Source organism: Nyctereutes procyonoides, unplaced genomic scaffold (assembly GCF_905146905.1).
Source record: "Nyctereutes procyonoides isolate TBG_1078 unplaced genomic scaffold, NYPRO_anot_genome, whole genome shotgun sequence".
In the NCBI taxonomy this organism is placed as follows: Eukaryota; Metazoa; Chordata; class Mammalia; order Carnivora; family Canidae; genus Nyctereutes; species Nyctereutes procyonoides.
Window position 1 is genome coordinate 35,389,048 of NW_026575020.1, and position 71,655 is coordinate 35,460,702.

Genomic DNA, 71,655 nt, shown 5'->3' on the forward strand with positions numbered 1-71,655 from the left:
GCCTCTGCGCGAGGAAACTTGTTATTGACTTCTTGATCTCACACCCACGTCAAGAGCTGCTTAGACCTGACAGGTAAGAGGGGCTGGTGGTAATCAAGGCTCTCGAGTCACACTGTCAAATTATACCAAGCCATTAAAATAAAATGAGCGTGACGAAGGAGCTAGGCACCTAGGCTGCGCGCCGAGTCGGGCTCGCGTAGTGCAGCACGACCGACAGGCTGCGAACTGCAAGAATGTCCGCTCGATTTCATTGTGGGGGGAGCGGGCAGGGGGCAGGTCGCACAAGGAAAGCAAACAGACTAAAAGTACTTGGCCCACAAGACGTCTTGTGGAGATTTTATTATATAGAGTGTAAAATGAATTGTCAGTCAAATAAAAAGAACACTTTTTTAAAAAAAAAAAACAACATGCATAACATTTCCCAATTGCCTTTTTTTAATAGTTAGACATTTCAAGCATTATAAGGAAAATAAGGAGAAAAATCCAGAAACTGTAACTTCGGTACATTTCAAACGGAATGTCCCTCGGGTCAATTAAAAATGCGAGAAAAATAGCTTCGATTCCGTTTTTCTTTCCTTTAAAAATACATGTTATCTGTACAAGTTGCACTACAGTAAACACTGAAAATCATATTATCCCTTTTATTAAATCAAAATTATTTAATTCATATGGTGGTTAATACTAGATTTATTTATCCATCTAGTTAATTTGACAAATATTAAGAAAATATTTAAAAGAAAAAAAGGAAGAAACATCTCGGAATTAAACAACAGTTACTACATTTTCACGCGGTTTAACGTTCCACAGTGTTTGTTAAAAGTTATATCGAATTTCTTTTTAATATTAAAAATAACAGTATTTATATTTCTGAGAGAAGAAAGGTTTTTTGTTTTGTTTTTAAAACAAGCTTGGAGGTCTTAGATACACAACTGCCACTGGTAATAGAGACACGGAAAAAAACATTTGCTAAACACACGGACACATTTTTATATTATCCTTTAGCACTCTAGAAATTATACAAACCCTATAAAATGCCCCCTCCCAATCCCTGTTGGACAGCAATACAATTATCTGTCTCAATTCAGAATTCACATAATTAATTACAATACATAATAGTTCAGTTTTTTAAAAAAATGCAATAAAACCAGACAGCCAAGATAACAAGAAATTAGAAAACATTTAATGAATTTACACATTTAAGAATATTTAAATACTGTTTAAAAATTTTTTAAAGAATTTGTTACATACCACCTAAGACTTCCAAGCCACTTTCTGTTGCAACAGAAAAAACTGTAAATAAAAAGACACGCAACAAAACGGAACAAAACAAAACAAACACACCGTGTTGAAATGTCACTGCTCTGAGGCACATTCTGGTGCCTGAATCTGCAGGTCTTGCTCCAAAAAGAATCCCAGAGCTTACACATTTGAAATAACAAACAAAAATAATGAAACAGAAATTACCAGCAATTTTTAGTAACTAATTTTCCCGATTTTTAGAAAAATCCTGTTAATCTAAATATAGTGTTTCACAGAAAACAAAGGTTCTTCATCAAAAGGTTTGCAAATCTAAAAACCTCTGTTACAAATACGTTTTTGCTCACAATGATTTCGGGGAGAAAAGAGCCGCAGGTGGCTGTCCTACTGCTCCTGTGGGAAGGAAGGGGACAGAAGTTAGTCTGTGAGGCCAGCTCTTGTGTCCTGTCTCAGCCTGGGGCTCTGAAGGCACGGAGGTGACAGGTCACCCTTTCCCCTGTGGCTCCTGATCTGGCCCAGACACATGCTCTCCTGTACAGGAGGTCCTGGGGCAGCTACTCAAGCAGGGGAGCCAGCACGAGATACCTTTCCACCACTGCCCACCGGCCCTGACACCTGTCTCCACTGAGCCCAGGCACAGAGGGCCAATTTTGGCAGTGAGATGACCAGCAAGTTTGGGTCCGTGGGGACCTGGTCAGCAGCAGGTCACCTGAAAGGTGCATGGGGGGGCCTTTGGTCATGTTCCTACATTAATAAGAAATCCATTTTTGGCTTCTGACTGGATGGAGCCCTCCAGCTTTCCGTGCGGGATGAAGATCTGGTGCTCTGCCCTGCCCAGCCTTCAGAGGGTGTGGACTTGCCCTCTCCCTGCCGCCCCTCACTGCTGAGGGCCGGAGGGCGGGGGGAACAGTCTGGCCACACAACCTTCTTTAAGAGCAGCAGCAGGTGTGTCTCCCACGGTCCCTACCATAGTGCCAAGCCCGCCCAGTACCACAGGCTTGCCACTCTGACGGCTGGGGAAACTGAGGCCTAGCAAGAGAAACCGGAGTGTCACTCAGCCTTGCACACTGAGGGCCAAGACATGAGAGAGAACCGGGCATTTCCTTACAGAGGCTGCACAGCCAATTCCTCTCCCACTCAGCCCAAACCTGCGAGGAGCGGGCCAGCGTGGTCCCAGCCGGCCTCTCAGCAGACAGCTGCCATGCTGGGCGGCACAGGGGCGAGGGCCATCCCTCCGCAGCCGCGTTTCTGCCCTGGGGTCAGGCACACACACAGGCTTGGCAGAAAGGGGGTCAGGACTGGTCTGGGTAGGCCCTGAGGTGTTGGTGATGGGCTACAGACCTGGCTGTGGGCTTGAGCTTGCCCTAACGTCTGCCCGTAGAAAGCCACCTGCTGTCTGTAATATTCCGCCCAGGCCATTGTGTAGTCCGGCGGGGAGCTGGCCTGAGGAGCAGCGCTGGCGGCGTGACCTGATGACAAAGGAGAGCACAGGGGTTATCGGGGGGGGGGGGGGGGGGACACGTGTCTGGGGAGGTAAAGGACGCTGTCAGCTTAGAGGAATCCCTTCCCAAAGACGGGGGCAGCTGGAAAAAGTGCCAATGCGCTCTCCCTCTGGGTGCTGGTGAGTCTGGTGCTGGAGGGTCCTTGGGACACTGTGCGGTTGGGCACTGCCCAGGGCCCTGCTGCAGAAAGGACCCTCAGCCACGTGCTACCTGTCCCTGCTCTGCCCCCACAAGATCGCACATCCGTCTTCTCAAAATCACCATCTCTGCCTCTGTCTGCCTGCCCCACGGGCTGCCAGGGCCAGAGAAACAGAGAGAGACACAGACACACAGAGAGTGAGGTGGAGAAGGAGAGGAGGAGGGAGGGAGGAAGAAGGAAAGGAGTGCAAGTGCCCCACTGGGGGCAGGGTGTACCTGTACAGAGCATCCAATCCCAGGAGGGCTGGGGAAGACTGGGCATCTGGCCTTCCAGCAGGTGCTTTGGGTGACGAGGACCTCCCTGACTGCCCCAACCCCCCAAGCTATCAATGGGGTGACAATCCAAACACCAGGGTAACCATTTCTTGGACACTCCTTGACCTGATTTTTGTCAACCAGCAGGTAACATACTCTGCAGCCAAGACACGTGAGCACCTCCTCCAACCACATTCTGGCTTGGTACTTTTGGAATACAAAGGAATTAGGGCTAATTTTAAAGGATTCACTTGGGGGCTTTTTTCGGTTGCTGTAACTAGATTTTTCTTCTCTTAACCGTTAAAGAGATGGGTTTAGTTTCTGGCACAACTAAAAAATGAGCTTACTTAAGAAAAGAAACAAGCACGTCGGCACCCACGCCAACTCTGGGCTGCCTTCTTGGAGTTTTACCCTCTTTCTCCTCCCTGCCCTGAAAGGATCAGAAAGAGCTGGGTGGAGGCAAGATGGTCAGGGACCAGGGGCCTGCTGCTCTGAGTCCTGGCCAAGCGGTTCCAAAGGGGATGGCTAAGGCCGGACAGCTGGCCCCGAGCTTGTCCTTAGGTTCTCTGGTGTCTAGAAGGGGGGGTGGGCAGCAGACGGCTCCACCACGTCTTCTCTGACAGACACCCAGGGGACACAGGGAGACAAAGGCAGAGACTGAGAACGAAGTCACACAGGGAGAGCGCAGGGAGAACGAAGGTGACAGGGCACCACGACTGCGAGGCCTCCAGGCACGGGGGCTCTGGGCCTAGGGTCTGCTTGTTCAGAGGGCCGTCTCACTCACTCTGTTTTTTGTAATAGTCTTCCCAGGCCTTGCTGTAGTCAGGCTGGCTGCTCGGCGGCTGGCTCTGCTGGCCTGTGCGGAGAACACAAAAGCAGTCAGGCCCCTGGCGCCGGCTCTGGGCCCCATGGCCTGCCTGGTAAGGCAGCAGCAGGCCGGCTGTGGGGAGACACGGGGACGCCCCAGAGGGCCTCCACCCAGGCCCACGAGGTGTGACTAAGGCCCCTGGGAGGAGGGGGTTGGGCAGGACTGCTGCCCCCCCCCCCCAAGAGCAGAGGGTCGGAAGAGCCTTGATCCTTCAGATGGAGATATGAGCTCAGGGCGCCCCGGGGCCAGAGTGACCTCATCTGAGGCTCCCCGAACTGAATCGGCCTTCGGATGGAACAAGGAATCGAAGTGGTGCTGACCACACTCTTCCCCTGACCCTTCCGTTCAGAGACTGACGGCTTTAACTCTGGACAAGCAGAAGCACAGGAAGCATGAGGGGAAATGGCCTGGACATTGCTTGCGACGATGACAGAAGACGAGGTACACACAGCGGAGGAGCTGAGGGCCACAACATGCATCTGACCTCAATCTGGCCTCGTGCCTTTCTGGGGTAGGAGTGGAGGGGGAGAGGAGGTATGTGGGGCTGTTCCTGGCACCCCACCAGGGGCGCGTGCTCTGTGTGGCACTGGCAGGAAAGATCTGGGGAGCGAGTGACTGCGGCCTGCCTCTGCAGGGGTTAGAAGCCCTGACCAGAGCGACAAGTCGGGACCTTTCCTTCTGCTGAGGTCAGGGCTGGCTCACGTGTCCACCTGCTCGGACCCCATTCAGCATTTGGTTTTCTGTTAGAATTGCAGGTGGTGGCTAGTGACCATAGTCACAGCAGAGTGTCTTTCCTGCTACTTTACTGCAGTCTGAGGAGGGGCGTGGGGTGAGGGGAGTCTGTGTGCGGGGCAGGGGGAAGAAGTGAGGTGGGGGGGACCAAAGGGCAAAGATACCCCCCACCCCCTCCTCCCAGTGGGGCAGGAAGCGGCTCAGGATGATGCGAGGAACAGAACAAGGTGGTTCTGGAGAAGGCCAGGAGAAGGGCAGTGAGAGCTCTTCCCGCAGACGCCAAAGGTTGGGAAAGCAAGAGGTTTCTTCCAAATGAGAGTTCACTAGAACCAATTCTCACCGCCCCCTATAGACAAAGCTCAACACAACAAGATGAAGGAATGGGAACAAAGGCAAGAAACCATGTACTGACTGTTTTCTTTTACTCGACCCAAGGGCCTCTGCCAACCCCTCTGGGGCCAGTGGGGGTTTGAGGCGGCCAGCAGGACAGGGCCTCTGCAGAACCATGGCCCCAGGGTCTAGTCCCCTCAGGCAAGAGGATGTGTCCCCTACCAAATTCCCCCCAGCCTAGGGCTCTCTCTCAGTCTCTGTCTTGAGCAATGGGGCAAAATGTGAACTCAACCCAGGTCCCCTCTTGTTCTGAGGGCACTTTCTGATCAGAACAGAAGCAAAGAAAACAGGAACAGGCTCTAGGACAAAGTGAGTGCAGTGAAATGGGCCTGGCACATTCTAGGTGGTGTACAGTTGTTCGTGGTAAAATTCTTCATATTATTCTGTATGTCTGAGACATTTCATATTAAAAAAAATATATACTGGGGAGGAAAAGGAATAAAAAAAAAGCTATTATACAATTTTAGGGCTCACGGGTACTTTGGAAATCAAACCTAAACCCTTCATTTCATAGACAACAGAACTGGAGTGCACAGGAGGGGGACATGCCATGTATAGCTTCAGCCTCGGGACTCCGACCCCACTGGGCTGCTTGTCTAGCTGTGACCTTGAGCAGCTACCCCCAGGCAGGGCTTCTGTGCAGAGACACTCTGCTCAGGGGGAAACAAGAGAAGCCCAGAACGAGGCTCAGTACCCGGGGAGCTAAAAGCTGCATGCAGGACCCTGCATCTGGCGGGCTGCAAGGATCACATGCAGATGCACTGAAGAATCCCTTCAAACACAAGCAGGCCACCGCTCCGGAGGGACAGAAAACCCAAAGGTAAGGTGTGTGTTTTGTTTTTGAAGGCTGTGAAGGTGTCTCTACCAGCAATAAAACTCCAGAATGGCTCCTGAAACTCATGTGGGGCCGGAGGGCAGGCTCAGGGTGTCACTGAGCAGAGCTAATTCTCCAGCTCTGTGCTTTCTGAAAGTTCAAGAGATAGAAGGAACATCCTTTCTAAGCCAGTGCTGGAGAGAAGCGGGGGGGTGGGGGGTGGGGGGGGTGGGGGTGTGGGAGTGTGGGGGGAGACGGTCACCAGGAGGCCAGAGCTGGGGAGTGGGGAGGGCTCTCAGCAAGTGCAGGGGCCTGGGAGGGAAGTGAAGGGAGGAGCTGTGGGCAGGGTCAGGTCCAAGCCTGCAGGCCTTCCTGACCCTTGTTTGTGGAAACAAGGCGGACACGAGCCCCTAGCTCTAAGAACAGAGGAATGGGAAAGAAAGGTCTGAGAGGAGGGCCAGGAGGGAGCCAGCTGCCATCCCTGCTCAGCTGGTGGCTTCCCCCTGTCCCAGGAGGCTCCCGGCATCTCTGGGGAGGGACATGCCGGGCCTACTGGCCAAGATGTGCGACTAGAGCGTTTCAGACACACCAGCCCCTTGGCCCTCCTGAGGGGGGGCGCGCGGTCCCATCTCCTCCGCGTCACTTACTTGGGACCTGCTGTGTGGGCTGCTGCCACGCCTGGTAGGTGCTGCCCCATCCCTGGGTCAGAAAGGCCGGAGGACCACTAGGAGGACAAGAGAGCCACTGGTTCCAGAGCAGGCCACATCCCCCTCTCCTCACCTGGGCCCACCTCCCACCAAGCCATCCGTGGTCTGGCTCTTTTCTGCTCCCCCCACCCCACTGGTCCCGCCCGTCCCAGGAGGGCTGCAGGGATGGAGCGAGAAGTCACCTACCTCACAGGGGTGCTGTGGGGATTTCCGTTCACTTTAGCAGCAATGCTCGGGAAGCAGCCTGAGCTCCTTGGGGGAAATGTGCTAAAAAAAAGTAAAGGACAAATGAACACAGCGGGCCGAGGACCAGGTGGGGAGAGCCGCTGAGGGATGCTGGTGCTGGCCCCAAGGCCCTCTGGCTTCTGGGAGGCTCTCACCCCCAGGACTGGTCAGTGGGCTGTGAACAGGCTTATAGGGGTCAGTGGAGAGAGGAAAAGGGAGGAATCTTGCTCAAACCCAGGACTCCAGGCTTTTGGCTGGCATTCCCTAGAAGCAGCTGGAAAGAGGACCTCCTGAGACGGGGTGAACTCTTCCCACTGAGACCAACCCAAGAGACTCACTTTTGATGAGGTGCAGCAGGTGGTTGGCTGAAGGGGCTCTGTCCAAAGGCTCCGGGTGCTCCGAGACTGGTCCCCTGTCAAGGGCACAGAGGGAGCTCTCACTTGCTGTCGGCTGCACCTCTGCCCTCTGCCCAGGCCCACCCCAAGGCAAAATACAGCTTTCGGGGAGACAGAGTCAAGTAAAGTACAGATACCCTATGACACTTGCTAGCCTTGCTTCCCCACAGTGGACTTTATCTGCAGAAATGGCTTCTGCCCCATCGAGTGACCGATACCACCACACAGCCAACACGGCACCACCACAGTTGCCCTAGCGTGTCACCCTGGGGGTAGGGACCAACCTGCTTGACTCTCCCGTCAATTTAGGCTGGCCCATGGCTCTTTCTGCCATTCTACGTCCCCTTTGAGGTGAGCAGTGGCCAATCTGTCCTCCATCAACACTCCCTTTCTTTATCTGCTTTGAGGTGCCTGAAACTAAAGCCAGAGTCAATGAAAGCTGCCTGCAGGGCTGGCTGCCAGGGCCATGCCCGCGGGAGTCCGGGGGCAGTGCTGGGGGGGAAGGCTGCCACCCGGCTGCTCATCTAAGCCTACAGGGGATACGGCTCTGGGCCTGAGCTGCTGAGCTGCGGTGGCCCTGGTGAGTTCTGCCAGAGGGCCTGGCCCTGGCATCTCTGGGCCCCGACCTTCCCCCTTGGCAAAGTGGGAGGGGCCGCCCTCACGTGACACGAGGACTGAAAGGCACAGGAAGTACATGGTTCTGGGGGAAGAGCAGGTACCTTGGACATCCAAAAGAAAACCCAGCTATCATTAAGCCAGGCAGGGGAAGGACCTTGTACGTACGCCAACTTTCTCATCTATGAGATGTCTGGCCACCTCGATCTGTTGAGGAATGCCCCTGATGGTGAATATTCGCAGGTTGGGGTCAGTGTTGGGAGGGGGGTTCCGCTGGAGCTCCACGTGCGCTCCTGACTGCTGATTTATGCTTTTGATGTTGTCACCCCCTGCGGGCAGGTGGACACAAGACAGAGGATAAGTGGCAGTTGTGGCAGACCCAGCAGTCCGGCAGTACTCTGCTGTGAAGAGGAGGAAAGGTGTTATCTGTACCCCAGCACCGGTCTGAGAGCGGAGAAGTTCCTTCTGGGATCAACTATGAAACCCTCCGGACAAATGTTAGGGCTCTCTTGTTTGCAAAACCAGGCTTATGAGCTGAGCCAGTGTTTCTCTCCGAGCCAGGCCGAGGCTGGGAGCCCATGGGTGGGTGCATGATGGAGCTGGGAACCTCTGAGGCTGGCTTGTGCTGCTCCTGCTGCAGCCAGGCCTTGGCCCCAGGAAGACACTCCATCCTTAGCCTTGTGGGCCACGGCTCTGCCCTCTCCCTCCCTCCACTGGCAAACAGACAGGGCCACTGGCTCCAACAATGCCCAGAGCCCACTTGGGCCTTCAATATCCCATCCTGTCACTTCTCCAGTCCCTGCCTCCTCCGTGGGCAGTGGGGGGGCGGGGGCAGGTCTAGACAGAGAGGCAGCTGAGGATATGTGTGTGTGTGTGTGTGTGTGTGAGTGAGAGAGAGAGAGAGAGAGAGAGAGAGAGAGAGAGAGAGAGAGAGAAAGAGAGAGAGACAGAGGCCTGGGTGGAGTGGGGTAATGAAAATTTAGTTGGACCCTTTGAAAAACCTGTGAGAGTTCTAGTCTCTTAATGAGATTTGCGTAACAAAAGCTCCAGCAGTGTCACAATGGTTTGATTCTTCTTTTGAAATTTCACAGAATTTACAGATCAGTTCTGCTCAACTGGGGGGGTGGGGTGTAGAGGGCAGAGTACAAGGAAAACCTGGGAGCCCAGAGTTTTGCGAATTTAGAAAAAGACAATCTGTGGACAATCTGGTGCAGGTGACCAGAGAGCCCCACCAAATGATCAAAAGGCAAAGACTAAAGGCCAGTCTCTGTGTCACTCCACCCCGCCCAGAGTCAAAACTAACCTCAAATGATATTTGTCATTTTAGGGTAATGGGTCCATAGTCCTTCCAGCCTGCTGCTGGAGCACCTATCAAGCAGGTGGACAAGGAGGGGGTCCCAAGAGCAGGCCCCGCCTGTGTTGTGTCTTATCTCATCCTCGGTGGGATGCTACGGTGGGATGCTACGGGAACAGGAGGCAAGGATGGAGCGGGGGTCCTGCGGCCTCCTGAAGGCAGACACCACAGGAAGGAACTGGGAGGCTGCTGGCTTTCAGAGAAAGCTTTGTTCAAATTGGCTCGTGCCATGTGTCAGTTTAGTTGATGTTGGGTTTAATTTAAGAGCAAATGAAAAACAACAATGCAACACACCAACGTGTTACGCACATGATTTTCTTAAAGTTCTGCTACGGTGGAAGAAAAGGTGTTTTCCAATTCGAGCAAACTGTACTGGCCAATGCAGAAAAGTCATAGGAAACCTCCAGCAGCTTGCCAGCCTCGGTAGGAGTAAGCCCTTCCCAGCCCGGAAATACTGTCCTCTTCTCAGAGGTGGTGAATTTATCCTCTTTGCACAATGAAAAGCAGGCAGCTTTGATACTGAGCAAAGTGTTTCTGGGGCTGAAGGAAGAGCAAGAAAAGCAAGTGGAAGCCTTCCTACAGCACACCCAGAGCTGGAAGGAATCCTCCAGCCTTCCCCAGGTGCCGCTGGTTCCGAGGCAAGAGCACAAAAGGCCGCGCGCGTGTCTGAGGCTGAGAGCCCCGCCGCCCAGACTAGCAGTCCTCTGGAGGGCACTTGGAGCAGCAGCTCCCCAGGCCCTCTCCCCTAAGCCCCTGGCAGCATGCTAATAAGGTGAAGAGGCACCACAAAACTTCGCGGGGCCGGAAGGAGTTAATTTAAGTTCATCTTCCTTCAAAATGAGGTCACCAGCTTGGCACATGGTGGCTGTCTACAGGCTCATTCAGCAGCCTGTCCATTCTTCCACCTGATGGGGGGCAGAAGCGACCCACCAGTGGCCCCCCGGCTGGATGTGAAATCGTAAAGCAATTAATCAAACCTGCTAAAAGCCTGGCTGACAAGAGCAGGGCTGGCCACACTATCTGTCACCACTGCTGTATTTATCATGGAAATCCAGCAGGGGCCCAGGGAGGCTCAGCGTCTGTCCAAGGACTAGAGCTGGGAGCTGGGGGGGGGGGGGGGGGGGGGGCGCGGCGGCGGCATGGCCTGACTGCTGGTGGCTCCCTCTCCCATCTCCCTTACTCACCCTCATCCACACACCTTCTCTCAGAAGATGCACCCCCATACCCAGGCCTCGTGTGTGTGTGTGTGTGTGTGTGTGTGTGTGTGTGTGTGTGTCCACGCCCATGCAGCAGAGAGCAGTAGTAAAGAGAGACCCTGGCTGACAAAACTTTGGGCCTTTTGAGGCTGCTGTCAGAGCCCTAGGACACAGAGCAGTCACTTCCCTGTGGGAGTCACTCAGGGTGACTTTGTGGAGGACAAACTACAAGGGGCGGTTCTGGCCACATCCAGATTTAACGGACTACCAAGACCGGTCACAGTACAGACAGCGAGGCTGCCCGTCTAGAGCCGACACACAGTCAGCAAGTCAACCCTCCTTGACAGGATGGTCCTCCAAAGGCAAAGACACCAAGCTCTACTTCTCAACCCACAGGCACTGACTGGTCTCAATCTCACAGCAGCCAAGCTGATGGTCTGGGTAGTGGCTCTGACTTACCACTAGCATCTGGGCAGCTGACAGCACCCCCTAAACACTGATCAACACATACACCCTGCCAGGAAATGAAAACAAACTCACATTGCTCCTACCACCTCCAAAGATTAATACTCTTGAAGACAACACAGAGACCAGAGATAGACATTTCAAGAGAGCATACCTTAGACACTGGCCACGACAGGGCCAAATGCAGACTCTAGAAGGTGAATGAGGGGCAGGAGGGATCGCCCCCATGTGCTAGCATGGGACAGTATGCTAAGGCAGCTTTAGCTCTCCAACCAAGACCATTCCCAAATTGTGCTCTGTGGAACGTCAGCTTTTTCCCACAGGTCAGAGAGGTGGTGGCAGAAATTGGAGAAACTCGGGGGGGAGGGGGGGGTGTAGCCTGCATTGACTTCCTCCAACATGTACGAAGGCAAATACAAAGGCCAGAGGTGAACCTGTGTGTGCTGCCCAGGGTGAGGCTTCCCGAGAACCTCCAGGGAGGCCAGCCTGCTGCAGCCCAGGAATTGCTTGCTCTTCCCCTTGCTCGCAGTGATGGATGGCTAGTGGCCACATTAGCCACTAACAAGGGTTTCTTACCTAATGTTCTCTACAAAGCCTTGAAACAACTAACCAGTCAATTTTTATTTCCCTCCACAGGGTGTCCGTTGTTCACAGTAAATGTGCTCAAAGGATAAAAACCACTCTTACACGTGTCAATAAAGCCCAAATACCCAAATCCAGTAAGCACAAAAAGTGACACATTTGTCACAGGGCAACCTTCATTTGAGGAATTATCTCAACTGTTCCTCTGAGCCCCCGGGAGGCAAATTAATCACTAATCAGTCGATTGACAAACATCCAGAGGCCCCATCATCCTGGGCAGGGGACCTTTTTGACAACCTACGTGGCTTGACCAGGCAGTGGGGTCTTACTTTTGGTCTGTTTGTACATGATAACCGACAGCCCACTCTGCGCATGTTCATGAGAAGACCCTACCCAACAGGGTCTCTTCGGAAGGCTGATGATGTCACAGACCTGGCACCTGCAGTCAAGTGCAGCTAACAGACCCGACTTTATGTTCTGGAGGTACCATCTGGGCCCTCTCTGCTGTTGGGTAGGATAGATGGAGGGGAACCATGAAACTCCACCAGTGGCCCCTTACCTTTGCCTATGACGAGGCCACACTTATCTGCCGGCACCGTGTAGGTTATCTCCTGGACGCCACCAGGGGCTCCCACACTCCAGTCACCACGGCCACGTCCTCGTCCTCTGGCCACCGTGAGGCCTCCGAACCCATCTCTTTCCTAGGAAGGACGCAAAGCTCAAGTAAAGATTTCTGCCTCTGCCACCAGGACCACTTTTCAGCCCCAGGGAGGAGGTGAAGTGACAGGATATAATCAGTGCCACACACTAGAACCTGAGCACCTTGCCACATTTCAGTTTCTGAAGTGCTCTTTCAAAGCCAGAATTAACACAAATCACAGGAGCACTGAGGACATGTGCAGATGAACGTGTGTGGTTTCACAAACAGCCACACTGTACTGAACTAAAACACGCAGTCAGGTATACACTCCTGGGCTGAAGCCCAGTGCCCTCTTGCCGAGAGTCTTAATTACTGGGCCCTAATGTCCAGGTATCAGGAGCCGTTTTCTCCTCCGTGGAGTCTGCCCTTTCCCGTGGCTAACACACACTGGGCCCACCAGCCAGGCATTACATGTGGAAGAACTGCAGGCATTTCAAAGTGACGAGTATGCCTCCAACCCTCCCCTCCGCAGACACTGCTGTGGGTGGTCAGAGCACCTCACAATCCAACTAGCAAATAGGATAAAAGCCTTTTACAGATAGCTGGGTTGTGCCATTCTCCCAAACAAGGAGGGAACAAATCAGGTGTGTGGGCCTGTGGTGTGGGGTGGAGGAGCCTCCGACATTCTCATGCCGGCCCCCAAAACGGGGCACATCCATGGTCAACACCTAACAGAAAAAGGTTCTTTTCATTCAGGGGCAACCAATCTCATTGGAGGTCTCTGTTCTCTGAGTAACTATGGAGCTGCAGCATTTAAATTCTTTTTTGTGGGCAGACCAGGTGGCTCAGTGGTTTAGCGCCGCCTTCAGCCCAGGGCCTGATCCTGGAGACCTGGGATCAAGTCACACGTCAGGCTCCCTGCATGGAGCTTGCTTCTCCCTCTGCCTGTGTCTCTGCCTCTCTCTCTCTCTCCTCTGTGTCTCTCATGAATAAACAAAAATCTTAAAAAAAAAAAAATTCTTTTTTATATGTTGAGGGCAAATCTGGCCAAAGCTGAGAGCCCCTTCGTGGAAGGGAAAAGCCAAACAGATGTTCAACATAGTGGACAAATGTTTCGCAGAACCTACCTATGCTGATTAAGAATAAACTGAGCGTTTACCCAGAATTAAAACCAGCAGAAAACAGAGATGACTAGAGTGCTTTTTTCCTTGCACTCGGCTTTTATGAGAGACAAATAATGAATAAACAAAGCAATTATAGGGATTTATGTTAAAATATATGTACTCATGGGTACGTGCACACATAGCCGACTTCCTGGCCTTCCCCAGAGTCTCAGAGATGAGGCTATCTCCCCACTGCCCTGAACCTCTGTAGCTCTGGGTCTGTAGACTCTTCCTGTTACCAACGACGCTGGTCTCTTCTGAACTTGTCTAATCCTAAGAATTGCTGCAACTCTAGCAGAAGCTCAAGCCTCCTCTCTGGGGTATGCTGATTCTGGAAGTCTGTGGTGGGGGCTATAAGCGTGTAACTTCAACATGGCCACTCCAAGACCTGGGGGATTGTGTGGGCTGCACTACCTGGTGCATACGAATCATCTGTGGTCGAGAGCTCAGCCCAGGGAGGCTCAGAGGCTTGTCCCACAGGCTTGTCTGGCTAACAGCAGAGCTCGGGCTACAGTTTCCAATCTGTGCTTCTCTTCAGCTCCAGGTGTTTTTTTTTTTTTTTTTTTTTTTTAAGATTTATTTACTTATTTATGATAGACACACACACACAGAGAGAGAGAGAGAGAGAGAGAGAGAGAGAGAGAGAGAGAGAGAGGCGGAGAACAGGAGGAGGGAGAAGCAGGCTCCATGCCGGGAGCCCGACGTGGGACTCGATCCCGGGACTCCAGAATTGCGCCCTGGGCCAAAGGCAGGCGCTAAACCACCGAGCCACCCAGGGATCCCCCTCCAGGTGTTTTTAAACTTGCCCTCAGTTTGGCACACCTGGGAGACATGCCAACCTAGCGTCAGTCACAGTGGTTCCCAGAGCACTTCACAATGGGAGGCGGGGGGCGGGCAGGTGGATATGCTAACAGCATCACACAAGCTTGCTCGCATCCTGAGAGAGAAGTGCAGGGAATCCAGTGTGTGAAGACACCTTTAAGACTCTGGAGGATCCAGAAGTGTTTTCTGAAGCTAAGATTAGAGTTTATTTTTTTCTTTTTTTTCTTTTTTTAAGAGAGAGAGAGAGAGAGAGAGAGAGAGAGAGAGAGAGAGAGAGGCAGAGACACAGGCAGAGGGAGAAGCAGGCTCCATGCAGAGAGCCCGATGTGGGACCTGAACCCAGGTCTCCAGGATCACACCCTGGGCTGAAGGCAGTGCTAAACCGCTGAGCCACCTGGGCTGCCCAAGAATTTATTATTTTTTTTAAAGAGACTCCATGCTTAGCGTGGAGCCCAATGTGGGGCTTGAACTCATGACCCTGAGATCAAGACCTGACCTGAGATTGAGTCAGATGCTTAACCAACTGAGCCACCCAGGCGCCCTGGAGTTTACTTAATATATTTCCATGCCAAGTATACCTAATGGCTTGAAATGTGACCTGCACTGTACTTCTCCAAATAGTTTACACAGTCAGGAACTTACTGTGTCAAGAAAACCTAGATAGCAAAGAGCAAAGTATCTAGGATATCTGGTATAACAAAGAGCAAGAAGCTAGTAACAAAATACATGAAGGGAGGAAAAGCGCAGATGTAGAAAAGCTGCCAGCCATGTACCTGGAGGCAGGCAACTGGCAAGAGCACTGAGTTCCAGAAATGTGATCCAAGAGGGCGTGACTTCTCTTTGGTGCTGCCCCAAGACCCTGTGTGGCACTTTCTGCTTTTGCAGGTGATGTGTCTGAACTCCAGAAAGCTGGACTCACCTGGGCTGTAAGAATAAGCTCGTTGTCTGCTTTTGCAGGTGATGTGTCTGAACTCCAGAAAGCTGGACTCACCTGGGCTGTAAGAATAAGCTCGTTGATGACATGTGCTGCATGCTGACACCGATCTGGGGGTCCCATGACTTGTGCAGCTCTCTCTGGACTAATACCATCATCTGTAGAACAAAATGAGAGACAGGGTTAGGAAAAGCCTGACTTTAGTTGGAAACAAAGGTCAGTCTGATTTGCAATCAATATTCCTACCAGATGCATAATCATCTTTTTGGATGGTTTATATCAACACTCACTTCTTATGTAATTACAGACATTTTAAAAAGATATTGTTACAGAAACATAAGACAGTAAGGCAAAAGAAAGCAGAGCTGGTAATATATGGTATAGATTGCCAAAATTAGCCCATCACAATATTTTCCCATCTTCAGAGAAATGAGGAAAATTAAGACAATGTAAGTAATTTTGCTCATGAAGATAAATCTACAAAATTTAAAGAACTGTCCTTTATTCTAAGATGTTAGTCTTTTTCTTAAATGGTTTTATCTTTAAATAATGAAGTAAAAATAACAGATTCTTTTTTGTCTCTCCTTGACAAAATTAAAAGCTGGAAATGCTATGAGGGCCCAGAGGAGAAAGCTAGATTGATAATTTGGTAATAGTATGGGAGGGAGGAGTGGGGAGGAAAGAGGGAGGGAGGGAACACACATGAGCTAATTATAGAGTTCCTGTCTTGTTAAGTACTTTATAATTCTTCATAGCACTAAGGATTTTTGAGAATCATCAAAACCAACCTGGCTTGAACTGAATCCTCACCCCGGCATCATTCTGAATCTTTTTGATCATTTCCCCATTTCTTCCTATTACAATCCCAACAGCAAACCTTGGCACAGACACCTGAGCACAGGGAAACAAAATCTATCAGAGCTGTCTGCAAATCTGTTATTTCTTAAAGGATACATTAAAAAAAAAAAAAAAAAAAAGACCCAAAGAACAAACAACTTGATTTTGATTGCAGTGCCTTCCTAGAAATGATATGATACAGCATATTTTTCCCCTCTTAGGAAAAATATCGTGATTGATGATTACACTCTTGCCTATTAAGTTAGCTTAATGCATCTGAGATTTCATCACATTAGTTATAAAAATGAAGAATAAACCTTATAGATAAAAGGTTAAAGATGGCAAACCTATCTTCCCAATTCTATGAAATAAGCATAAATATATCATGTACACTGGTCCTTGAAAATGTCTCCCCTTCATTCTTTTATCGTGATAAAATATAAGAACACATAACCTTTATCATTTTAACCATTACTTAGTATACAGTTCAGTGGCATTAAATATACACGCAACGTTGTGTAACCATCAACAGTCTCTGTACTTCCAAAACCTTTTCATCACTCCCTAAAACTATGTATCCATTAAACAGTCTCCTTCCATCAGTGCTGGTCACCTCTGCTCTACATTCTACCCGTGGGAACTTGCCCATTCTGGGCGCCTCACATGAATGGACTCACACAGTATTTGTCTCTCTGTATCTGGCTTACTTTACTAAGCATAATGTTTGCAAGCTCTATCCATGGTGCAGCGTATCTCAAAACTTCATTGTAAAAGAATGCTTTTTGGGGAGCCTGGGGTGGCTCAGTCAAATAAGCACCTGACTCTTGGTTTTGGCTCAGGTCATGGTCTCAGGGTTGTGAGTTCAAGCCCTGCATTGGGGTCTGCACTCAGCAGTGAGCATGCTTGAGATGCTCTCTCTCTTCCCCTCCCTGCCCCTGCACTCTCCTTCTGTCCCTCTCTCTCATAAATCTTTAAAAACATTTAAAAAAATAAAGGAAAGCTTTTCATTCCATTCCACCTCATCAATAAGTCGGCCTTCCAGGTCTGACACCATCACAACACAGAGCACTGAGAAAATCTGGCCTCTAGTCTTCACCTGGGCAGCAGGAAAGTGCTGAGGCAAAACCTCACAACCAGGAAGATGGCCCCGTTCCTTGAAATGCATGCACCTGGCTCCCCTCCCCTATGGTTGACTCTCTCGGTCCTTCCTCACACCCACCCAGGCTTCGAAGAGATCAAAGCTCACTCACTCACTCAAGGTTAAAGAGCTAACCAAAGTGTGGCCTACAATCTAAAAGTGCAGCCCGTTTGCCTGGAAACTAACCTGTAGGACAAGCATACCTCTATGCTGCCTCCTCCCACGCGGGCACTGAAGTCACCTCGGACACCTCGGAAGTCAGCTTGATCTTTCTCTCGAATGATCTCTAATACCATTTCTCTTGCTTGCTGTGTAAACACAGAGGAAAGGCATTATGGAAAATAAAATCCTAAGAAAAGACATGACACCAGGTGAAATTTCAAGATCAGACCCCATTAAGTCAGGCTTAAAGACTCAGAAGGTGCTCAGCTGTGGGAGAGCTCAACTTCTTGTATCACAACATGGGACAGGAGGAGGCTGCTAGGGTGGGTCACATAGACCAATCTTAGGTGATGTGTTCTTCACATTGCCCAAGACATCCACACAGACAAGGGCCTGCCTTCCTTTAAGCCACAGTTGGATCAGCACATTTGTCAGAGATTGATTACTATGGCCCTGAGGCATTTTGGCACACTGTTTCTTTCTGAGAGCTCTGTAGGCAAGTTCCACGTAAAAGACATCACAAGGCAACCCATTGCAGAGGAGCTCCAGGGAGGTGAAGGGAAAAGGCCAGCCTAGGGGGCCTGAATCTATCCTCCAACACCCAGAGATCAAATACTCTAATTACCACCTGGCAAGACTACCTCCCAGGCCTGATGCTCTTGGAGGCACACTCAGTGTCCTCTGCCCCCCCCCACCCCAAAGCACTTTAAGTCAGTCCATCTTGCCCACACCAGTCCCAGCCTCAAGGAACCTGCACTGGACATCAGCCATACATAACAACTCAAGTCTGGGAACCCAGATTGCATCCTGGTTCTGGAAAAACCAGCCAAATAAAAACAAACAAATAGGAATTAAAGTCTTCAGACATTTGGAGAAACTGCGAGCATGGGACTATAAGATCATGTTATGAGACTTGCTATCATTTTCCTAGGCCTGATTATAGAAACCAGTTCTTGGGAGATACATGCTGCAGGATCTGCGGGCAGACGGTCATGATATCTGTCACTTACTCACAAATGGTAAAGCAGAAATAAGTAAATAAATAAAACACACAAACACACGAATGTGGCAAAATGACAGGTAGGACGAGGCTACACAAGTACATGTTCACTGTTCATCTTTTCAACTTGTCTGTATGTCTAAAGATTTTTATAATAAAAAGTTGGGGAGAGAAAACACACACACAACCATTTATCCTAGGGAGAGAAAACAAACACACAACCATTTATCCTAAACACAGGAAACGGCTTTTCCCAAATAAAAAATGTAGAATACACATACTTTTAAAATTAAAACAAAAAAACTAAAAATATTTTGTTGTGATTTTCCTGCAAATGCATGGAATGTCAAGAAAATAAGCCTTTCATAAAAGAACAGACGGTTCCACCAGAGAAGGCAAGCAGGGAGTCAATGTGCACACATTTAGAAAGGTGAGATGTGGGATCCCTGGGTGGCTCAGCGGTTTGACGCCTCCCTTCAGCCCAGGGCGTGATCCTGGAGACCTGGGATCGAGTCCCACATGGGGCTCCCTGCATGGAGCCTGCTTCTCTCTCGGCCTGTATCTCTGCCTCTCTCATAAATAAATTAAAAAAATCTTTTGGAAAAAAAAAAAAAAAAGGAAGGTGAGATGCTTTGGAGGGGCAAGGCAACTGGGGGACCCTGGCCTGCTGGAGGGGAGTGAGGTGCTGCACCACTGCCTGGAGTCCAAGGCCTGAGGCCGTCTGAATCACTGGCCCTCAATTCTGCTTTAAAATCATGATTCTTAACCATGATGTGAGACTTGATCCTGGGACCCCAGGATCACGCCTGGAGCCAAAAGCAGATGCTTAACTGCTGAGCCACCCAGGTGTCCCTAAAACCAGGATTTTTACCTATGTACCTGGACTGGAAGAACTCCCGATAACAGCAAATTGAGTTATGCTGAACAAGAACATTAAAAACTGGGGAAATTATACTGTAGGTTGGCAAACTGAATTAAAAAAAAAATTAGGGGATCCCTGGGTGGCTCAGCGGTTTAGCGCCTGCCTTTGGCTCGGGGCGCGATCCTGGAGTCCCGGGATTGAATCCCGCATCGGGCTCCCAGCATAGAGCCTGCTTCTCCCTCTGCCTGTGTCTCTGCCTCTCTTTCTCTCTCTCTCTGTGTTTTTCATGAATAAATAAAATCTTAAAAAAAATTAAAATTAAAATTAAAAAAATACTTAAAAAAAGGAATTGGGGAAAACAGGGGTGCCTAGGCTCAGTTAGTGAAGTGTCTGCCATTGGCTCAGGTCATGATCTCAGGGTTCTGGGATTGACCGCCACATTAAGCTCCTTGCTCAGTGGGGAGTCTGCTTCTCCCTCTGCTCTGCTCATGCTCTCTCTCTTTTAATAAATAAATATTAAAAAAGAAAGAATTGGAGGAAATAAATAGGAGAAGGGGATTAAGAGGTATAAACTTGCATTTATAAAAGTAGTAAGTCCCAGAGTTGAGAAGTACAGTACAGGGGACATGATCACTAATACTTTAATAACTGCACAGTGATGGATGATCACACTATGGTGAGCCAAGTCGTGATGGATATAATTTTGCAATGTGCTGAATCATTCTGTTGTACCCCGAGACTGCCATAATATCATGTTAATTACAATAAACATACATATATACCTACATAAACACATGCACAAATACATATATGTGTAAATAAAGTATCATCGTGGGAGGGGAAGAATGGGGGAAATATTTTGCAGGAAACTGGTAACCTCCACTGGCTCAAAGCCCCAGAACTCCTGTGGAGAAACAGCTGTTGCTGACAGCCTAGCTCACCAAGGTATGCCACCCTGGAAGTCCTCTAAATGCAGCAAAGGCACAGTATGCTGCAGTGGGCAGGAAAAGAACATTCGTATTTCAAGAGAACAGACACATTCCCACACCCACAGCCCACTCACATTCCTGCTGGCAGTGAGAGTCAGAGGGTGGAACTGCCCCAGATGGTCTAAACCTAAGCCCTTTACTGCTTTCAGAAATGGGCTATACTCTGTGGCTGGGAGCTCAGGGCACAGGGCGCTTGCTTATATACGGGTGGGGTGCTCATCTCCCACCTAAGCAGGAAGTCTTGCAAAATAGGACCAAGAGAGAACAAGCAAGTAAGAGCCAGAGAGACCCAGCAGCCGAGGTACCCAAAGGCTAACAGATGGAAAACTGCATCTTATCAGTGCAACAAAATCATCTTCATTTATGGGAATGTTCCATATGTGCACTGTCCATGACCAGAGCTGCCATCCTCATGTGGCTATCTTAGGCTCTCAAAATATGGCCAGTGTAAACAAGAAACTCCATTCTCATTTAATTTGAATTAATTTAAATGGCCACTTGTGGCTAGTGGCTCTGAAGGAGACAGGCCGACCTCATATCCTATCATCACGCTTAGCTTGGACAACAGTTCACCTTAAATAAAACCATCTAGTTTGATAACATACATACACACATTATTTATTTATTTATTTATTTATTCATTCATTCATTCATTCATTCATTCATTCATTCATTCATTCATTTATTTGTGATAGGCACACAGCGAGAGAGAGAGAGAGAGAGGCAGAGACACAGGCAGAGGGAGAAGCAGGCTCCATGCACCGGGAGCCCGACGTGGGACTCGATCCTGGGTCTCCAGGATCGCGCCCTGGGCCAAAGGCAGGCGCTAAACCACTGCGCCACCCAGGGATCCCCAGATAACTTCTTAAATAACATACAAGCTCGACACATTCCTCCCAGGTGATAGCCCCACACCCAGGACCTGCCCCATTCGTGACTTCTTTCCTACCTGTACTTTGAACGGGTCTCCAGTGATGCGGAGAGGCTTGTCTGCTCCCGTAGGCAGTGGGCCATCCTGGATCATGACCATTTTCACACCTGTCCGCTCCTGTGGGGGAAGCACACCAGCAGTACAGCCCTCACCACCATGAACGAGAACGCAGCATGGTGCAAGAAGCATGGGGCTGGGCCCCATCCCCCATCAGGCACGTCCCACCTACCACAAGGTACTGCCCTTTGAGAACACCAGTGTACCGTTCATGCTAGACAGCTGCCAAGTGTGATATGGAAAACCATTTCCCCAAAGCCTCCTTTTCTCCTGGTCCCCAGAATATCTCAATCCAATGAACTATTTTTATGACATATCAGGGACTAACATCATCTAGTTAGGGCCCATGCACAGCTCTGAGAAGGAAAGGCTCCTGCTGCCCTATTTCACTGATGGGGCAGGCCCTGAGAGCAAGCTGCCCAAGGTCTCAGAGCTGGGGCATGGGGGAGCAAAAGGTGGATTCTAGCTTCCAGGACCCTAGAGCCCACATTAGAGTGCCCGCCAGGCCAAGTGCTGGCGCGTGAGAGCGCACGCTAGGCAGCCCACGACCCCTGATTTGCAACTTCAAAAGCCCAGAAGTTTGGAAATAAGTTTGCTCATAACTCATTTGGCAGCAAAACTAATCCAAACTCATGGAAGCATATCTGTACCCCTTCTCTTACTATGACTGTCACGATGTTTGGCTAGGCCAACAGGCATCGGATTACAGGATGTGCCCTGGAACTTCCTGGGGGTGTTCTTTTTTTTTTTTTTATCTTTTTTTTTTTAGATTTGTTTATTCATAGAGACAGAGACAGAGAGAGAGAGAGAGAGGCAGAGACATAGGCAGAGGGAGAAGCAGGCCCCATGCAGGGAGCCCAACGTGGGACTCGATCCCGGGACTCTGGGGTCACACCCTGGACTGAAGGCGGAGCTAAACTGCTGAGCTACATGGGCTGCCCTTCTGGGGGTGTTCAATTCTGACACATTTCTGGCTTCCTGTGTCTCACATGAGGGGTTCTGGAATAGGAGCAGCTAATGTTCATGGAGCATTTACTCAGTAACAGGCTCTGTTCTAAGGATCTTAAGTAAATATAAAATCACGAGTATTATTTCAGCTTCATTACAAGAGCGAGGCGAGCATTTCCCTAACCTTTACAGACAAGGACTCTGAGCCCTGGAGAAATATACAAACATATTTAAGGTCAGGCAGCTAGGGAGAGGGTGTATGGCTGGCTAAAAGCTCCAGCTCTGGATGCAGTTCTTTCATCCAAGATGTTGTTGTCTGATGGTAAAAACAAGCCTAACAGAGTGTGACCACCCCAGTGGGCAGTACCACTTGGCATCATACCTGGACTCAGGCCTGGCCACAGTAACTGTTCATAAAGTATCTGTCGAATGGAGGATCTGTGCGCTGACGTGAGCAGAGGGTGGCAGGGGAGCTCTGCACCGAGAGGTGTATAGCCAGTCTAGCAATGGGGAGTTTGGGTTATGACTAGCCCTAACCCCCAGTCCCAGAAGCCCTCCTGGAGCACCACTCTGATAAGGGCTCACATACCTGCAGCTGCTTGATCGTCTCCCCTCCTTTGCCGATGACCAAACCCACTTTAGACGCAGGGATAAGAATTTCCTGGATTGTGCTATTGCCGTCTATGTCGTTGTGAAAGCCAGGTCCATTCCGACAGCGGTCCACAATCTGCCCCAGGAGCCGTTTGGCTTGTCTTTGGGAGGGAAAGAACCACAAGAGAAAGAGCATTACATGAATGTGCTAGGTGCCTGGAGAAGGAAGGACAACAGCATCGGGGGAAGACCATGAAGGAGTCAAGGCAGCCCTCCATCCAGCTCCAGCTCCTGCCCCTACAACCCGGGAGGTCTCTGCCATCCGCCACGATACCAGGCTGGAATTTAAAAGTGACATGCACCACACACCAACATTCCAACACAGCCCTCTCCGGCCTGCCCTTTGCTCATGACGGTGTCTCACATTTCCATCACCAACACGTTTCGTCTCCTATCAGGACCTTCAGCTGCTAAGGTGGCGGAGACCGCCTTTGATCCCTCCTCTGCACCTCTCTCTGGTCCCCAGTCCAACATAACGCTTCACACAGAGGAGATACTCAAGAGACACTGGTTAAATATGGGCAGGAGAGAGCAACGAGAGAGATAGGAAGAAAGTAAGTGAGGGTTAGTAGTCACCATCTGAATTCCCAGATTCCAAGTTTCTTCCCCCAGCCAACCTGCTCTACAACTTCTGAGATGACCTTCCAGCTCAGGCTATGGCTGATCGCCAGTGTGGTCTGAAGGGGTGAGAAGAAGAGGCAGCACAGCCCCAGTGCAGTCACAGGGCCACAGACGTCTGCTTTGTGCCTGTCCACTTGGATTTTCAGGCCCCTGCTTTCCCCTGTGATGCTGTCTGGTGCCAGTGGACCCGAGGAAGGGGAGGGAAACGGCAGTGTTGACACAGCATGGCCTGACCAGCCGAGGCTGCCTGTTGGGGTCATATCACTCCTTTTCAGCACCAGAAGCTCCCGTGGCTGGTTTTTCTGTTTTTTTTTTTTTTTTTTTTGCAGGATTTATTCTTTATTTTTCTATTATTATTATTTTTTTAGTATTTATTCTTTAAATCACCATGTGCAATCTATTTTTTGGTTCCTCCGATAGGGTAGCATTCAGCTACTATACAGGCTGGCTGTACAGTATACTCGAAGAAAATGAAACGGTTTCCTCCTAAAGTTACAATCCTGTTGCCCCGACTGCCTGGGTAGAAGAGGAAGCAGGAATGGTTAGAAGAGTAGAGGAAAGAAAAGAAAGGGAGAAAACAGATGTTGCCTTTTGTAGTCTTGAGCCTCTCTGTATACAGAATTGGCCTGGCCAGTCTTCTCAGCGACACCAGCAGCTTAATATTTTGCTTGTGTACTAAATTAACCTGTGTTGGAAGAAAAATGCCTTGACTCCAGCAAAATCCTCCCGCTTGCCCTATAATGCACACCTACCAGCGATATTTATTCTGGTTCACTGCTTGCAATGTTACGGCAGAACAAGAGAATTTAAACTCATGTGGACTCTCGGAGAAACGCAAACAGTAAAACATCCCTATCTTTGAGCCAGAAATAATCTTAGCTATCCTGTCCCCAAATGCAACGCTACTCGATAGATTGAAAGAGGAGAGTGAGCAGATGCTAAGTTAGTACATCCCTGTCCCCCAGGAGGCTCGTGGACTGATGAGGCCTGCATCTGACACAAGCCTCTAAGCACAGGGGCCCCAGAGCGGGAAAGCAAATGCTAGTTGTAAAGTGCTTGCCAGGGCACCCAGAGTCAAAACATACTCTGACCAGTCCAGACAGCCCTCTAAGAGGAGTGATGGCCACCAAGAGTCAATTCATTTGGTTCTCAAATAGCAGTAAGGCAGTGGGATCAGTCTCAGGCAAAAGACCTGGTACCAGGATTCTCAATGGTTCACCAAGTGACAGGCTCACAAATACAGACCTGCTCAGGTAAAGGAGATATTACAAAGGAAGAAATAAGGGGCTTAGAGCAATTAGGCGGGGTGAACGCACACTCTTTAAGACCCTGGTGTATGGAGTGGATGTTATAACAGCTACCAGAAATTCTGTAGGGTTTGAGAAAAAGGAGATACCTTATGTGTTTTAAGTAACAGAAAACTCCCCTGGTGTGGCAACCTCCCAGATCCTTCTCCACAGAAGCATGTGCTTTCGTGGCCAAGTTGCAGCACAGATCCGCAGTGTTCGGTAACAGTTTTGCCCTTCCATGTCTCCCCATTTGGGGAGGGAGGAAGAAGAGTGAAAGGAAAAAGTAAATAAAATAAACTTACTCAATACTTTCTGGGGTTCCGGTAAGTACACAGGGCCTCTCTGGAATCCCAGAACTCTCTATAAGAAGAATCAAGAAGATGAGGTGTGTTGGTGGGCATCAGGCAACCGTGTACCTGTGCCTCTGTGTACAGATTGTCTCTCTGGGCTGGTTCCTACACCGGCCCCACAGAAGCCCAAGCCCCAGAAAAAGACAGTTTGCTTCCACTTGTGGAGAGAACAGTCAGCTGGTAGCTCCACCCTAGATTCTCAAAGTAGAAACAAATTCTGCAGGGGAGGTGGGCAGGATGCAGCGGAGCTTTCCCAGCGGGTCCTAATTAGCAATCTCAGCTTCATTTCTCTGACCCATTTGTGTGCTAAAAAGTGCCTGAGTCGCATCACCCGCTCTTCCTCAGTTTCTCCACCTGCAGAGTAGGTTAAGATCACCTGTTTGCACACCAGTGAGCAATTTAACAGCCGATGCACGTCAGGGCTATTACCAGCTATGGCACGAATCTCCCAAGAGAACAGTGACATCTATGTGGAACTACTTCCGGACCATTTGGCAAGAGAGGAGGAGAAGCTTGCTTTCCAACACCACACGACGCTTACTTTGTTCCTAAAAAAAGTGCCCTTTGAAATTCTTAACTCAAAAAAGAAAGAAAAAAAAAAAGAACTAAGAGCAGTTACTGCCTTCGAGACACTGTGACGTGTATCTTTTAAACAGACAAACACTTCTCTAGTTAACAGTCTTCCACGCCCCCTTTTCCACTATGGAAAGAGACCAAACTCAAATCAGTTGTCAGAACTATTAATAATATGAGAACACTTCTTTTCCTTAAACTGTTTCTCTCCATAACCCATGGTCAAATGGACCCAGCTGGGAAAGGTCCTGAACTGTGTTTCACGTGCACTCATTTAGCCAGACCCCAGCTGGCCTCTTTCCACAACGGGAGGGGACGGTCTAATCCAGGGGAGCCAGTGAGCCGTTCCCAGGAGTGACCCCAAAGCCACAGCACTCCTTCAGGACCCGCTGTCTGACATAACATTCTGGTGCAAAAATAAAAGGTCCTAGAGCAGCAGGTGTCTAGCACGGGCTACACGGAGCTGTAGAACTGTGGAGGGCCTCAAGAGGCCAGACGGGCAGCCTCGTCTCTGGGCCTGCTTTTGCCCTGGTTTTTCTGGTTCTCATCTGGGAGTCCAGCTCTAAAAATGCAAGGAAAACAGCAATCGCATATACTTACCCAAGCTCTTACACTTCTAAGCAACAAGCAAAGGTAATAAATCTGGAAAACTTGGCAAAATACTGATTTCTACCAAACTGAGATCTATGAAAAAGGAAGCCTTACCTGAAGCAATCTGAATTTTGCAACCAGATTCTGCTTGAATCCGTGAAATCTGCTCACCTCCCCTGCCGATAACTGAAACAAATTGAACAAGGTCAGAACGTGCCTCTGTTCCATATTTAACCATGCATGAATGACTTAATTAATTCAGCAAACATTTACACTTGGCTTGCGGCACTGCAAATCAGGATGGCCTCCGTGAGCCACGGAAATCATATGTGAAACATGGCAGATAGGTACAAGGTACTGCAGCTGAAGGGAGGAGAGAGGTTGGGGGCAGGGGGACACGGGTCTCTCTCAGCCTAGTGAGAGACCTGCAGTCCTTTGGGACTCTGGGGGATACAGGGTGCAAAGCATTCTACCATTGTGACGGTCACACTGACAGATTAATGAAGGTAAAGTAGATAATGTGTATACTTACTAAATCCAACCATTTTATCAGGCACTTTGAATTCTTCTGTTATTACTGCCCTAAAAACAAAGAACATTTTGGAAAAACATATAAAGAATTTCACACAGCCACTTCAGGTTCCCCAAATTCCCCACACTGGCAATACTGGAAGAGAGAGGGACTTTAAAATGAATCATGCTAGTTTGGCCAGCAAGTCCATAGCCCTCAAGAAAGAGCATCATCCGGGATCCCTGGAGCAGTTTAGTGCCTGCCTTTGGCCCAGGGTGTGGTCCTGGAGTCCCACACTGGCCTCCCTGCATAGAGCCTGCTTCTCCCTCTGCCCGGGTCTCTGCCTCTCTCTCTGTGTCTCTCATGAATAAATAAATAAAATCTTAAAAAAAAAAAAAAAGAGCATCATCTAATGGACCCTTTGGTTAATCACTTCTCAAGAAGATCCACACCTCCTCTCTCATGTCAGAGGAAGAAACTTCCGATTTTTCATTAAACCATCAATTCTACTAACAACTACCTTTTCTTCTCGATATCGGTTAAGGCTTAAAAGACTCTTTGGGGCTTGAGAAGTTAGTTTAGACTTTTCCTCCGGTCTCCTTGCTAGATAGATATTCAACTTCTCTTCAACATCCCTTGTTTCCCAATTTTTATTGCTTTCTGGCCTCTTTCTAATTTATGTTGTTTTGGAGGAGATGCTCCAAATGGAACCAGTATCCAGCAGAGGCCTAATCAGTGTTGACCAGGACAGAATAATTATCTCGCTCACTCTGCAAGGTACTTCTGTTAAGTGCTATCCCGTTCACTACGTGTTGGGATTTTTTTTTTTAAAAAACTACTGTACTGGTTCTTTCAAACAAACCTTTAAATTTGCCATATAGTGTATTGTGGACAATATCCAATTTGCCCAACACCCCAGAAAGCAATTACATTTAAACATGTACCTTAGGAAGAAGCTAAATGCAAGTAGTTTAAAAAGGGAAAAAAAAAAAGGTTAAGTGTTTTAAACATCTCTCACTCGGCTGGATTTTTACCCATCATGGAAAGGATCGAATCAAGTGCATGTTTTTAGGGAAAGCGTGGCACTTAAAAGAAATGGCTGTAGTATAAATAGTGCTTGCCATTGTATCAATTTGATGAGAGCAGACTGTCTCTTCTCTAAGGAATTTACCTCCTCCAGTTTGTACACGGGCAGGAATCCTCTCTACCTCTTGGGGTATTTGAGTTCAGCCGGAAATCAGGCAGTTCTTCTAACTTCCTAAATCAGTAATACTGTGGACAAAAACGCTAAGCCTCAACAAGCCCAGCACATCCGTACAGAAGCTTAGGGTCCCTGTGGGGAGTGTTTCCTGGCCATGGGGAAGGGTGAGGGCACTCCCATGCATGTAGCCACAAGACTGCGGCTCCTGTGTGTAGCACTATCCTCAGCAAGTATTACGGGGGAATTTATCAGAGGAGGTTCAATGCTATCACAATACAAATTGTCACAAAACTCAGGCAGTTCCTCAGCCCTCAGGGATGGCAGGTAGCAGACACTCATTGAGGAAGAAAAGTATGGAGATGACTGCTCTGGGCCCCCTGGAAGACAAAGCTCCATTCTAACTATGAGGCTGAAACCTGAATGCACAAAGTATGAACATCTTGGAAAGTAAAATCCTAATTACGTTTTTTACAGGAAAATTATGTTTGATACTAACAGCAATGTCATTTAAATTATCCTAATTTATTAAAAAAAGAAAGCAAATCAATAACACAACAAAAGCCAGGTTAAATCTTTTGGTTAACTAAGGTCTGATGATTTCTAGAAACTCCCAAACATTCAGGTAGAAAACAAGAGGATATAATTGTATCATTGCTGGTAAAGATTAAGGATAATATGTTACAGTAGCAGATGCACAACATAAAATTTCATCCCTGAGCAAAGAGAAACTATGGCAGTTTGCTGTATATTTTACTCTTTTTAAAGGATAAAATTGTGACCACAAACATCCTATCTTATAGATTGGTCTTTTTAAAGCCCAGAGTTCTCTGTATCTCTCTAAATCCTCAATATTTAAGGGAAAGCTACAACGGTAAACTGAGGCAGGGAAGCAACTGGGCACTTATCCAAGGTTCTCTGGCAAGTCCCTCCTCAAGTGCATGGGGTGGCCTTCTCAAGCCCACAACTCCTTGAGGATCACAAGCTTTATCTTGTGAAAGCCCAACGACCTACACTTCTTGGGGATGCCTTTGCTCAAATGAAGATGTTAAGGGTTCATAAAACACTGGGAAAGCCATCAAATCAACTCAGAATGGAAAATTTCTCTCTTTAAATTAGATGTATGTGGGCAGAAAAAAAGAAGCTCCATATTCTAGAGGTCTAACTTTATATACAATAATGGCTGATTTTTTTTTTAATGGCTGATTTTTAATACCTCCTGTTCGTTTATCCTTCGAACTTATGCTGTCTTGAAAAGGACTATAAAAAAACTTGAGTCTTAAAGAAATCTTGCCCCTGGTTTTTCACACTCTCAACCTCTGACTTTCTAACACTCTAGTACAGATGGTGGATCAATAAACAATTAGAAATGATCAATAAATAATAAAACATAACCCACTGCTTACCTTTGATGTACCAAGGCCCCTAACTGGTTACCTACTGTGGCAAAGAGAAAGAGAAAAGAAAAATCAAAGCATTAGCACGGATAAACTAACTCCATCCTTACACGAGTTCTTACCATTTCAGGCTGGGGTGGGGGGGAGACGGGGGAGAGAAAGGCAGAAAGAAAGCAAACAGTAATTTAGGCTCAGTGGCTGCAATGAATGCGTTACATGATATGAAACAGGAGGGGATGTCTTGATCAACACAGTCTCTAACCCAGTGTCCAGCTGAACGCAGGATAAGAAATTGATCTGCGTGTCCACATGCTGAGAGGCCTGGGAGAAAATCCCCGCCTGCCTAAATCCCTCTCCCTTCCCACCTCCCTCCTGCTCTGGATCCAGACTCAATGTAAAGATAGTAAGGGTTCCCTCTTTCTCAAACAAATGAGAAGGTTTAACCTCCTAGCCTGGGAGCATTGTTAAGGACTGCTCCATGGCAGCTGTGGTCACTAAGAACATGCACATATGGTTCCTGCCGACCACGGGGCATCTACCTGCCCCCCCCCCCAATTCTCCCTGCCCTCCCAAGAATATAAACATCTCAAGGAGAGGATCTGGCATCTTCCTTCCTTGGGCCTCTTTGTTGACCCACCACAGCAGTCTGTACGCAGTGGATGCTAAGAATGAGCAAGTGCCTTTCAAGCCCATTTCACAGAGACAACAGTGCCAAACAGCCTCTTATTATGAAAACCAACTCTGTAATCACATTCCCACAAAACCACTTTAGCTACGCTTTTTGTTCCAGTTTCTCCCCTTTCAGCTATTGATGAGCATCTCCCTCATCAGCCATCAGCAAAAAGAATTCTGTGGTGTTTCTCTTTTGGAAAATGAGCCCAGGAAACACAGTCAGCGGACAATAAAAGTATAAATCCTAAACATATTCCAAAGAACCAAATGGATCTTGCAATGTGTTATCAAGAGCATTCACAAACGTGTCTCTGGGGCAAGTCGTAAGGAGGACAGACAGGAGATCAGTGAGGAAGGGTCAAGCACATCAGCTTCAGAACAAAGAGTGGAATGGCCTGACATCTGAAATCTAGGACTCTCAACTGCTCTTCTTTCGGCCTGAACTTAACCCTGTCCTTCTGACTGGACAGGAACGGGTCCTAAGATGACAAAGGAAAAGAAACCAGATCATGATATTTTAAAAGAGTGTAAAGAAACAATGTGAGCAAAAAAGTAAACAAGGCTGTGGAGTCAGTACCATATTTCTTCTGGATCAATAGCAAGATAATGGTTTGCAGCCAAAATATTGACATTATATACCATTAATCTGCTTATCTCAGGGATAAGAGAATTGTTTTTTTATTGAATCTTCAGCTTTTCTTCTTGCATTTCAAGTATGAATGTGACAGATGCTCTCACTTGGGGTAGGGGTGCTCATGATTCCCATCCCATGTAAAGACCGTTCAATTCCAGCCTTGGACAAGGAGTCCTCGGCACACACATAGCCCCTGGATGTTGCCTGAGAGGACTGTCTGCCCTCTAAGGCAGTGGGTATGAAGAAAGGCTGAAGAAAGATGTCCATAGAAGAGTACCCTTGAGTTTGGTCAGCTGTTCCTACTCAAGGGTCTAGCTCAGTCTCCCTGCTCACTGTCAGCATTCCTCTCAGGGATGGAGAATACACCGAACACAGACTAAAGACTGAAATGCCTCGAAAGGCCAAGAACACAGGTGCCTGGTTCCCAAACAGGGCAACACAGTTGGACCTTGGCTCCTGGCATGCTGTGCTGTTTGGTAAGAGATGTCAAAAGGGCTGATGATCTTCAGCAATCTGGCCAGAAAAGCCATAGAAATAGGGTAAAGAGCAACGCTACCATAAAGAACTTGATGGGATTCAGGAGAACATTCAAAAGGCTCTTGGTCAAAAGGCATTTGCAATTTTGTGCTGGTTACACAAAACAAAGCAATTCCTTTTTGCAGGGAAGGGGCGGGTCACAGGTGCAGCACACAGGGTCCAACCCACTGCCTCGATAAGGGGACAAGCTCAGGAAGATGGCAAGCAGAGGAACACATACCATCATCCTGCAAAGAGTCACACGACACCAAAGAAGGAAATCAAATTCCCACCCAGACTCAACTTGGAGTTGGTGGACTCTGAGGAAGGGCACGCCTCCTCTTTCCTCCATGGTGATGCTGCAGCTGCAGGCTGAAATGCGCTATTTATTAAAGTTTCAGTCCCTGCAGAAATGGCCCCATTTGATGCCTAGAGTGAAAACCAGTAGTTAGATTGGGGGCACTGGGAATTCACACAGCAGACGGATAACATCCGCCCCATGAACATGGAGCCTCCTGTCTTCACAAGGAAGAGGGGGTCCAACAGGGGAGGCACGTGGGAACCTATCAAGTTCAATTCCATGGTAACTACAGTCATTTTACTGTAAAAAAAGGCAAAATGCTGCATACAATCAGTCCTATTTCCCGTTAATGGTGCATGCTGGCCCACAATACTTCGTCTCCCCTCAGAAGTTCACCCCAGCTCCATTCCAGCACATGTGCACACACACAGACACAAGCACACAGGTGTGGCTCTCGTTTACCTGGTGCACCACATAATGGAAAGCTGTCTGGGCTAGGGGAAAATGAGCTTCCCATAGAAAAGATTCATGCTGTAATATGAGACATTTTTTCTAAAGAGGAATAGTCTGCCAATTTCAATAATGATCTTCGGGGAAAAAAGATAAGGCACTGGACACATTTTCCCCCACTAGTGAGGAGAAAAATGTTTTCCTTTTTTTCCTGTAAAGAAATGCTACAAAATGTCACTGGGGAACATACCCAACTTTATAATATGCATCAATTTTAATAGTTAACCCCCATTCCCCCCTCAAAAAAGCCTAAGGAACAAAAGCACCCGTCCTTCTTACAGGTGTGCAGACAGCACACATTGGCATGGTGCACAGGACAAGCAGACCAGGGGCAGGTGAGTGGGTCGGCCAGAAGACAAAACATTAGCACGTTTTAGACAACTGACCAAACAAGTTAATAAACCAAACCTCTGCAGATTTCGGAAACAATCCTGCACCCGTCCCTGGCTCCCCCACTCCTCTGACTCCGACCAATGCCTTTTCAAGCCCTGGTTATGGTCAGTAATACCTACAGCCAGCTGCAGGGATTTGTCTTTTTTCAAAGCATTTTTAAAAAAGCTTTCCTTCCGGGATCCCTGGGTGGCGCAGCGGTTTGGCGCCTGCCTTTGGCCCAGGGCGCGATCCTGGAGACCTGGGATCGAATCCCACGTCGGGCTCCCGGTGCATGGAGCCTGCTTCTCCCTCTGCCTGTGTCTTTGCCTCTCTCTCTCTCTCTCTGTGACTATCATATATAAATAAATTAAAAAAATAAATAAATTTAAAAAAATAAAAATAAAAAAGCTTTCCTTCCAAGGACAGTACAAAGGCTTCCAGTGTTCTAAGGCAGCAGCTCTGCACCCAGGGCCACAAAATACTGACCTGCTGAGTTCAGCCGAAGTCCCTAGGCAAGTAATCCTTCACTAATTTTGCAAATAATCATTTTTCAAAAAGCGAGAGTAAATGCAAGCTCTTCTCAATGATGGTACCCTCCTTGCAGGTTCACAGGCTTTGGGGAGCAGTGCTCTTCCAGTTGACTTGCTTGCTTAGCCCACTCAGGCCCACAGAGCCCCAAGATAAAGCGGGTGCTTTATCGCCAGGCCCGCTCTACAAACCAGGAAGGTGAAGGGCTCAGGAGAGTGCCTGGGTCCCCATGAAGGCACTCAGGCCATGCCTCTCTGGTCTGGGCACTGTGCCAGTCTTGGGGTAACACAGGGTGCAAGGCTATCTTGGTCCTTAAGAAGTACAGTGTCAGGGTGGGGGCAGGAGGAAGCTGTAGAGGAGCAGGAACTTAACATAGTCTCTAGGGCTGTGGGGACTCTGTGAGGACCCCAACCCGGGTCTGAGTGCCTATCCACAGCCTGTCACTGGAGTGACATGAAGAGAAAGAACAAGTCTACGGTACATGTTTGTAGCACTAGGCCTTATTCTGATTTAAGCCAGAGGTCATAAAATCGATTTTGGGGATCATGACCAGCTTATTAAAAACTGAAATCAAAAACAGAGTGTGTCATATAGAGTAAGGGTATATATTCCATAAAGCTTTTGTTTCAGCTATACATGTGTTTTAATGTGTGTGTACTAACTAGTTCTGATGGAAATCTTGTGAGTAGTGTTTTACAAGTTTGAAAATCATAACTTGTTCTAATTCTTAGGATAACCTCACGAAGCTGGTATTAGCTCTATTTTACAGGGAAGGAAACAGAGACTCAAGGAGGTTAAGCAACTTGACCAAAGTCACACAGCTAACAAATGGCCAAGCTTGGATTTGAAACCTACTCTACCACTTTGTAGCCCACGTCTTTTTTTTTTTTTTTTTTTAGATTTATTTACTTTTAGAGAGTGCGTGTGTGTTTACACGTGTGCACTAGAGGGGAGGGGGTCAGAGGGAGAGAATCTCAAGCAGACTGTACTGAGCACAAAACCCAACATGGGGCTCAATCTTACAACCTTAAGATCACGACCTGAGCTGAAACCAAGAGTTGGACGCTTAACCGACGGAGCTGCCCCAGTACCCCAGAGCCCACATTTTTAAACATGCACTATCATGGCACATGAGACACAGACTCCAGTTCAGGTCTTCCTTCTGCCACTTCCCAGGCATCAGCCTTGGTCAAACCACTTCTCCAGACATCGGTTTCCTTATTCACATGAAAAGGAATTCAGGCTTCTGGGTTCCTTCCAGTGATCTTTTCTTATTCTATACAGGGGCCTCCCTCCCAGTTCCAGCTCTAAACCCTGGCAATCACTATTCTCCATTCCAAAAATGTGAAATGAATGGGATCACACAAAGATATATAACCTTTGGATATCGGCTTTTTTCACTCAGCTGAATTACCTGCAGATTCATCCAGATTGTTGCATGTAAGGATAGTTTATTCCTTTTGTTGCTGAGGAGTGTTCCACTGTATGGATATACCATTTTGCTAGTCATTCACCTGCTGAAGCACATCTGGGTGGTTTCCAGTTTGGATCTATTACGAATAAAGCTGCTACAGAGATCTGTGGACAGGTTTTTGCTTCTTGAAAATAAACAGGTATTAACTGTGGGCTGAAGGGCGAGTACCTACTTAGTTTTGTCAGTTTTCTAGAGCGGCTGTACCAGCAGATGTGTTTTTAAAAGCTCCTTGCGTGGGTCTCACAGCCAGCCTGGGTAGAGAGCCACTCTGGGTCACCCATTTCCTAAAAGGATTTCGAAAAACTAAAAATAGCCTTTTAATGTGACATCTCAAAGTTTTCCCTAGATTAACAGGTACAAAGAACACAACAGGTATTGTACAGGAGCTTCAGCTGGATCTCTGTTTTAACACCGATGCTGCAAATTTAGCTCATTCATTTCTGTGGGTAATGTCTACCTACCGTATGTCCTATCTAGTTGGCTAAGCCAATTATTAAACCTGTCAGATCACACTTTGCCAGGGGCAAAAAAAATCTCATTTCCTTTTTCTAACTCACATATACATGTTAACATGCACCCAACATGACTACATACACTTCTAAATTCCAATCCTAAAATGAATGGATAGATGGATAGAAGGGGAGGAGTGGATCACGTGAGTCTCTGTGATGAGTTGCTTCCTGAATAAAAATCAACATCAGATCCTGTCCCCTTCAATATTTCTTACTGAAACTCCCATGCTTTGTTGTCTTGGGATTCCCCATCCAGAATTCTGGACTCCTGCCTCTTGTGGTATCAGAGAATGGTGATGTGCCACCGTAACCAAGAGAAAATGTGGCAAGGGACATGTACAGAAGGGAAAAGTGTCTCCAGCGCAGATCCAATTCTCAGAAAGATCCATTTTAGGGACGAGGGGGCACACAAATAGAAGAGCTGAGACAGGGCTCTTGGAGCCCCCACCCCCGCCACCTTGGGTTCTTTACTCCTCCTGCTTGAAGGCTACTGCTGGACAATACTCCTGATCACCCTATGTCCCCACCCTGTCCTGTCCCCCAAGGCCTCAGGGACTAAGGTTCTGTCTTTACTTCCTCATCCCTGAAGCCTCCATCATCCTCCTGCTTCAGGGACAGTACCAGAATGTGTAGGATTCAGTCTCTCTTCTCAAAGCAGAGACTCTGGGCCCGGCAGCAGTGGTCCACACACCCCTGCTGCCCAGCAGCAAGAACCCTGGCCCTCCCCACTACCCAGCACCAGCACCTTTCAGGCCTCTTCTCTCTTGCAAAATGTGGATGTAAAAAAATCTTCCCTCCTCATTCTTGTTTTCTCCTTCTCTTTGTCCTGGGCCACACGTGCTGGAACAGAACTTGGCTAGGGCCACAGCAATACTCTGTCCCAATCTTCCTGTAAGTGGTTCATATGAGAAGCACACTCAAGAATCCTGCCTTCACCCGCCAAGAATGCCATCAAGATAACATTAGAAAGGGCACTACTATCTATGACAGTAGTACATATGCCCCAAAGACACGGAGGGCCTGAGAGCCAGCTGCATGGCCACGCTCTCGTGCTTCTGTTGTCTCTGGCTGCTTTCAAACTCTGATGGCAGAGCTGAGTTAGTGGAACAGAGCCCATATGGGCTAAAGTCTAAAAGAATTTACCATATGGGCCTTTAACCCCCAATTCACGTTAAATCTGCACGGCTAAACCCCTTAGCAGATACTACTCTCTTTGATTTGGATCTTACCTTTCACAAAATTTTCTAAATGCTAATCATAAGCCATGAAGAGAAAGAACTTGAGCATTAAGCATTTATTAATCTACCGAATAAGGGAGGTAGAAAAAAAAGAAAGCGCCTGTCTCCAGGACTGCAGCCTGTAGAATCTCACAAGAGATGCACATGACATACCCTGATATCTGCAGAATAAAGCAGGTATGTGCCCTGGGAAGGGGACAGATGAACTGCTCCAGAAGTTCAGAGAAGAACATGATCTATTTACTCTCTGGTCAGGTGGGTATGTGAAAAGGTGGAGGGAGAAAGAACAGGGGGCAAAAGAAGACACTAGGCAGCAACTGGCAAGGCACTGAAGAAAGTCAAAAGAGGAATATGAGGACAGGTTCTCGGGAGATGTCCCATCAATTCTGAGACCTAAGGACCAAACAAGACTTAGCCAGTAAAGAGCTGGGAGGTGGGATGGGTTTCGGGAAGAGCAAAGAGAAGAAACAGATGACCAGGCTGCTGCAGAGTGCAGAACGAGGGCAGGGGTGGGGGATTGCAGAGTAGGGCAGGTTAGGAAGGGCTGGACACCACCCCCCACCCCCACCCCATTGCCGGAAGCTGCCACAGGTCTTAGAACAGAGGAATGGAACTGGTCAGACTGGCTTCAGTGAGAGGCCTCAGCCATAGCAGAAAGAGAGTAGCAGATGGAAAAGCTGTCTTCCACACTGAGACCAGCAGGAAGATTCCTAAATCAGCAGGGTGCACCTCAGGGGCTGTTATGAAGTGTGCATGCCAAGCCTGAAGATCTAATAGTTCCAATGACCTGACCTGAAGCAGAGGACAGTGGAGGGATGGCTCGTCCCAGGTCAGGGCACCAAGGCGGCAAGGGAAGCCAGGCTTGGACTCCTTCTTGCTGGGCTCCAAGCGGGCTCACGAACTGGCAGTGTGACAGTTCAAAACTGCCCAGGTCACAACTGACCCGGTCCCTTCCTACAAGAGCAACAAATCTTTTCCCTTATTTTACTTGTTTTTGTCCTCCTAGTCAGATACTGGTTTGCAAATCTCCATGTCCTGCAGACACCTGGAGGCTTCTGAGGGTTGTCTCTGGTTGAGTTATGAGTTGAGGCACTTTTAAACAGACTAACACCTCCAAAAGTTCTAGAGGACTGAGATTTAACCCTCAAGAAGTTAAAGAACCTGGTTTCCCAGGGAAGTCAGAAAGTTCATGTTGCTAAGAAAGCGATCCGATGAACTTCTGTCAAAAAACCCAAGCCAAACCAAACAGAAACTGCAAAGCCTTTAGAAATCTTTATTGCTCAGAAAAAAGTGCAGGAATTCCTGCCTGTTGTTTGTTTCTGCTTTTCCAAACTCTCATCTCACAGACAGCAGGACTGTGACCCCCAGGGAGCTGTCAGGTAACCATGAACATCACTGCCCTTGACAGGACCTATTTATTCACATATTTATTTATCCAAGAGAAGAGGACTGGCCCAGTGACCTTATTACCCCTGGCAGAAGACAACCTCCGCCTGCCCCGGACTTGATCCATCACCTAGAGTTCTCTCTGAACTCAACAGCACATCTCTGGTGGCACATCTCCCATGGCACAGGCAGAGACCAACTTGGAGAAAAACAACTTGCATAATTCTGTTGTTGGGAAGGTGCTCAACTGAAGAGGATTGGCTACCACACTGTCACATTTAATGTAAAAAGCCTGAGGGAAGCTTCTCGTTCTTTATGCACAGTCTGTTGTGTAAGATGGAGAGCTGGCCCCAGACAGAAAGGTTCTTTCTAAGTTCTTCCCTACTGTAACTAGGCTTCATATTTAGAAGGAAGAAATAGAGAAACCATGTTCATTTTCAGATTCTCAAGACTTAGTCCCTCAAAGGCAGCCATGGAAAACAATTATAGTTCTCAAGACAGAGGTGAAAATGCACAACAGAATAATGATCAGGAGTTCCAAGTGAGATTCTGGACTTACTCTTGACTCACTAGCTACATCTGCCTGCTCCTGAGGTCTCTTTATTGATAAACTCAGAGACTTTTATGAATTTCTTTCAAATAGGTGTACAGAGGACTAATGGGAGAAAAAAGTCTGTCTGGTGCCAGTAGTTCCATTTGCAAATATCTAGGCGCTTTTTTTTTTTTCCTAGGCACTCTTTATGCAAAGGACACAGTGGTTGCCTGTTCTGTGTGCACACAGGTTTTACACTTCCCACCATGTGGGGGGTGCAAGCAGGGCGGGGAGTTGTGAAAGGTATTGATCATGATTTCTGGAAACAGTGGGCCAGAGGGACTGTCCATTACCGGGGCATGTGCTCAGAGCCAGACAATTTAAGTTTTATTTTTATATCGATGTTCCATAAGAGGAACCAAAGCATGATTGCCCTGAAAAGGTAAAAAGGTCATTCTGCATTACAGTTTTTCATGTCGGCAAAAATGCAGATAATGCAATCAGTCATATTTCCTCTAAGAAATCACTAACGCCAAATATAAAAAGATCACAGGGTACCATTTTGGAGTAGCAGTTTAAAAGGTCACCTTAGCTCCAATGGCCCTACAGTAGATTTTGTGTGTGTGCGTTTATAAACAGTTCCTTTAAGTAGACAAGAACTTTTACATCCAAATGAGCGCAGTCCCTTTAAAGTCTTCATGCTGTGACCCATACAATTATTCCAAAAAGGTGACCATATTTAAAAACAATGGTGATCTCCCCTTTTAGGATCCTCTTAGAGACTTGAGAAACCAGTCATGTCACATTACATTTTTTTCTACATACATCAAAATGTGCATTTTTTTGGAAAAGGAAATTACATCGTATATACTGCGATACACTTTGATTTTTTTTCCATTTAATACTATATTGTAGAAATATGTGCATACACACATGGTTGGGTCCACATGCAGATGGCCAGAAGCACAGAAGATGCTGGCTCACCCACTGTTATGTATATTCAGGTACAAACTAGTACATTTCAGATTCCCCTTTATAGTCATACTTCACAGACACAAAATGTGATCAGAGATCCAAGTTCTCTGTACAAACACAACTGACAGATATACTCTTTGCCAAGAGTGCTGGTGACAGGCACTTCTAAGTGGGTTAAAATATAGACATAAACCAACAAAGTAACATACAAATGAATGAAAGACGGCGCTTCTAGAGAGAGCGTGTCCTAAGTGGGAGTGGTGAAAATCTCAGCAGACTGTAGAAAGGTCACCACCCCCTTCCCTATAAGGTCAGGATATGACCACAGCTTCCTCAGGGCCATGAACCACATCTTAGCTTTTCTTTGGAGAAAAGTGGGAACTTCGATTTCCACATGGGTGTTTGAAGAACGGAGGGCTAAAATCAGACAAAATCCTCAAATAAGTCAAATTACTTCCAAGCTGACACGCAAAAGGCCAAGCGAGACTTTTACCTTAGAGCCCAGCTGAAAACATTCCTGTATTATCGAGGCAAATAAGAACTCAAATGCTGGAGAACTGCGGGAGGAAAATCTTCCCCCATATGTCCCCTCAACTGTTCCTCTTCAGAAAAACACTAGGGAGAGCTGTTAAGGAAATGGCTGACACCAACTCCAACAACTTAACTGGCAGGTTCACTACCATCTGAAAGGCAAAGATATTTACTGCAACTTACCTCCATCATCCAAGGGCCGTTTCTGTACACCGTATCCATACACAGAGGGGTCCACTAGAGGTGTGGAATTATTCAAGTGAGGAACTGAATCAATTTTAGCAGCAATCTACAGAGAGAATCAGATTTAAATACTCAGTAACAAATCCTGGCTCCATGTGAGGGAGAAAGATGAGAGAGTCCTTTTAAAAGGCCTTGATCCCATTTCTCCCCCTGACCTAGATTAATGTAAGGCACTGTCACCAAGGGAACATACAATTTTCACTGCTAACTGAATTTGCTTCTGGCCTGAACAAAAATGTCTTTAGAAATAAGATACTTCCAAATATTTGTCTTCTACAAATTAGTATTTTTAAGTCATCATTTAAAATACAGAAAAAAAAAAGCAGGCCAACAAATGACGAACTTTGTTCAAAAGCTTTTATCACAGGATCCTCTTAAGAAACAAGCTCCCCAGGGATCCCTGGGTGGCGCAGTGGTTTAGCGCCGGTCTTTGGCCCGGGGCGCGATCCTGGAGACCCGGGATCGAATCCCACGTCGGGCTCCCGGTGCATGGAGCCTGCTTCTCCCTCTGCCTGTGTCTCTGCCTCTCTCTCTCTCTGTGACTGTCATAAATAAATAAAAAAAAAAAAGAAATCAAACCTTATCGATAAAAAAAAAAAAAAAAAAAAGAAACAAGCTCCCCAACACACTTTAAAAGGATGTGTTTGCTCAAACATGATGACTCGTTAGGAAGACATCCATCCCGTAACTTCAATGCCTATAAAGTGATGATGTCATCTATGGAGATCTAAAATAGTGAGCTGCTCCTCATTAGAAGCATCCAAACAGTAGGGAGATGACCGTCTGTCTAGACTACTTCAGGATTCCTGCACTGGAGAAAGTGAGATAACCTCTGAGAGCTATTTCAAATTTTAATGTTTTTCAGTTAAAAATTATCACAAAGTTATTGCAGCATTTTTCTCCAGAAACAAAGGCTATGTGGAAATTATTTATCTACTTTGTTCTCACTGGAAAATTAAATGTGATCTTCATGATAAATCAACTCTTTCATTTAATCAAAAGAATATTTACAGCCACTGCTCTTGATGTTAGTCCCTAAGTTAAGCTTAATATGTAGGGTTGGGTTAAAGGACAGATAGAAGAGCTGTCCCACAGAGCTGAGTCTTCAGTGGTAGTTCTGCTGAGCTTGTCCAAATGTGCCCAGAAGTCTGAGACCTTCTGAGACCAACATAAATGGTCTTAAACAACAACTAACCAAAGACAATCATGACACTGAAACCCCAAAGCAGGACTTAAAACGTCAGGGATCCGGGGTCAGGTCTCTCCCTCCGGCTTATTAGTTCTGTGGTGTTGGGCAAGTCCTCTCTCCCCTCTGCATGAGATCTTCTGGGTTCTCCATCACCTGCTGCAGAGTTTGGGGAAAGTGAACAACATAACTCTCAACACAAAGGAGCTTTGTATACTAGAAAGCACCTCACAAAATAAAACAAGGCAACTCATCCAACCAGTGTTAAGTGCCTACTACATGATGGGCTCTGTTGTAGGCACTGGGGTTCCTGTGGTGAACAAGCATAACCAGGACCCAGGGCACCTGAGTGGCTCGGTTGGTTAAGTGTCTGACTCTTGATTTCAGCTCAGGTCATGATCTCAGGGTTATGAGATCTGAGCCCTGTATCAGGCTCTGCGCTGGGTGTGGGGCTTAATATTCTCTCTCTCCCCCTGCCAGTCCCCTACTCCTTCTCTCTCTCTAAAACAAACAAACAAACAAACAAACAAAAAAAAAACAAAAAACCCCAAACCACAATAATAACCAGGCCCTACTCTCTGAGTCCGCAATCAGTAGGGAGTAGCAGGTACACAGCTAGCCAATAACAAACAATTTCAGGTGGTGAAAAGCATTATGTTAATAAAAGAAGATAATGACATCAAGCCCTTCGGAGAGCTACTTGAAACAAAGTGATTAAAAAAAAAAAAAGAAAAAAAAAAAAAAGAAACGGTGATCAGGGAAGGTCACTGGGATCACATTAGGTCATATGATCTAAGACCTAACAGATGAGGAGCTAGCTATACAAAAATCTGAGGAAGAGCATTCCAGGCAAAGGGAACAGCCTAACAAAGGCCCTGAGGCAGAAGCCAGCCTGGTAGGTATGAGCCCAGAGGAGAGAAGTCAATGGCACTCAGGGAACTAGATGTGTTCCAGGACATAGGTGCCCTAGGACTCTAGGTCACGGTAAGGACTTGGATTTTATAGAAAGCAACTTAAAGGCATACTAGGGGAAGTAACATGTTGGCTTATGTTTTCAAAATATCCCCTTGACGAGGAAAATAGATTCTAAAGAGACAAGAGTAGGAAGACCACTTAGGAGATATTCTAGGTCAGGGGTCAGCAAATTATGGCTGGTGAACCTCTTGCTTTTGTAAATAGTTTCATTAGAGTACAGCTACACATATTTTTTGGTTGAGAAACTGTCGAACCATATGGTGTACAATGCCTATACATGTCATTTATTACAGAGCCCTTTAAAAGTCTGCCCATCCCTGTCCAGGCTAGCGAAGATGGTACCCTGGATAGTTGCTTAAAAATATTAGTAGTAAACAATTAAAATACTAAGATTGCTGGTAGAAACCCAACCTTTTATATCCAAGAGGCCACTTGCTCTAAAACAAAATACTGTATGAGTCTGCCTAACACCATTCTGCTGATCTGTAATCTTACTTTCCATATTTGTTTTGGATGTCTGTGGTGGTTGGCCACTTACTTAAGACACAAAAGTTACCTTTAAGGACCTAGCTGGAAAAGTACGTAGATTAAAAGGTAAGAACACTGCTGTGGCTTGCGCCCCACAGGGACTCTTTCATCTGCCACAATAAACTGAGTGGCAAATAACTGATGTGGGGGTTTTCAGAATAACTGGCTCAGTTACTTCTAAACATGGCCCCAAATGTTCCCAGCAGATGGTGAAGATGACCCCAAACTACAAAGAAAGGAGTATAAGGGCTCGTGCACATCAAGTCACTCAGAAACACTGAACCCCAAAACATCATTTCAACATTAGGAGTTGCCTGCTTCTTTCTGATATCTCTTCGCTTCCAGCTTTTTCCTTGCTTCCAAAGTAATTAGAATGTTATTCCTAAGTCTTTGGCCTTCTTTATAGTTTACACAGTATGTTCTGCATGTTGCTGGAATGTCATTTTTTTCCCAAAGCTGATACACTAAAAATGTTACAATAGTTTCCTGTTCCTGAATTTGATTAAAGGCTGAGGCTTTCAAGATTTGTTCTTAAGTCATATTTACTTCAGTTATCTGTAATTTGGGAAATTTCCACGAAGAGAAAAGCAGTACACACTAGTTGATTAAGAGGTGAAGCTCTGAAGTTGTCAGACTACATTTGAACCCTTGCTAAACAAATGTTAAATAATTTAACAATATACAATTATATTGTAATTTACATGGATAGTACATTGTACATATAACAATATTCTGTAAAGAAACAATGTATTCTTTCATTATACAAATGCAACCTTATCTATTTTTCAGATAGGCTCCACACTGTGGAGCCCAATGCGGGGGCTTGACAAACTCACAATCTTGAGATCCAGATCTGAGCTGAGATCAAGAGTCAGATCCTTAGCTGAGTCACCTAGGCACCCCCAACCTTGTTTTAAGAAATGATTGTAGAAGTCTACAAAAATAATGAGTTAAAATTTAGTGACTGTTTACTGTGCAAAGAGCATTTTATTTATTTAACAGTTAAAAGACTTTTTAGGGCAGCCCGGGTGGCTCAGCGGTTTAGCACTGCCTTCAGCCCAGGGCCTGATCCTGGAGACCCAGGACTGAGTCCCACATCAGGCTCCCTGCATGGAGCCTGCTGCTCCCTCTGCCTGTGTCTCTGCCTCTGTGTGTGTGAATAAATAAAATCTTAAAAAAAAAAAAAAACGACTTTTTATTTATTTTTATTTTTTATTTATGAGAGACAGAGAGGCAAAGATAGGTAGAGGAACAAGCAGGCTCCCTATAGGGAGCCTGATGTGGGACTTGACCCTAGGACTCTGGGATCATACCCTGAACTAAGGGCAGGTGCTTAACCACTGAGCCACCCAGGCGCCCCCAGTTAAGACTTTTTTTAAAAAAGATATTTGAGAGAGAGCACACATGGGCGTGCACACAAGTAGGGGGAGCAGCAGAGGGAGAGGGAGCAGACTCCCCGCTGAGCAGGGAACAGGATGTTGGGCTCAGGGACCTATCCCAGGACCCTGGGATCATGACCTGAGCCAAAAGCAGCGGCTTAACTGAGTCACTCAGGCACCCCTCAAAGAGCATTTTAAATATGCTATCTTATTTATTCCTTACAATGATTCTCTAGGAGGTTGGTATTATTTCCATTTTCAGACAAGGAAAAGTGGGGTTCAGAGCAGCTGAGTGCCCTGTACATAGTCACACATCTCCTAAGTGGCAGGAGCCCTATTTAAGCCCAGCCTGCCCAGTTCTAGCCTATGCTATTATCCACAGCACTACGCATCTCCCTTCTTCCACTGAATACTCTATTTAAACTTATCTCATTTCCCCAGGACTTAAAACCTAATGATTTCCAGGGCATAGAGCTCAAGCCAATTCCTCATATCGCAACTGATCACTCTGAGGGTAGATGCACAAGGGAAGTGAGGTACATTCTCAGCTATTAATGGTGTAGGCCAGAAAACAATGAGTTGTCACTGAAGCCGGGATAGTCCAACAAAACCAAGGCCATTTGGATCCTTACCTTGAGGGGACTTTGCTACTGATTCTTTTACTACTCAATTCCCTTCCCCCCCCCTTTTTTTTGGGAGGGGGGGGAGGAAGCCAGGAGGAAAATCAGTTATCTTACTACCTATGCTATTTTAGGCACCATAATTGATGAACTATAAATCAGCATTGCAGACATTTGACCTCGACTCTGAATAGTTGGTGGAAACAAGGGGGAGGTGATCACTGAACCAGGATTCAGTCAAGGGTCCTGGTTTTCCAGCCAGCTCTTCCGGTCTATGACCTTGGGCAAGACCTTCAATGGCCTTGCTCCTTGGGGTACTCACCTATAAAACGCAGAGACAGATTAAACCAGTGTTTTCCAAGGAAAAATATGCAGGCATTTTTGGGAGGTGCATGGATAAATCTTTTTATGGTTATGTATATATTACATGTTTTTTACATTTATTTAAACTTTTATGTACATGTATATAACGTTTCTTAGTTACCTTCTATGCATCGCAGTTTTTCACTTACAATAGTGATTTAGTTTCCTTTTATTTATTTTTATTTTTTTAAAAAGATTTTATTTATTTATTCATGGAGACAAAGAGAGAGGGAGGCAGAGACACAGAGGGAGAAGCAGGCTCCATGCAGGGAGCCCGACATGGGACTTGATCCCGGTATCCAGGATCACACCCTGGGCTGAAGGCGGCGCTAAACCGCTAAGCCACTGGGGCTGCCCAATTTAGTTTCCTTTTTAAAAATGTTTCAAATAAATCTAAATTTTAAAAAGATTTAGTAAGTAAATAAATGCTGAGGATTCAATGATATGGTAAAAATCATAAAAGCGGTACGTAAATCATTAAACATAGTACTTATTTCCAGTGCACATTTTTGCAACTAAAATTCTCTGATAAGTTTCATAATCGAACCAGTTCACCTTGTAAATCCGAAGAGGAAGCTCTAAGTATCTCCATGGCTCTACATTTATTAAAACATTATACTGAATAGAAACAGGTAAAGCCATCTGAATGCCAAGTCATCCACATACCATGTCCATACTATTAAACATAGCTACCGTTGATTCTCATGGATTCAAGAAGCAGAAGTGAAGGCTCACACCACCTAGGGAGCAGGAACCTAACTTGCTTCCTGGGAACCTCTGCTTCACAGTCACCTGAGTGACCCTGCCTAGGCCCTGGAGAACAGATGGGCTGGACGGAAAGTCTCTGCTGCCCACAGCAGGAAGATACAGTATGTCACTCGAGCAGTTGAGCCCAGGGGCTGAGATGAAGTCCCAGATGGCAGTTTCTGGAGTCATGGTACATAGGAAGGAGCAAGTTCTGCTTCCCTTTATCTAAGAGGTCACAATGAGGAGAGCAGTGTATCAGACTTATTGCACACTTGCTAAATGCTTGATGGCGTCCTCTGTTCATCTCCACAGCGACCTTATAAAGTATCTACTCTTCTCAGTGGGGGACTGGGAGCCCATCTGCCTGGAATTGTATCCATGGGGATAAATAAGACAACAATGTAAAGCACCCAGAATAATACTGGGCACATGGTAAGAAATAAGAAATGTTGGCTATTTTAATCTTTTATTGGATAATAATAATAATAATACAGAAGAGTACACAGATCCTAAGTTTACAGCTCACTGAATGTCCCCACACTAAAATACTTGTATAACCAGCATCAAGATCAGGACACAGAACATTAGTGGGGCCCCAAAGTCTGCTTTGTAACCCTTTTAATCACTACCTACCCCACCTCCCAAGGGGAAACTAACTTCTAATATTAGCTATTTAAAAAAAATCATTACAACCACCAATGACCTCCATTTTCCAGATGAAGAAACTAAGGCTTAAAGAAGTTAGAGAACTTGCCCAATTGCTAAGCTAGTTAAGTGGCAGAACCAGAACATGAACTCACATGGGCTGAATCCAAAATCTTTCTTTTTTTTTTTTTTTTAAGATTTTTATTTTACTTGAGAGAAAGAGAGATAGTGAGAGAGAACATGAGCAGGGGTAGGGGTATAGGGAGAGGGAGAAGCAGGCTCCCCGCTGAACAGGGAGCCCAATGTGGGGCTTGATCCCAAGCCACTGAGGTCATGGTCTTAGCCGAAGGCAGATGCTTAACTGACAGGGCCACCCTAGGCACCTTGAATCCAAAGTCTTAACAAGCACTTCACTGTACAGTAGCTGCCCCCCACCCCCATCCATGGGGGATACATCCCAAGACTCTGGACACCTGAAACCACGGATGGTACCGTATGTGTATCATGTTTTTTCCTATACATACGTGCCTATGATAAAGTCTAACTTACAAATTAGGTACAGTAAGAGATTAAGAATTAAAAAAACAATATAACAATACACCATAAAAAATGTTATGTGAATGTGGTGTCTCTATCAAGATGTACTGCACTTGCTCTTCTTGTGATGATGTGAGATGAGTAGCAGAGAGGCTGTGAAGTACTGTTAGGCTACTATTGACCTTCTGACTATGTCAGGAGGAGATCAACTGCTTCGGACTGCGATTGACCATGGGTAACTGAAACCTGGAAAGCAAAACCACAGATAAGGGTGGGGGGAACTACTGTACTACCCCCTGGGGATTTTGTGACCATCAAATGAGAGAACATATATGGACTCCTTGCTTGGCATCCAGTGCAACAGGGGCTCAATGAATGCCAGCCATTGTTGTCATTAGAGATGGGGCCCCAGCTGATCCTGCCCTATTTACTGGCATTAACCAAAACAAGGAATTCTACATGCCAATCAAATAAGGCACAGTTCTTCACAGTAGCTTTTCAGGACAGCTTCATGCCACCCACATTTGGGGAGAGTTAAATATTCCCTTCTCTGTGTTGGCAAAGCACTTTATAAATTACCACTAAATTAGAAATAGAGTTGGCTGGTCAACTTGCATGTTACTGACAAAGGGTTATTGGGATTATTTTCTGATGGGACTAGCATGTCACTAAAGCAGGCCTTTTGATATAGTAAAATTTTTTAAAAAGCAAAACAGAAGTTTAGATTTTAATCCTGTTATAGGGTTTTTTCTGAGTATTTCTTTTTACAGAATCACCGTTTGCTTTGGCTGTCTCCTTCATATCTCTGCTCTGTGAGGACATGGGGACAGCCCTGGAGTCAGAACACTTGTCATTTTGTATCCTGGTGTCTATTCTGAGTGTGAGATGCTCCTTTCCATTGTTAAGATTCCCGAGGTGTTACTTTTTCTTTTATAATAAAAAGCAAACCCCATCTTCATCCCTAAAAAAAAATAAAATAAAATAATAAACTACCACTAAATAATGTATCTCACCGAAAAAGTCATTGGTTATACTGTCTCCCCACTATAGGGAGGTCTCCAAATGGCTGACCTGTCTCAATCCTCAGTACCATGAAGACAAAGGTTTTATAACTGGGAACTCCAGGGCTTAGCTTTAGAGATTTCATGAACCTCTTGAAATTTACAAAACTATTTAAATATTCCTGAGGTGAAAGTCAAAGTTTTAAGAGTTTAAAAAAGGTCCATGTTCCCGGAAGTTAAAATGCAACTTCCCTAATGCAAAGCAAAGTGGTACTCCTTAAAGGTCTGCTAAATTTAAAGTGGATCTAGAGAAGCCTATCTGAAGCTCTAAGATGAAATGCTGCTCCAGCTGGGACCTCCACCAGGGGCCCAAAGATGACATGTCCACTTGTTTTCTATCCTACATCCCAGCTAATTCCACCAGCACACCCCAGATCCTTTGTTCAGATTCTGATGCCTCAGAGATGGAAAGTTATCCAGCTATCTTTGTGAAGGAACCAAGTCCTTAGAATGCAGAAAATGGAGGTCCAAGAACAACTGTATATATTAACTATTTATGTGCCTCTGAGAAAATGACTTTATTTCCCTTTGGGTCATCATTTTCAAATATAAAATGAGAATTATAACCATTGTCCTATTTCACCTGGATGTTATGAGGATGAATCCCATGATATGATGAAACCAATTGCAAACCTGTCTGGTCTTTGAGCTCGCCCAGCATCCAGGCAGGAGGCCCTGGAGTCAGCAGATCTTCAAAAATGGCAGGCAATCTGAATCAAATCACTACTTCTATTAACACTATTCGGTCTCGCAAGTGATTTATCAGCTGGTATGAGCATAAAAGTATGGTTTATGCCTCCAAAAGAAGTACTGGCATTCTTTCCCAAGTGTCTTTATAACAAAACTCCAAAACATTTTCAAGAGAGGAGATTCTTTTTTTTTTTTTATCTTTTTTTTTTTAAATTTTTTATTTATTTATGATAGTCACAGAGAGAGAGAGAGAGAGAGAGGCAGAGACACAGGCAGAGGGAGAAGCAGGCTCCATGCACCGGGAGCCCGATGTGGGATTCGATCCCGGGTCTCCAGGATCGCACCCTGGGCCAAAGGCAGGCGCTAAACCGCTGCGCCACTCAGGGATCCCAAGAGAGGAGATTCTTTAAGTGAGTAAAAGGATTACACAGAAAAGCTGAGGAGAGGGGAGTTTGAACAGATGCCTGATATAACAGAAAGCAAAAGAACCAATATGATATGGCCAATTTTTCCCCCAGATCCAGCTAGGTAACAGCTCGGAATGTTTGAGGGCTCAAAGGAACTATCAAGATTATCTAGCTCAGCATTTCCTGAAATGTGATCTGTAGACTGTGACTTGGTTTTATGAAAAGACAGTATGAAGTTACATAACCTCAGGATATTTACAACACACATCCCAAACTCCTGTAGGACTAAATACACACAAGCATGTTAAAGGTTCTGAGAAGTCCTGCATTAAAGAAGCCAATTCTTCTTGACCCTGAAATCCCCAAACATATCTGTCCATGACCCCTTTTCCATGGAAGATCCAGGAAAACCCATAGATCAAAGTGTTGGGAATGGCCCACCCAGCCCAAGGTCAGACAGCTACTTGTAGGAGATTCAGGTCTCCTAAATCTCACTACATTCTTTAAAAAAAAAAAAAAATTTTTTTTTAGATTTATTTATTTATGACAGAGAGAGAGAGAGAGAGAGAGAGAGAGAGGCAGAGACACAGGAGGAGGGAGAAGCAGGCTCCATGCCGGAAGCCCGACGCAGGACTCGATCCCAGGACTCCAGGACTGCGCCCTGGGCCAAAGGCAGGCGCCAAACCGCTGAGCCACGCAGGGATCCCTCACTACACCATTGTTACCCATTAGAAATTTCAAATAAAAACCAGAGATGATGGACTAACAATTTGGACAAGGATGAAGTGGAAAAATAGGCATCCCAATGGCTCCTGCCAAGTACTACCATTCCAGAAGGTGGGAGCAATGTGGCCAGATATTTTCTGGAGAAGCTAGGGATCTCAATTTTCATGTGAAATCATTCTAGTTTCTAAGTACTGGCACTGTGTAAGAAAAAAAAAAATGCATGTCTGCAGGCCCACTGTGAGTCTTCTCTAGCCCACGGGCCACCAATTTAGGAACTCTGGCCTAGGCAAATTGGTATCTACAGAATAAATAGGACTTTAGAAGAAACCAAAGTCTGATGCTACATGTGGGCTATCAGGTTTTAAAGAAAGATGAAGTCTCCCATGAAAATGAGGAAAACCTGAGAAACATACAGTGGAACATACTGTGCATTTACTATCTACTTTTCAATACTACATAGGAAGTTTAGCACTCCTATGAAAGTGGTGAGCCAAATGGGCTCAGTCACATCACCAAATCCCTTTAATAAAGACTTGCTCTTTACAGGGCACTCTACTGGGTCCTAACAAATAAAAGCTACAGGAGCAGACCAGAGATCTGCAAATACTGGTTTTCTTTGAGTGTCTGAGAAAGCAAAAATGAATGTACCTTCATTAAGTTAGTCCCTCCCAAAATGACTTGAGCTACTCAAACTGGGCGGGCAGGAGATAATCTCCATGGCATACAGCTGAAACCAATGGAGCTGTCAGCACACTTGCCATGAGTCAGAAGCATCATGTATTAAGGAAGCAAAGGCGTCTCTCTCAGGGAGTGAACAAGAGCCAATGAACAAAGGCTTTTTCTTTTAATGGTGGATGCACATTCTCATAAAGGCAATTTTTTGTGTGTACACAGCACACATGCCAAATCATCCATTGCTTAGACCCAGAGTATGAGATGGCAGTACTAGGGGCATTCACGGAGCAGCAAGGAAATTCTGACACACCAGCCAATGAACATTTCTCAAAAAAAGAGCTGGTAAAGAATAGCTTCTGGGCCTACAGAACTGTCAAAAGGTTATTTCCTATTGATTCTATAGGGGCTTGGTCACAATCATTTGGGTGCTGAGCCACCACGATGCCCAACTCCAACAGCACCGATTACACTCTATTTATGTGAACAGAAGCCCCTGGAGTTGTTCAACACAGGGGCACTGACTAGGTCCAGATCAAAACAGGGGTTTAAAGTCCTGAGAAGTGTTAGCAGTTAGGCAAGAGAACTTCTATTTAGGTGATGACTTGCAGACAGCTGGTCCAACCTGGGGAAAGCTACTAGGCGCACATAACACACTGTGGTGTTACACTGTCAACATGCAAATGCGCACACTACATGACAGACGCTACTGACCCACCGGCAGGCGGCTTTCCGGGAACATTTTTGTTTTTAGAAAAAAAAAAAAATCAAACCAAACAGAACAGAGTTGTATCTACTTATCCATAATTTCTGTGAAGTCCTCTGGTAACCTAGACAGCGTAAAAGTGTGTGGATACAGAACAGGATGACCTCGCCTGTTCTGGCTTTGAGCCCACATCTTACCCTTAATAGGATCCTGGCTCTCTCTAAATGAGGAGTTTAGAGCTGACCCACCAATGACTTGGAGAACTGAACATGTTTTAATACCTAGCAGTCTTAGATTCTTATCAATGGGACTGAATCAGACCACACTTCTACATTCGTATACTTCCCTACAGGATGGTTGTATTATTTGCTTGTGCCAAGCACTATTAACTCACTGAACTTCATGCTACTAGGGAAAATTTTAAATTTTACATGACATCTTCATTGACTCCCTTTTGATCTAGGAATACCATACTCAGAGTGAACTAAGAGTAACAACTGGCTCTTTTGTTGGAAAGAGTCCAAAAGATATGCAGCAAACTTCAAGATGCCAGGCAAGAAGCTTAGTGGATTAGGTACTGGGCTCCACATACCAGACTTAATAGAAACTGCAGGTTCAAATCCCAGCAGGGTCAATTTGGACTCTGTTGTGATCTTCCAGATAAACTGAGCACAAGACAGCTTACTGCTCCCTGACAAACTCTTGAGGGCTTTCTAGACCACTGCTGGTGCTTGTGAGGTAACGTAAGGGAGGTGGTGGTGGGGAAGCTTTGCAATCATTGAAATATAGAAATACCTTGTTTTTTATTTCCAGTTACTGTAGAGAAAAAAAGCACATTTCTGCAACATGCTGTGTATACAGTGAAGTAGAAACTTTATCATCCAGATGCCCCAATAATAGGAGACCCTTTGAGGTGAGCTCTATTATAAAGCATACAACAGTTTCAATTTCTAATATCCCATTCTTGCCCAATGTGAATCTATAAATAAACCTAAAATTACCCACAAACCTGTTTTTTTTTTCTTTAGTTTTTAAAGGCCATCAAATCCTTGGAGATAGTATCGACCTCCAGCTGTTAATATTCAGAAGTAATACACTTACAGCACTGTCTCCATTGGGCTTATTACTGCTCCAGTCAATGGTGCATTTCAGAGCTGGGAACATTTCCAATGAAGTTTTCTTTGCTAGTAGTAAACACCACTGCTTCAACAATCCACATTAGGTCAGCATTTAACAGAGGGTCTCCCTCCCTCTTGAGCAGGTTGTCCAAGAATATGAGTTCAACCACTGGCTCAAGAGAAACAGAAAGTCTTCTCAATAGTTCAAATTCATTTTATGTTCAACTACAGGCCTTCTGCAAACTGAGGATCTGAGATCTTTAGGATAGTGACTATAATTCTTCCCGGATAGAGAAGGCCAACAGGTGATTGTCACATATCAGCACAAAGCGAAAGCCATTACATATTAGTAGCCAGTGAGAAACAAGGTTCAGGACCCTGTACTGTAGAGGAGAGTAGTGAAACACGCCGGCAAGCAGAGTGGTAGAAGGGGAGCTGGATGGCATGTTCATCCATTACAGCCACTGGTTAGCTCTGAAGTCTAAGTAAGATGGATACTGTACTGTATCACTACTGTACTGGTTGACGCCTAGGCAGTAAGTTACAAGTCATCAGATAAAACTTTAGGTGGAACCACAGGTTTGGAAAGTTCTGGGATCCAATATAATGTCTATAGGAGCATCAGTATTAACATGAAAAGTCAGTATCTGGGAAACAGGTAGGGTTCCCTCCCCTGGAATACTGGAAAGAGATGTAAAGACCATATCTTCAAGCGACCAAGTGGAGACCTTCTTCTAATACAATGAGTCCTGTGGCTTTCTGTTAGGAATCAAGCAGTAATTAGTTATGGCCCAACTTTTAAAGTGTCAGTTAGTACGCCTACAATTAAATAGGGGAGATGATGAATATAAGATTCTCAGCAGAAAAGGTTTTAAGTGTCAGAGCTAACTCCTAAGTTTTATACACAATACAAGGGCATGTTCTGCTCTAAGCACCATGCCGGAAGCCAGAGTATTTCTGGCAGGTCCAGGGAAGCCTGCAACCTCCGAGAAACCCAACTTATTTAACTCTGGCAAAATGCACGACACTGTCAGATGGTTTCACCGTGAGGATGAGTCCATATCACCTTCTCCCCGAGGGAGGAAAACTATTGCCTGTAAGGGATTTCTACATCTTGTGGACCACCCATACCTATTTAACATCTTCCTCTTCCCCTTCTCCAAAAGTAACTTCAAAACTAAAATACCCTCGAATTCCTTTCACTCCACCCTCCAAATACAGGAAGTCCAAAGACGATGTTTTCCAAGTTTTAAGAAGCTACAGGGCCTGGGACGGCCACTTTCTGTCTATAGTCGGGTCATTCCCGTGAGCTCCCCAGTCCCCACCCCTCGTGAAGCTCAGAAGCCCACGCTGGTTGCCCTGCAGGTCCAGCCCCGGCGCCGGGCCGAGCGACCCGGGCAAACCCTTCCCCAGCGGCTGCACCTAGGAGAGCCGCTCGACAGGCTGGGCCTGGGCCTCGCGGTAGCGCCTCATCCCTCCGCTCCTCCCGGCTCCAGGAGCCCCAAGAAAAGGCCAAGTCCGGCTGAGGCGTCAGCCCAGGCTGCCTCCCGCCCCCAGGCCCGACCCCCTCCTTCCCATCGGGCCCGGCCCAGCCCCGCCTCGGGGTCCCGTGCTCCCGCCAGCCGGCCGCGCCCGTACCTGCCGGACCCGGTGCAGGGCGTCCACGAAGCCCTCGGCTTTCATCCCCACCGGAGCGCTCTGCCCCTGCACCAGCTCCGCCATTACCGCCCCCGCAGCCGCCGCCGCCGCTCGGCTCCCCCGTCCGGCCTCCAGCTCCGCTTGGGGACCCGTAGCCGGAAAGGGAAAGTCGCCCCACTTCCGGCGGAAGGGAAGCCGGGACGCTCGACGCTGGAAGAGCCGAGTCTGTGGGGCGGGGTCAGGGCACGTGATCGCGGTCCCGCCGGAAGTGGGGGCGGGGCCGCGGGGCGTGGGCGTGTCTAGCGCGGGAGGCGCCTGTCCCGCCTCCAGGAACAGGTAGGTGTTCCCAGACCACGTCTGGGTCAGGCCTGTCGATGGTGTCGTGACAGGCGCTGGAGACTCGGATGTGGCCCGAGGTGTCCAGCCGTCGGCTGTTGGGAAACCCAGGGAGGAGTGACGTGGTTTTCCCAAGACGGCACCCAAGCAGTCCTGGTTCACCAAAAACCAGACCCTGGCAGCCCCTCCCAGGAATGGCCATTGGTTTGGAATATTGGGATTGAGCTCTTTGAAATGGCACCGTGAGGACCGAAGGAGGCTGGAGGGCAAGGGGTAGCACCACAAAATGTCAGTTTCCCCAACTTTGCAGAGAGTACTGGGCCAGAGTTCTTCAGATTGCACAGAGGATGAGGACGGATGAAGTCATACCTGGGGCTGCCTGGAGACACAGCTCTGGAAGGATGCTCCCAACGGATAGCCAGCGTGGTGTCCTCTTACACATTCCTTCTCAAACCCTGGGACTCTGCGGAAACAGCAAATAGAACAGGACCATCATTGCTTCCATGCCTCTTGGAAAAGGGCTTCTTGGAATACTTAAGTAACTTTTTCTCAATGGTACTAAGTATAGGTACTGCAAAGCAAGGGAAGGAATCTTAGTGCTGGAACACACTTGAGCCTTTGAGGTGGATCTTACAAATAAGCAAACAAAACCCCCAGGAGAGAAACAGGCCTTTGGGGCTCTGACACAGATCTTGTTAGTGGCAGGTCCAAGTTGGGGCTCCCATCTTTTGATTAACAAGATTGCACTTAATGATTAATATTTCCCAAGTCCTGTGGGACCAAGGAGTTGGATTTTAATGGAGAGTCATGTCAAGCATTTTGTGTCCCTCTTGAAGTTAGGAAGGAAGATAAGCATTAGAAAGGAAATTAAGGGGTGCCTGGGTGTGTGGTCCATCGAGCATCTGACTCTTGGTTTCAGCTCAGGTCTGATCTCAGAGTCCTGAGATTGGGCCCTGTGAGGGGGCTCTGCACTCAGCATGGAGTATGCTTATATTTCTCTCTCCCTCTCCTTCTGCCCCTCCCTCCGTAAAGTAAGTGAGATAAATCTTTAAAAATAAATAAAGAGGACATTAAGAAGTAACATACAGTGTGGTGGTCTTTGATGATCCTTTGTGTCAGCATGCTAGGAGAGCTTTGTGTTTTGGAAAGAACTGTGAAGAGTAACTGGCCAATAATTGGAGAGTAGTTCTTCCTTTGTTAATGACTTCATTACCAGACTATGAGTTCCTTTAGGGCAGAAACTGGAGTCTTATTTTTCCCCATGTCCCTAGAATTTGGCACATAACTGCAAAGAAAACTTATTTTGAATTGGATAATACCAAATTGGAATACTTCCTAGATTATGGTAAAATAAAATAATTTGACAAAACTGTGACTTTAACGATTATCACTTTCAGACAAAATGTTTCAACCCTGTAGGAAACCGCATAGCTGGCTATTTTGCTCTGGCTGGTGAAGGGCTATCATGAGGCATGATCAACACATGCCGGCATACCTATTTGTGGCCCATCCTGGGTGTGTTCAGTGTTTTAATTTTGCTGTGTTTGTAAAACTCAAGGATATGCATCAACCATCAGGAATGGGAATGATTCTACTGACCCAATGTCGTGATGCTTGTGTTTTGAATATTTTTTTTTAAATCTGAGCTGAGTATATTAATTAATCCAAATTCTAGCTGGCTCTCCCTATGAGGGTAAATAGTGAAAACAGAGTTATTGTCCCAAACTTGAAGGCATATTCTGAAGTCCACAGACTGCCTAAGTAGGAAGACAAGGTTCTGATTCTCCCTCTTTTGCTAGTTGAATAACTTTGGGCAGCTCACTTATTTCTGAAGGCACAGAAGAGGAACGGGACCCACACTCAGTCAAGTCCACTGTTATATGTTCTACTAACACACTGGATTTCATCATCTTAACATTTATCACAATTGATTTTATATCACTGTGCAATTATTTATTATTTGTCTCTTCCACTAGAATAAAATTAATGCTTTAGCTAGTTATAGAACTCTGGATTATAAGGAACTCTTCTTTAAAATACTGAAGGCACACTCTCTGTCTCTAGCATCTAGTTATTTTTTTAAGACTTATTTATTTATTCATGAGAGACAGAGAGAGAGAGAGAGAAGCAGAGACACAGGCAGAGGGAGAAGCAGGCTCCATGCAGGAAGCCCGACGTGGGACTCAATCCCAGGTCTCCAGGATCACACCCTGGGCCAAAGGCAGCGCCAAACCACTGAGCCACCCGGGCTGCCCTAGTTATTTGTTAAAACAACTTTATTGGGGATCCCTGGGTGGCTCAGCAGTTTAGCGCCTGCCTTCGGCCCAGGGTGTGATCCTGGAGTCCCAAAATTGAGTCCCACATCAGACTCCCCGCATGGAGCCTGCCTCTCCCTCTGCCTGTGTCTCTGCCTCTCTCTCTCTGTGTGTGTGTCTCTCATGAATGAATAAATAAAATATTTTTAAAAAGCTTTATTGATTTAAATTTGATATACAATAAGCTGACATATCTAAGGTATGCACTTTGATATTGTTTCACATACATATACACCTGTGAAGCCATCATTACTATCAAGGTCATGAACGTATACACCATCACCAAAAGTTTCCTCATGTACCCTCGTGATTCCTCTAGCCTACCTTTCCACACTTCTCCAGCTCTGCTCCACTGGCCTGCCTACCCACAACAAGCAACTACTAATCCATTTTCTGTCACTCTAGATTAGTTTGTATTTTCTAGAATTTTATATGAGTGAAAGCACGCAGTATATACTCTTCTGAGTTGTTTCACATAGTGTAATTATTTTGAAGTTCATCCATGTTGTGCTGTGTATCAACAGTTTGTTCCTTTTCATTGGCTAAAAAGTATTCCATTGAATGGATATACCACTACTTATTTATCTGCTTACCTGTTAGGGAGTATTTGGACAGTTTCTGATTTTGTCTTTTATAACTCAATTTGGCTCTCAGTCTTTATATGGACATACATTATTATTTCTCTTGGGTAAATACTCAGGAGTAAAATAGCTGATCATATGGTAAGTAAACATTTACAGTGAGTTATTATTTTATGGGGACAGAGTTTCCATTTGGGAAGATGAAAAAGTTCTGGAGATGGATGGTGGTGATAGTCATACAACAATGCAAAACATTCCTGATGCCACTGAACTGTCCACTTAAAATAGTCAAAATAGCAAAATTTTATGTTATATGTATTTTACTGAAATAAAAATTGAATATTGAATATTGAAGCACATGGCCCTGGAGTTTACACAACATCATTTCCAGCCACCTGAAGAGAAGCTGACTTCATTATCTCAGCTCCAGTTTTGGAATTCCAGGGCATGATTCTTTTTTAAAAATTTTATTTATTTATTCATGAGAGACAGAGAGAGAGAGGCAGAGAGACATAGGCAGAGGGAGTAGCAGGCTCCATGGAGGAAGCCCGATGTGGGACTCAATCCCAGGACTCCGGGATCGTGCCCTGAGCCGAAGGCAGATGCTCAACCATTGAGCCACCCAGGTGTCCCCCAGGGCACAATTCTGATTGGCTCACAAAGGCCAGGTGTTCATTCCAAGCCAATTCCAAATGTGTCTAGGAGTGGAGCTCATCATCAACCTTGAAGTTGGGGTGACTGGGGAGCTCGGTTAAGTGGCCGACTCTTGATTTTGGCTCAGGTAATGATCTCAGGGTCCTGGGATTGAGCCCCACATTGGGCTCTGCCCTCATTGGGGAGTCAGCTTGAGGATTCTCTCACTCTCTCTCCCTCTGTCCCTTCCCCGACTTTCTCTCTGTCTCTCTCAAATAAATAAATAAATCTTAAAAAAAACCTAAAACCTTGAAGTTGGAATGGGAGTTGGAATGGAGTAGAATGTTTGCTGGGCAGACAAAAGTCAGTGCCTGTTATAGAGGCATACAGAAAGAAATAATTGGGTAATATACAAAAAAATAATTGGATTCATATTTTTCATCATCTTCCTATTGAGGAGCTGAAATTAACTTATGGCCTCTTCTCCTTTCTATCATCTTTGTGACTCAACATAGATGAGCATCAGATCCATTTTATAAGTGGAGAAAGTAAGGCACAGAGAAGTCAAATGATGTATCCAGATTCCCAAGAGAAATTACTGTATGTATTCCCATCACCAAGTATCTGGTCCACAAGTGACATTGAAGCATGTTGGGTGGATGAATCCCAACTTATCAAATCCTTGAGTATTATCACTTGGGTAGAGTTTCCCCCCAATGCTATGTTAGAATTGAAGCGGTGTCTTTGGTTCCATCTAGAGCTGTCCCAATCCTTGCTGACAATAGGACAACATCTCTAGCTCATTTTTCAGCTCCCACCCTTGATGGATAGAGCGAATGGATATAGGATCTTAGATTGGGATAATAATTTACAAGGCATTCTTTCCTTATCTTCTAGCAAGCATTGCTACTGCTGAGAAGACTGATGTTATTCTGATATATATAATCCTTTTTTAAACTTTCCCCTCCTTTTATCTGGAAATCTATAGAACCATCTTTTTTTCTCTCCAGTGTTCTAAAATTCCACAGGGATGTGTCTTGGATTGGGTCATTTTATATCCTTTATGTTGGCTCTTTCTAGTTGCCCTTTTGGCGTGGAAATTTATGTCCTTCAATTTTGGAATGGTCTTGAATGATTTAATTGAGGATTTCCCTCAGTACTTTCTCTATTCATCTTTCTAGAGCTTCTACTATTTGGATACTGGATCTCCTGGACTGGTCCTCTAATTGTCCTCTATTTCCTACTTTCTATCTCTCTCTTTGCTCTTCTTTCTGGGCTATTCCCTCAATTTCCTCTTTAAATCATTCTGTAGCATTTTTTTTTATTTATGCTGTCATGTTTTTAAATCACAAGAGCTTTTCTTTGCTCTCCCAACAATCCTTTCTTAAACAAAAAAAAAAACATTTCTTGTTCTTTGGATGGAATACTTTCTCTTATCTCTCTGAGAATTATAGTATTTTTTTGAGGATTACAGTACTTTTTACAAAGTTTATTCTCTCTACATAGAGTATGTTGCTTGTAGGTCACTGTTCTCAGTTATTTTCTGTATGTATGTATATAAGTGGGCATTGTGGTCTCTGTCTTTCATGTTAGACTTTTCTCAGATGTTTGGGAATATATGGTGGTCTGCTCATGCCTCTGGGTAGGTGAGAATTGTGACTCTGAGCTTCACGATAGTATGTCCAGCTGGGGTGTTGGGCATCCCCCAATGTCAACATCTTTAAGCTGTTCCTCTTGGGCATGTTAGATTGCTTATAGAAAACTATCTCAGTTTCCTACCTCAAAACCAGAGCACCTATTTTAGTTTAAGTTATATTTTCATTCCTCTGATTATTTGACTAATACCTGTCTCCTTCACATGACCATGAGCTTTGGAGTTGGCATTGTATCCATGTTGTTATTGTATCTCCAGCATCGAGCACATAGGATGTGTTCAATGAACAACTATTTCTAGACATTAATGAATGGATGCTTTGGCAATGTCCCATCATATTCTTTAAATCTCCACCTTACTATTTTGTAGTATGAAATATTTCATGCATACAAAAAAGTAGATAGACTAAGGTAATGAATAGTCATTTACCCAATATCAACATAAGAAATCAGCACTGCAGTTACTAGTGAAGAATCCTGTGTAACTCTCCACCATCCTATTCTATTCCTTCCCTCTCCAGCGGTAACTGTCCTCCTGAATTTGGTGATCTGCATGCTAATGGACGTTGTATTCTTGTGTGTATATACAGTGAATGTTTTTAAACATCATAAAAATGGTGTCAAGCAGTATGTATCCTTCTGCAATTTGAGTCTCTTTTTCTGGCCCCACATGTATTTTTGAGGTTTATCCAAGTCCACATATGCAGCCATACATCAGTTACTTTCAATCCATTCCACCATATGAATTAACCAGAAACTATGTATTCTTTCTCCTGTGGATAACCATATAGTTTCTTTTTCTCTGTTACAATGTTGCAATAAGTCTTCCCCAACTTGTCACTTTGTATTTGAGTCTCCAGAACATCTGCCCAAAGGTGAAGTTGCTGAGGAACCAGAGTGAGAATATGACCCTTAGCTTTGCTTGCTAAAGCCAAATTGCTCTCCAACATGGAAACTATATATCTAAAGTGGAACACATATTCCATCAGCTAAAAATGAACTCTTGCTTCTCTTAATCCTTGCTGACATTTGGTATTATTACACTTTGTCTTTTGGAATCTAATGAGTTAAAGATTTTAAAATATTTAAATTTTAATGTTTATATTGTGGTAAAAGACATGTAACATAGAAATTAACTTAATTTTAACCACTTTTAAGTTTACAATTCAGTGACGTTCACAAGGCTGTGCAACTACCACCACCATCCATCTCCAGAACATATTCATCTTTCCATATTGAAACTCTCTGCCCATTAAACACTAACTCCTCATTTTCCCATCTCCCAGGGCCTGGTAACCACCACTTCATTGTCTGTTTCTATGAATTTGAGTACTCTAGGTACCTCATGGCGGCGGGATCCTATAACATTTGTCCTCTTTTGTCTGGCTTATTTCCATAGTGATAAATATAATATTTACCACAATGTCTTCAAGGTTTATTCAGGTTGTAGTAGGTGTCAAAATTTCCTTCCTTTTTAAGGCTGAATGATATTCCATTGCATGTATATACCACATTTTATTTATGTATCATCTGTCAAAAGACACTTGGGTTGCTTTAACATTTTGGCTATTGTGAATAATGCTGTTGTAAACATGAGTACAAATATCTGAGTCCCTGCTTTCAATAAAATTGAATTACTTATTTTTATTTATTTGAGAGAGAGAGAGAGCAAGCAGGAGTGGGGGGGCAGAGGGAGAGAAACTCAAGCAGACTCCATGCTAAGTGTGGAGCCCAATGCAGGGCTTGATATCACGACCCTGAGATCATGACCTGAGCTGAAATCAAGTGTTGGATGCTCAAGTGACTGAGCCACCCAGGAGCCCCTCAATGAAATTGAATTTTGATTCATGTCCTTTTCTTGGGATGAGCCCATATTAGCTCTGTAGGAAGATAAGTCCCTTCAGGGCTTACCTCTATTCCCCTCAGCACCTAGTATATAGTGAGTACTTGGGAAATAATGGTTGGCTCATTGATAGAGAATGTTGCATTTCACCCTTAGCCTGTCATGGTTATGATATCTGATGTACCAGGCCATTCCATAATTATTCATGGGGAGGTCCTGAGGTAGAGTCTCACCAAATGTCTCTGTATAGCAACAGGAATTGCCCTATGGACCACATTCCCCAAGCCACTAACTATCTGGGGGTTGGTTGTTATTCTAGCAAAATAGTTGCCACTTGAGATAAGAAGAGCTTTATCCTGGGATCCCTGGGTGGCTCAGCGGTTTAGTGCCTGCCTTTGGCCCAGGATGTGATCCTGGAGTCCTGGGATCAAGTCCCATGTTGGGCTCCTTGCATGAAGCCTGCTTCTCCCTCTGCCTGTGTCTCTGCCTCTCTCTCTCTCTGTGTGTCTCTCATGAATAAACAAATAAAATCTTTTTTTTAAAAGAGCTTTATCCAACAAAGGAAGGGAGTCAAGGCATAGTACAACCAAATACAGACACTGGCCTTTGCTGTTCAAGTTTTACAAGTGTTCAACTGACATCCAGGGAAGACAGAATCTGATCTGCTTGATGGTGGGGCGGGGGGCTTGGATTTCCAAGGAATACGTGAAGAAGCCCTCTCTCACCTCCCTCCTCTCCTATTTACTGAGTGCCTTCCCATTCTGAACACCTAATATACATCTAAACACCTGATATACATCGCCTCAGTTAATGCTTATAATACTCCTAGGAGATGGACACTGACATCTCTGTTCCATAGATAAGGACATCAAGGTTCAGACGAGTTGAGACACTTGCCACAGCCACTTAGCTTTCTCTTATATGGAAGAGTGCCCTTATAAGATTAGGTTTCTATTGTTGTGTAACAAATAACCACAGATTTAGCAACTTAAAACAATTTATTATATCACAGTTTTGTGGGTTAGAAATTGTGTCACACTATAGCTGGTTTTTTTCCTGGGCTTTTTTTTTTTAAGATTTTATTTATTTACTCATGAGAGACAGAGACAGAGACAGGGACACAGGCAAAGGGAGAAGCAGGCTCCGTTCAGGGAGCCTGACGTGGGACTAGATCCTGGGACTCCAGGATCACAACCTGGGCTGAAGGTGACTCTAAACTGCTGAGCCACCCAGGCTTCCCTTTCCTGGGCTTTCTTAAGGTTGAAATCAAGGTACTCCTGTGTCTGAGGTCTTATCAGAGGCTTGGAGTCCAACCTCTTGTGGTTTTGGGGTTTTTAAAGATTTTATTCATTTATTTGACAGAGAGAGAGTGCATAAGCAGGGGGAGCAGGAGAGGGAGAGGGAAAAGCAGACTCCTTGCTAAGCAGGAAGCCCAACAGGAGGAGGCTCCAATCCCAGGATCCTGAGATCTTGACAGGAGCTGGAGGCAGATGCTTAACTGACTGAGCTACCCAGGCAGTGAGTGAGTTTTTTGAATTAATTTCTTTGCATTTGTAGAGCTCAAGAAGGCTGGATTTTCATGACAAGTTAGAACACATCTCTCTGACACTTCATCTTTTTTTGAAGTCTCGATTGATTAGGTTGGGCCCACTCAGGATAATCTTCCTTTTGATTAATATAAAGTTAACTGATTAGTAACTTAATCATAGGGACGCCAGGGTGGCTCAGCGGTTGAGCGTCTGCCTTCAGCCCAGGGCGTGATCCTGGGATCTCAGATCGAGTCCCATGTCGGGCTTCCTGCATGGAGCCTGCTTCTCCCTCTGCCTGTGTCTCTGCCTCTCTCTCTCTCTCTCTCTGTCTCTCATGAATAAATAAATAAATCTTTAAAAAACCCTAATCATAGGAATGTTATTCCATCATATTCCCAGATCTCATCTACTCTCAAGGCAAGGAGATTATACAGGATGTATATACCAGATGACAGGAGCTTTGCACGTCACCTTAGAATTCTACCTACCGCAGAAAACAATGAAGGTTTCCCTTCAGTCAGAGGGGTTTGGGGGAGGTGAGGAGGATGATCAACCAGTCAGGCTTGCCTGGGAATGAAGGATTTCCAGGATGTGGGACTTTTGGTACTAAAACCAAGAGGGTCATAGGAAGATTGAGATGGTCACTAAAGATGTAAAAAGAGAAGACCCGTAAGTCTTTCTACCTTAGCCATCCTTGATTGTTACTTTGGGCTTTCAGGAGGGAAGGAGAATTGAAGGAGAATAAAACAAAGTAAAAAGGAGAGGAGCCAGTGGCAAGGTTATCAAAAGGGGAATAGAGCCTTGATTGCATCCCTGTACAACTGTGGGAGTAGAATGAAATCTAATAAATAGACTCAATTGTTCACTCTTTCATTCAATGGGTTTCAAAATCTTTTTTTTTTCTAAATACAAAAGCAAATTTGCTTTTATAAGTGCAGTGATCTCAAGAATGCCTCAGGTAGGGCAGCCTGATGGATCAGTGGTTTAGCATCACCTTCAGCCCAGGGCATGATCCTGGAGACCTGGGATCGAGTCCCACATCGGGCTCCCTGCATGAAGCCTGCTTCTCCCTCTGCCTGTGTCTCTGCCTCTCTCTCTCTGTGTGTCTCTTGTGAATAAATAAATAAAATCCTTAAAAAAATGCCTCAGGTAGAAAATTAAGTTCCCTGTACTCCCACTTCTAGAAATATCTACCAATACAGTTTTGTAAAATAATGATGATGATGTCATTATAAATATGTATCCTAAGAGATAATAATATTCAGTACTCAGAAGAGGAGGAAGTCCGTTCATGATGGGCACAGAAAAAAATGAGAGAGATCAAGAAATTTGATAGAGAAGGTGGGATTTCAGATGGGTCACTTGGACATTTGGGGTTGTGGCAGAAGGGCATTCCTGGTGAAAGGAACAGCATGAGTGAAGGAAAATGTGGGATCTCTATGGACAATGGTTTCAACTGAAGCATGATACAGGTACACGGACAATGTCACTGGGACCTCGTCTCTCTGCCTCTGGACTCTGCTTCCTGGTCTTGAATCCATTTTCAGATTAGGTATAGATATGGCATCCCCTTAGGCTCATGTCCGGCCAAAAGGAATGTCTATTTTTGTCTCAACAGTCCTTGGAAATGATTCGTTGGCTTGACTGGATCACGTACTCATGCTGAAATAATCTTGTGACCAAGGCAATGAGATTTACTAATTGGTGTAGACCCTGATTACATGCTCATAAAACACACCATTAAGAAAATAGAAAGGTGGGAGCACCCCTAACCACTTTCAGTTTGGCACTGCCCAATTGGAATCAATTTTGGCTCAAATAAATTCTCAAAAAAAAATAGAAAAGCAAGCCACAGGCTGGGAAAAGATATTTACAAAACATACATCGGACAAAAGACTAATATATATATATTATAAAATATATATTTTATAAAAATATAAAACATAAATATAATATATAAATATATAATGTTATATATATAATATATAAATAATATATAATATATAAAAATGTATATCCCACAGCTGGAAAATTTTAAAAAATGAAATAGGCAATAAATGAATAAATATTTATTTATATTTTTAAAAATATTTTACTTATTTAAGAGAGCATGAGCACAAGCTGGGTGAGAGGCAGAGGAAGAGAGGAAGGGAGAAGCAGACTCTCCTCTGAGCAGGGAGCCCGACGTGGGGCTCGATCCCAGACCCCTGTGATCATGACCTGAGCCAAAGGCAGACACTTAACCAACTGAGCCACCCAGGTGCCCATTAAAAAAAAAAAAATTAAAAAGGGTTTTTTTTTTTTTTTAACATGCCACAAAGGAAGATGAATGAATGGTCAATAAGAACAAGAAAATGTGCTCAACATTCTTAGCCATTAAACAAATGCAAGCTAAAACCATTACCCACCTACCCAAAAGGCTAAAACTAAAAAGACTGACACCACCAAATGCTGATAAGATTATGGAGCAACTGGAACTTTCACATCGTTCTTAGGAATGAAAAATGGTACAACCACTTAGAAAAAAAGGAGCAGAAGTTTCTTAATAATCTAAAAATGTATTCACTCTATCACTCAGCAGTTCTACTCCTACATATTTACCCAAGAGAAATGAAAATTTGTGTCCACAAAAGAAGTTGAATGGTAATTTTCATAGTGGCATCAGAACAGCCTAAAACTGGAAACAGCCCAAGGTGAAAAGCCAAAACAGTGGTTGCTTCTGAAAATTGAGGGTGGAGATTAACTGGAAAGGGGCATAAAGGGACTTTCTGGGGTGATGATAATATCCTACATATTAATAGAGTTTTGCATTACAGGGTATATACACAACTCAGCAAATGTAAAGGTTTGTGTATTTCATTGCATATGTGATATGGAATCAAAGAAGCCTTGTTTAAAATGGAGTCATGAAGCTAGAAGGGGAGGCTCTCATGTTCTACCACTCATCATCAATTGCAGACCCCAATAGCAAGAGACACACCTTGAATCACCAATAGGAAAAAGCCTAGGGGTGCATGGGTGGCACAGTTAAGTTTCAGCTCAGGTCATAATCTCGGGGTTGTGGGATTGAGCCTTATGTTGGGTTCTGCATGCAGCATGGAATCTGCTTGGGATTCTCTCTTCCTCTCCACCCTGTTTGTGCATTCTCCTCTTTCTCTCTTTCTCTCTTTTAAATAAATAAATAAGTCTTTAAAAATTCTTTATTAAAAAAAAAAAACAGGAAGAAACCTATATTTTACTACCCCAACAGTATGAAAGATTTTTCTCTTTGTCTGGCAGCAGCCTATCTGATGAGATACTGTCACTACTAAGCCAAAGCAAAGCCACTACACCTCAAACTCCCAGTTTATTCCAATGGACTTTTTGTCTATACCAGTCCCTCTCAATTACCCCTTTCATTCATATATATATGATTTTATTTATTTATTTATGAGAGACACAGAGAGAAAGGCAGAGACATGGGCAAAAGGAGAAGGCTCCCTGTAGGGAGCCTGACGTGGGACTTGATCCCAGGACCTTGGGATCACGCCCTGAGCTGAAAGCGGAGGCTCAATCACTGAGCCACCCAGGCATTCCTACCCCCTTTACTTTATAAAAGAGAAGTTCCTTTCCTTTGTTCTCTGGATTTGACTATAGTTTTGCTATGGTTTGCTTGTCCCAAATTATAATTATCTGCTCTTCCTGACTAAACTAATTTTTCTGGTATAACAATGGGCTGTTTTATTTTTAAGGTTAAGATATGTAAGTTTTAGAAAGAAAAAACATGAAAACAAATATTGGACTCTAGTCAATGACACATGTATATGAGGAAATGTATTGATGTCTGCAATTTACTTTCAAATAAACCAAAAGTGAAGTGAATTAATTGCAAGATAGAGGGATGGGTACAGGATAGACATGAGATAAAGCGAGTGTAATAAAATGCTAATGGTAGAATTTGGTAGTGGGTTAATGGGTATTCACTATCCTTTGAATTTTCCCCCTACGTTTGAAAATTTTCATAATAATATGTTGGCAAAGGAGATTACATGAGTCATCTTGGGGGGTGGGTAGGGATTTGAGCCATAGATCTCAGCCATAGAGTTCGGAGATCTCAGAGATCTCGGAGCCATAGATCTTGAGTGTGAGTGAAGAGATCAATTCACCAAGAGAAAGATAATTGTTAACAGAAGAAAAATGGATGCAGTGGAAATAATCAACTCTTGTCCACTAGAAATGGTGACACACAAATATTCAAGGATGTAAAAAAGAAACAGAATTGATAGAAGAGGATGAATTCAAAAGAATCATGTTCACACAGCTTTCAAGAATATATGTGTTCCTATTGGACACAGTCATCCTCCTCCATCCTTACCTAAACCTTGGACAGACATATCTTCTTCCCTGGCTAGACTAATACAAAACCATTTGGTTGCTAAACTTTCTTACTTCCACCTATCTAATCATCCAGGCACCCATCTATCCACCCATCCACCTATTCACCCACTTATCCATCCATCCATCCATCCATCCATCCATCCATCTGTCCATTTGTTCATCCATCCACCCAACCATCCATCTATCAATCCACCCATCTGTTGTCCATCCATTCATCCATCCATCCACTCATCCATTCATCTAACAAAGGCTCTCCTGTGGATGGGTTATTGAGGCCAGGGCCTCTGAAAGATCTTTGCCTTCAATAACAGATTCTCAAGAGCTGAGCATGATATCAGGGAAAAGATAGCTAGCATAGGGCTAGAAATGAAATCTAGGTAAGAGTCACAAAGGACGTAAGATAATAGCCAAACCACAAAGAAGGCCTACAACTGGGGTGCCTGGGTGGCTCAATCTGTTGAGTGTCTGCCTTCAGCTCAGATCTTGATCCCAGGGTCCTAGGATCGAGCCCTGCATTGGGCTCCTTACTTGGCAGGGAGCCTGCTTCTCCCTCTCTCTCTGCCTGCCGATCCTCCTGCTATGCTCTCTCTCTGTCAAATAAATAAATAAAATCTTTAAAAAGGAAAGAAAGCAAGCCTACAATTGATGTCTGTGATTGGAAAGAAGCATGAGTCAGCAGATAGAAATGGGTGTGGTGGGGAGCAGTGATGAGTATCTCACTGAATCAACTGAGCACAGAGGCCTCACTGCTAGCAATGAAGGGAAAGAACATGGCAAGGTCTGTAGAACTGTTACTGTTAGAACGTGTGCTTTGTTTGTTACACAGAGATTTCTAGAGATTCTAAAATTTCAGGGCTTCTGGTCCCCTAAATTAGGGATATGGTTAGAATTGTCTATGTGGGTTATGTGTGTGGGGTGGGTGGGTGGTATGGATTGGGCTAACAGTGGAAGTATCTGGAGTGGACGAGAGGCAGTCTGACTCCCCTTTCCTGGTCACATAGGTATCCTATATCTGTCTCACATTTACTTTTTTATTTAATTTTTTATTTTATTATTATTTATTTTTTTAAAAAAATTTAAAGATTTATTTATTTATTCATGAGAGAGAGAGAGAGAGAAAGAAAGAGAGAGAGAGGCAGAGACACAGGCAAAGGGAGAAGCAGGCTCCATGCAGGGAGCCTGACGTGGGACTTGATCCCGGGTCTCCAGGATCATGCCCTGGGCCAAAGGCAGGCACTAAACTGCTGAGCCACCTGGGCATCCCTCATGTTTACTTTAGGATCACCTGTTTTTTTGTTCTGCAGCTTGGCTGTTGTGCTTGGCTCAGCTGTGGACCTGGAGGCCAGGATGAGAAACAATAACTACTCCACTGAGAATGCAGCTGCTATGAAGTAGGAAAAGTGTTATGCTTCCAAAGAAAATTCTATCCTGTGCAGCAGCAGGAAGTAACCTGGCTGCATATTCACCAGAATGTCCCTCCTCACTAAGGGTACTTTATCTCTAAGACAAAGTCAGGAGCTGGGGTTGTCCCAAGGGTCAAAAAATCTGAAAGACCAGGGGCACCTGGGTGGCTCAATAAGTTAAGCATCTGACTCTTGGTTTTGGCTCTGGTCATGATCTCAGGATCATGGGATCGAGCCCGGGATCAGGCTCCATACTCTGCATGAAGTCTGCTTGAGATTCTCCTCTCCCCCTGGCCTTCCCCCTGTTAATGCACACTCTGTCTCTCTCTAAAATAAATAAATAAAACTTAAAAAACAACAACAACAACCTGAGATGCCAAGTTGTGGCTTATCTTCTATTGCCTGAGTGTCTGGGACAGGTTCCGATTCCAGTGCTAAATCACAGGTTGCTTTTATAAGCCTCCTGTAAGTATTCTATGCTTCATGGTGATATGTGCTTTTCTGTTTCTTCTTATCCTCTATCGCCTCTATCACAGCTTCCAAAGACTTGTGGCTGCAAAAAAGAGGCCTGGACAACAGGCTCAAAGCCCATAAAGAGGAAACAAATAGAGCTCACAGAGAGTGTCCATCTCCTGCACGGCTGGCCAGAGTTGATGGTCTGGCCTGGCTAAGTAGAGAGAAGGTGGCTTTCACGTTTTAAAACCTGACGGGTGATTCAGTCAAAGAACGATTGTGGTTTGTTTGCAAAGATAAAAATAGATGAGCCACAGAGAGAGCAAAGGTGAGCATATCCAAAGTCAAGTGCTCCAGTGAACTAACAAGTAGTTTGGGGGTTACAGGCTTTCCATGAGATTTGCCCCAGCTTCCACACATGGGATCCCCTCCTTCCTCACTGATGGTAATAAATCCAAAAGCAGGAAGCACATCAAGGTGATGTTCCAAGATGTACTTTGCATATTTACCCCCAGGTCTGTCTCCCCAAACAACCAGAGTCTCCTGGTGGGCTTCAGTCCTGGAGGACCCTGCTGGTGCTCAGCCCTAGGGCTCCAGTACCTGGCTGGGAGCTCTGGGAGCTCTGTCTTGCTCACATTGAAGCCATGTGCCTGAACAGTGCCTCACACGCAGCAAGGGCTCAGGAATTATTTTCAAGGAAGGAAGAAGGTGTGGGGGGGTGCTCCATTGCATTTCCTGTGTGGATAAATAAATGGGTAAATAAATGAAGACTTCTTTTAAATTTTATTTATTTACGTTATCTTTACACCTGACATGAGGCTCGAACTCATGACCCTGAAATAAAGAGTCACACACTCGACTGGCTGAGCCAGCCGCGTGCCTCTAAATGGAGATTTCTGTATGACAACCGGATCCACACGACCTCCCCTTCTCTCCTGAAATCTCAGCATTTAACACCTACAAAAAGGCAGGTGTAGAAGTCTATTTTCTGATTTCTCCAGGGCAGCTTTGGCTTTATCTCTGAATGGTCACCTCCATAGCCAGATCTGCCTCCACGTGAGATGAACTATAATAGCAACGTCATGGCACACATTTTTATACATAAAAGTACTGAAAGCTTTGTTCCTGTTCCTTTTTAAAAAGACGAATTTCTGATTTATAGTCGTGGCCATGCCTTGAGTTTGTGAAAATAATTTACAGGTGGATTAAAATCACCAGAATTCAATTCATGACTTTTGACTTGTAAGAGAAGTACATTAGCCTGTGGTTTTACATGCTGTGTTATGGCTTGGTCATGAGATTACACAAATTTCATAAGGTAAATTGGAAAGTTTCGCCTCTTTTCTCTGACATGGAAGAGAGTTTGAACCTTTGGATTACTTGTTCCATGAATGTCTGAAATAATCCTGACTCAAAACTTCCGGGGCCCAAGACCTTCTTTCAGGGAGAGAATTTTTTGAAAAAGTTGTCAGTCTCTTCCACAGTTTGTGTCTTGGTTTGTTTTCTACTTTTGAAAAAGTTTTAGCAATCTAATCTTAAAAATCTTACAGCTTAGTAATTTTATAATTCCTTGCAAACTGTAAGTCATTTCATCTAGATTTTTAATATTATTAGCTTTGATCTATAGATGGAATCTGCTGGTAACTTTTTTTCAGGATTTTATTTATTTATTCATGAAAGACACACACACACACAGAGGCAGAGACATAGGCAGAGAAGCAGGCTCCATGCAGGGAGCCCAATGTGGGACTTGATCCTGGGACTCCAGGATCATGCCCTGGGCCAAAGGCAGGTGCTCAACCACTGAGCCACCCAGGTGTCCCTGCTGCTAATGTTTGAAATCCTTTCTTAGTTGTATCATCTTTTCCATTTCTAATGGTATATATTTGCTGTTCTTCTCTTTTTTTCTTTTTAGATTGGTTTTTATCTTTTTTTAAAAAAAAGATTTATTTACTTATTTGAGAGCAAGAGTGTGTGCATGCAGGTAGGAGGAGGGGCAGAAGGGGGGAGAGAGAGAGAGAGAGAGAGAGAGAGAGAGAGAGAATCTTCAGCCGACTCCCTGTTGAGTGCAGAGCCTGATGCAGGGCTCTAACCTGTGACCCTGATATCATGACCTGAACTGAAATTGAGCCTTGGATACCCAACATATTGAGGCACACAGGTGCACCTAGGTTGGTTTTCAGAAGCCAACTTTTTAGTATATAGAAGTTTTTAGAATTGTGGTAAAATACATATCACATAAAATTTTTTATCACATAAAATTTACTATTTTAACCATTTTAAGTGTCCAGTGGCATTCAGTCCATTCACATTGCTGGGCAACCATCCCCACCATCTCCAGAATTTTTTCATCTTGCAAAACTGGACGTCTGTCCCCCTTAAGTGATAACTCTCCATTCCGTCTTCCCCTCAGCCTCAGGTACCCTCCATTCTCCCTTCTGTCTGCATTAATTGAATGACTCTAGGTATCTCACCTACATGGAATCACACAGTATTTGTCCTCTTGGGTCCAGATTCTTTCACTTAGCATGATGTCTTCCAGGTTCATCCATAGTGTAGCAGGTGTGACAGTTTCTTTTCAGATTGAATACTATTCCATTTTATGGATGTACCACATTTTGTTTATGCATCCATCCATCCAAGGACCCTTGGATTGTTCCCACCTTTTAGCTACTGTGACTAGTGCTGCTATGAACAGACACACATAGAAGCTGACTTTTGAAGCCACTTGGGGGGGGGGCGGAAATGGGAGGTGTACGGGGAGGTGGGGATGGGGATCAAGATCTCCCCCTACTGGTTCCTTGTTGGGGGGAATCAAGATTAGGGGAACCAGCGGTTGGTCGAGACCTTGTTATCTTCTGTGGGGATCAAATGAAGCTCAGAGAGGACAA

At 45.4% G+C, this 71,655-nt stretch overlaps 1 protein-coding gene across 3 annotated transcripts; it reads right to left on the minus strand.

Annotated features, from left to right (window-relative positions):
* Positions 1-412: 412 nt before the first annotated feature.
* On the minus strand, positions 413-53,800 carry FUBP3 (far upstream element binding protein 3). Of its 3 annotated transcripts, XM_055315319.1 has the most exons (20): positions 53,642-53,756; positions 40,839-40,988; positions 39,584-39,689; positions 29,229-29,262; positions 26,646-26,695; positions 26,228-26,299; positions 24,902-24,959; positions 22,628-22,790; positions 21,052-21,150; positions 17,293-17,397; positions 15,903-16,005; positions 15,172-15,272; positions 12,115-12,256; positions 8,127-8,287; positions 7,287-7,360; positions 6,910-6,990; positions 6,664-6,740; positions 3,997-4,068; positions 2,599-2,726; positions 413-1,650 (listed from the first exon to the last, which is right to left on the minus strand). In XM_055315319.1, the coding sequence occupies exons 5-20, from the start codon at positions 26,656-26,658 to the stop codon at positions 1,642-1,644; spliced, it is 1,458 nt and encodes a 485-aa protein (XP_055171294.1). In that variant the 5' UTR covers positions 26,659-26,695; positions 29,229-29,262; positions 39,584-39,689; positions 40,839-40,988; positions 53,642-53,756; the 3' UTR covers positions 413-1,641. The 3 variants fall into 3 exon arrangements, with proteins under 3 accessions (XP_055171294.1, XP_055171285.1, XP_055171288.1); XM_055315310.1 differs by lacking the exon at positions 40,839-40,988 and having other exon boundaries at positions 53,642-53,800; XM_055315313.1 differs by lacking the exons at positions 3,997-4,068; positions 40,839-40,988 and having other exon boundaries at positions 53,642-53,800.
* Between the last annotated feature and the right edge of the window lie 17,855 nt (positions 53,801-71,655).

Excerpts from the sequence above, each read along its gene's own strand:
- FUBP3 (XM_055315310.1), bottom strand. The coding sequence starts at position 53,725 with ATGGCGGAGCTGGTGCAGGGGCAGAGCGCTCCGGTGGGGATGAAAGCC. Across the intron at positions 15,273-15,902 it reads GAGGATTCAGTTCAAGCCAG|ATGATGGTATTAGTCCAGAG; the intron begins GTTGGTTTTGAT and ends TTTGTTCTACAG. Across the intron at positions 6,991-7,286 it reads CCTGCTGCACCTCATCAAAA|CACATTTCCCCCAAGGAGCT; the intron begins GTGAGTCTCTTG and ends ACTTTTTTTTAG.